A 72089-nucleotide genomic window follows, 5' to 3' on the forward strand; every position below is an offset into this window, starting at 1 on the left:
GCGGTCTAAGCAAAAGTATTTAACTATATAAGTAAAAATTAACTACAGGTATACGTACCGCAAAAACACCAAAAAAAGCACATCTCAATAACTTTTTTATTATTTGCTTTAGAGAAAAACTGTTTTGAAGGTGTTTGGAGTTGCTAGAAAAGAGTTCTAGCTAGCTTGATTAATTTTTAAGAAATAGTTTTGTTGTTATTGTTAACTGAACTTTTGTTGTTTTTTGTATGTGTACCCCAAAAACCGCATTCAATTTATCGATTGTATCTCTGCAGCTAGTGAACCTATGAAGCTGAAATTTGACGTGTCCTAATATTATTTGATCTGTTTTAAATAAAATCAGTTACTGCTAACTTAATCTTGGAGAAAATACCCGATGCACCACAAAAACCACAAGATAGGTATACCTAAAAATAACAGTTGTTTTTAAAATAACATTTTATAGGCTATGCATGTGTTCTCGCTTTTTACTATGATTATATTTTATACTATGTAACCTCTTGATTCTAAAGATGTCATTGCAGTGTTTTAAACAAAGTTTGCATCGTGTTTTTTACGTATTAAAAATCAGTAACATTTTTAGGACATAATAATTGCGAGAATTTATTAAAACTTACTTTGTGTTTGAACCTAGAGCAAAATCTAAATTTTTACTTGTTTTTTAGTGTTTAGATATGTTCTGTAAGCGACTAATGTAGGGGAGACCGGGGCACGTTGGCCCGCTTTTTTTTCCTTGATGTGTAACTTTTTAACTTTTTGTTATTTAGTTAATTTTTTTTGGAAAAAGGTTGACTAGTCCCTAGACTATCCGGAAAAAACATTAATAAAAGTACATAATAGCTTTTTAACACATTAAAAACTGTTTTTGTTAGGTCATATCGGGTGGGCCAACCTACCCCGTTATCGGGGCAGGTTGTCCTAAGGATTGGGGCAGGTTGGTCCACATACAAATTATGGCAGACTTTGAAGTGAGAAAACGCTCATTGAGCAAAAACAACTTTACAATTTGATGAAACAAACAACTTGATGAAACAAACAACTTGATGAAACAAACAACTTGATGAAACAAACAACTTGATGAAACAAACAACTTGATGAAACAAACAACTTGATGAAACAAACAACTTGATGAAACAAACAACTTGATGAAACAAACAACTTGATGAAACAAACAACTTGATGAAACAAACAACTTGATGAAACAAACAACATGATGAAACAAACAGTTTGATGAAACAAACAACTTGATGAAACAAACAACTTGATGAAACAAACAAACAAAATAACTTTATAACTTGATAAAACGAAATTGAAACAACTTTTAAACAATAAACTACAAAAAAAAGAAGTAAAAACAAAATACAACAATAACATTTTAGTTAACAACAGTATAAACATTTATAATCTAATCCCTTTGCATCTTTTTCTACACAACTCACATGGGCCCAACGCTGACAGCTTGAACACTGCATCCGGAAGGATGCAGTGTTCAAGCTGTCAGCGTTGGGCCCATGTGAGTTGTCAGTGTTCAACACTGCAACACAGCATCTGGAAGGCTGTTTGAGAACGGCTTGAAGCAACTAAGACACAAGACATTTTCCTCATTACCATCTTTGTTTTTCTTGTTGCGTTTTTCTTTTACAGGTTGACTGACAAAAATCCTCCTCGTTTTAGAGTTACTTGGACCGGCTTCTTTTAGTTTTTTATTTTTTGAGCACTTCTGTTTTTTTTCTTTTGCTGCTTTCTGTGCCTGTTGCAAGGCTTTTTTAACTGGTGTATAAGTTAATATAGCAGAAATTCGTTTCCGATTTCTGAGCTTATTTAAATTGTTTTTTCTGGGCTGAGCTTTTTCAAAAGGCCTCACTTCTTCAGGAGATGGTATAAGTGAAGAGCTTTGAGTAGCACCTGATGTGCTGTCTAAATCTGGAAAATTTCCTTTCTTAGATTTTGATTCATTTGAATAAAATTTTTTGAATTTTTTTTGTTTACAATCCACAGATGAAACTTCGTTACTAGGTGTTTATTTACAATCCCCAGCTGAAACTTTGTTTCTAGGTGTTTGTTTAGTGATGCTAAAATCCACAGATGACATTTTAGTGCTAGGGTCTGGTCTATCTGTTAAATATGATGGCAAAAAATCACTTTCTGGAAAAATATCTCTGTTAAATGGATAAATATATATTTTAAATTACTTGGAAACCACTATTTATGTTCCTTGGAGTTATAGCATTAGGAAGTGCTGTTTTTACTATACCAGGTGTGTCATAGACAGTCATAGGTCATTTGTTTACAGTAGCCCATGCATCACATGCCAAGTTCACAAACTTTTTAAAAGGACCATAAACACTTCTATCTAATGGTTGTAATTTATGACTACAGTGCGCTGGAAAAGATAAACGTGTGATACCATTTTCTTTACAAAAATCAAGTACTGCTGCATCAAGATGAGAGCTGTGGTTGTCAATCAATACCAGACAAGGGCGATCATTGGAACAATGTTTGATATATTTAAGAAAATTTGTCTCTGTCATCCATCCTGAAGAATGTGCTGATCCATCACATCCTATTGGTCCATCACGAATAAAGTGAGATTTAAAATTAACTCTGGGAAAGATAAAATATGGAGGTATGGTATTGCTAATTGCACTAACCGCCAAAGCCATAGTCACTAATGCTCCTCTTTCTGCTGATGTTACACGACCTATCTGGCGAAAGCCTCTACGTGCAACAACACGATCAGGGCGCTGCACTGTTGTGATTCATGTCTCATCAATGTTCCAAATATTCAAAACATTGCTTAAGTTGTCAAAAAATAAATTTATATTATGTTTATTAAAACTTGTGCATCGAGCTAAACTTGTTGCTTGAGGAGAGCGAATAGAAAGCTTTGGATGCCTTTTTAAGAATCCGAAAAACCAATCACTACCAGCAGATTGAAGTTCTATCCATGAATGAGGAATTTTCCTGCTACAAGCAACAGCATATTAAAATGTTTAACGATAATTTTTTTAATCAAATAGAGTTAGAAAAAAATAACATAGATATAGCATAAGAAGGAAGCCAAAAGAAAGAAAGAAGAAACTAAAGAAAAATTTATTAAATGTAAAGTTGAATGTTTTTGCAAACAAAGGAAATCTCAAGCTTTTGGCCTAAAGCAATGTCCTAATTGTCTTGATGTTCTCCGTTCAATTTGTAGCAAAGTGAGTAGCAGAGTTGATGGTGTTAAATCGGTTATGCTTTTACGAGCAAACCAGCACTTCTTCACATCTAAAAGACTGATATACGACCATTATAACGAATGCAACGACAATCAATAATCTTTTTTTGAATTAAAGTATTCAGTTAAAGTACTATTTTATTTATCTATGTTATCTTAACATTGTTGTAGTAACCTATTGTTATAATAATTTAATAAAGTCTGCAGCCATTTCAGATGTCTGTGTTATTACTGCTGTGTTCAAATATTGTTTTTAAGAAAAATATATATTATTTTCTTAAAAAAAAATCAAATACAATGGTAATTTATTGTTGTTGTTTTTTATTTCAAAACATAGTCTGTAAAGTTGCGAATCAATTAAACATCAGTGCACCAATGCTTGGAGCAATCTCCCTCATTTTTTTAAAACTGAAAACTCAATTTCTCGTTAAAATTTTCTCAATAAATTAAAAAAACAGTATTTGGATAGCTATTAGAATAATGACATCAATAAAAGCAATATGTCACTGTTAATAGTCTTATTAAAAATACTCTCTCTTGTATATTTTATTTATTTTATCTTTTTTTTTTTTTTCATAAGAATCTTTACAGCTTTTTTGTTGTCCTTATACAATGATAGAATATGTATGTGCGTATGCTTGTTTGGGTATATGTATGCGTGTGTGGGTATATGTATGTGTGCAAATGTGTGTATATGTGTATGTATGTGTGTTGTGTGTTAATATGTGTGTGAATGTGTATGTATATTTATGTATGTGCGTATGTAGATAAGTATAGATATATTTAAATATACCATTGTTATTATTATTATTACCTTTATTTTTATTACTATCATTATTTTTATTAATACCATTATTTTTATTGTTATTAATACCATTTTTATTATTATAGTTATTATTAATGTTATTATTATTGTTAACGTTATGATTTTTAGAGTTGATATTATTTTATTCTTATGTTATTTTTCATTGTTATTAGGTGTTTACGCATCATTAGTAATTATATTATTTGTAAACATCATTAGTAATTATATTATTTTACGCATCATTAGTAATTATATTATTTGTAAACATCATTAGTCATTATATTATTTTACGCATCATTAGTAATTATACTATTTGTAAACATCCTTGAATTGTAAAATCATGTAATTCAGAATATATTGATTGATTGATTGAAAGTGAATTCTATAAAATGTACCCCAAAAACAACAATAATACTTCCTTTCTTTATGAGGGTGTTATAAAGATTTATAACTACTTGAGAAAAAAAAACTTTTTCAGTATCTAGTTATAATCCATAGGTAATAGAAAAACTATATTTTGCTAACTTATTCTCTGATACGGCTTCTAGGCTCCTACAAAACAAAAAAAACTACACACTTTTATAAATTTTTACTCTAGCGCAAATACCAAAGTATTTAACAAATAAAAAAACCAATAAAGCTGCTTTAATTTATAGGCTGACATATTAGCTATCATAATATATCAAGTTTTTTGAATCCTGAATCTTTTTCGATATGCTAGGTCACTTAAGCCAACATTGTGGTTTTTGCGGTACGTATACCTGTATATAAGTAAAATTTTTCATTTAAATTCGAATCTTTTAAGATTCGAATTTAAATGAAAAATTTTACACCGAATTTAACTGCAAGACGAGTTTAAGCTGTATATGTAGCCCGAATTTAATCCAAAACGAATTTAACTGTAAGCCGAATTTGGATTTTAAAACACATTTAATTAAAAAAGAAATTTTTTTAGAACTTTTTTAAGTTTAAAAAAAAAAAAATTTTTTGTTTTTTTTGTTTTTAAGCTTTAAATGCTCCAAGAAGACGTAACGGTTTGCCACGGAGTACATCAGAAAAGTGTTAATCTAGGAAGTTCAAACCTTCTTCCTTACCAATGGAGCGAAATATGCTCAGAGCTTGCTTCGAACCCTAGGTCTCTTGCTTCTAAAGTAAACGCTCTAAAAAAAGTTATTATTTTTTAGCTTGTAATCAACCATAATATAAAACATGACATAGAACAAGTTAAGCCAAGTAAATTTTAATTTATTAAAAAAAATACACTTACAAAAAACAATTTGCGTCAAAATAAAAAATCTAAAAATTCAGTAATAATAAAAATTTAAGTTATGGAATCTTTACAACTCTTAATGTTTTTGAACGAACATGAACAAAAAAACATGTACAATGTTTATTGGAAAATTTTGATAGTCAATTTTATAAAGGAAAAATATCGTTAAGAATATAAGGTTAATTATTCACCTGTTTTTTAGGATTTTTTAAAAGCGATAGATAAGATTTAATAAGTGATAAATAGACTTTGTGCCTAAAAAAGACTTGTCAAATATTTACTGTAAGACAAACTTATTTCCAACATGCTTTTTTTTTTTTTTTTTTTACTAAACTCATGTTTCCAAGGCCGAGTGAGGCACTTTAGTCGAGGAAGCTGCTTCCAATATTGGTTACAACCCTCTCTCAACTCTTTATCTCCGAAACACTTTTCGGAGTTAAAGAGTTGAAAGAGGGTTGAAACCAAAAGAAACAGGTTGATATACATAAAACATATAATACATTTTATAATCCTTCTTCTTCTTTATAAATTGAATTTTTTTTTATAGTTTTCGAATGTAACTGAAAGTTATATGAAAGTTGAAATTGTTACCGAATGTAACTGAAAGCCGAATTTCTATTTCAACTTCAGCACCGAAGACGAAGTTAAAGTCAACTTCGCCTTTCAGTAAACTTCGTAATCCGAATTTTAACGAATACTCGCCGATCCTTATTACAATATGTATATTATCAATATAAATTTCGTTTATAATCTGTGGATGTCTATAGGGTCTGTAATAATAATTTTTACAAGTAAAATGATGTATCCGATTTTATTTGACGAAAACATTATCTGTATTTTATTCTAAGTGGTTATGTAATAACTGGGTTTCAGTGAGATTAGATGTTACAAACTTGTTTTAATATTATTACGTCGTATAACACCTATCAATAAGATACTGTAAACGTAGTTCATGTTTTTATTAAGTTAAAACATGAAAAAATTGATATTTATACATAAATATAACAAGAAAACTTGAAATTAGCTAATCCTAATATTTTGAATGCAGTTCAAAATGGCATGAAACCCAAATAAAACTTCTAATAATAAAGTAATAAAATAGTAAAAGCAATAAAATAATTAAATTTTCATGAAGGGGTCATATAAGAATTTTCATGAAGGTGTCATATAAGAGTTTTCATGAAGGTTTCATATAAGGGTTTTCATGAAGGTGTCATATAGGAATTTTCATGATGGTGTCATATAAGAATTTTCATGTCATATAAGAGTTTTCATGAAGGTGTCATATAAGAGTTTTCATGAAGGTGTCATATATGAATTTCCATGAAGGTTTCATGTAAGGGTTTTCATGAAGGTGTCATATAGGAATTTTCATGAAGGTGTCATATAAGAGCAAAAGCTCTAAAATTTGTTTCGAAGAGAATAGCAAGCATGAACCGGTTCAATTTGTAATTGATAATAAGAATGTTTTTCTCACTGTCTTCATTGATAAAGATAACTCTGTTCTTATCTAAATGTAGTAACTGGCAGACCAGAGGTGAACTTTGATACTTCAAGTAGCAAAACTAAGAGAAGAAGATTAGCGTCATTAGTTGCATCTTTTTCCCCTTCAGAACTATGGTTTGCATCAGGTTGTAGTTTGCGCCAAGATTGTTTTACAATCTTTAGAATACATGAGCTTTGGTATAAAATATAATTTTAAACCAAAACTTTTATATTATTATATACACAAAAAGGTTTCAGTTTATTTTTTAATGGATTATGCAGTAGTTTCGTGAAATATATAATAGGGTCCTGGAACCGCATTAAAACACCTAAAATTAGTGATGGGGTATGTGTTTAATTTTTCAAATGCATAAAATAATTTTCAATCGGACTGTTACATATAGGTCTTGTCTATAACTTTGATGTCTAAAACTTAAGCCAGAAACTATGCAAAATGAACCGTTGCCAGGCATTTCAGGTGATACTATTAACCAAATAAAAAATCCATAGTACCACTACATTTTTAGTATAAAAATACTGAATGTGGTAGTTACGGAGAAATCCAATAAAGTTATTACTTTAGTCCAGTTTATATTTATTATGGTTTATAAAATATGTGGTTGCAATTTAGGTATCCATAGCAACCCAAAATTAAAACTTATGTCACCATTGAAACCGCAATCCACAAATAAACAATGGTCCTTAAATTTAATTTTACACGAGGAGTAATTAGTTTTGTCCAATAAAAATGAATTTCGGCCCACTGTGTATTACAAGACATATAACTATTAATTTTTTCTTCTTGTTGTGATGATGTCAAGTCGATTTTTGGACCTAAGTGTTGGATGCGAAACATTTGCTGCAAGCAATCTCAATTGTTTTTTAACTTCTGTATGAATTTCGAAAATTCCTTAATAACAAAATTATATACTTTTTTTAATTCAAGTTTTAAATCATCTTATCCAGAAAGACATTCTCTATAAGATGATCGATAAGTATTTACTAAATGTTTATTCAATAAATCGTGTTGAAACGATTTGTGTTGACTGTGCAGCTCAACGTTAATTTTTGCGTAACGTTGCTTAGCTACGCAAGAATAAGCACACTAAACAAAAATGTTTGTCAAAAACATAAGTAAAAATATTTACAAAAAAATTGACAATTTATATTTAAAATAGTTACATTACTATCTGAGGTTTTTCGTTATCCAAAAGTGTCACTTATCCGCAGTGTTTAACGTTAATACCTCGTTACGATCAATCTTCAGCGATGAAGCACGAAATTCATCCACTATAACAAAATAAGAGAGAGAGAAAAAAAAAAAAGAGTTTAACTCACATATGTAGAAAGCCGGATGAAAACAAATTAGAAACAAACAAAAAAATCTACAAAAATGTTTTTTGTTTGTTTGAAAACTTTTTAACTCTATGGCAAAGTAAAGAATAAAATAATTTCAAAAAGATATTATTTTCAAAATAAACATTGAAAATGAGCAGAATTTTCTGGTAATCTACAATTTCTTTAAGGTTATCAGATAAAAAATATTTTATTTATATTGCACAATATAACAACATATTGAACAACGCATAGCATTATTTTTTATTGTTAAATATTAAAAAATTATTTTATAAAGTTTCATGAAGATAAATTTTTGTCAACTATTGCCATTTATAAAACGATAGTTTAGTCTCAGTGAGCGAGGCAAGAAAATTCGAATCGTGAGCTTGAAATGAGAGTACATCAAATACTGTTCCGCCGGCATTTGTCAGTGTTTGCATTTGCTTTCCGCGTAAGCCATCCCAAACAATAACCTAATATTAAATCAAGAGTCATTTGTAATAAAAAATCATTCGAAAAATAAATTTAAAATTTTGGGCTAAAATAAAATCATGTATTTATGTACCGAAGATGAAGATTCGTCTCCAGCGCAAACCATCAATTGAGTTGGATCGTCTGGATTAGGAAAAATACACGAACGAGTTAACGATTGAGCGCTGCAGCCACCGTAGCATTGTTGAACAAGGTTCGTTCTTATAGGGTTGTTTTCTGATCCGTCTCCAGATAACGAACATATCTAAAAAAATAAAAACAGACTTACTTATTAACAGGCTCTTATTAAAATTACTAGACTGATATTTTCAATTTTTATTTTAAGTGTTACAAGAGATTTAATATGAGAGCATATATAAAAAAGAGAAGTTAATACAAAAGTAAAAGATGTTTTAAATCAGTTAATTAAAGAAAAAAAAAAAAAAAATTTAAAACATAAAATAAATATTTACTTTTAATAAATTTTAAATAAGCAATCGTTTTCAACATTTTTATCAAGTGTATCCACCCCCTCCTCCTCCTCCAAATATATAAGGTGGATAAACTTGATAAACATGTTAAAAACAATTGTTTTCAACATGTTTATTAAGTGTATCCCACCCCCCTCCTCCTCCAAATATATAAGCAGCCTACCCTAAAGAATAAAAAAACAATTAAAAAAAGTTAAAAACTGTTGACAGTTTACCATATGAGTAACTCTCGATGTTTTTTTACTTGGTCTTTGTGATAACATACAATAGCGAGTTTTTGGCTCAAAGTACAAACCAAATGAAGATCCTAAATAATAGATTTATAGTAAAAATAAATTTTTTAATAGTAATAATAATTTTAATAGTAAAAATATACTTTTTAATATTTGAGACTTAGTACATTATTAAGAAGTTTTTACCTTCAGGAAAAAGTAACTGGCGATCACTATAATTGTGAACATCGTCTTTATGCATGAACCAACCACCTTGCAATGTTCCAAAAAGCACTCCTTCGCAACTAAAGGACAAAAAAATACTGTTCACTTACTATATACAAATAGTTTTATATAATATACAAATAGATTCATATAATATACAAATTAAATAAAACTTTTTGTAATATATATACAATCTTGCTTTATAAAACAATAAATTAGTATACAGACCACATCGACAGACTTTCTTCTGATGCAGGTACATATGAAAGAGATACAATAGGATATGCACCAAAGCGAGGCCGAATACTCATAAGCATTTCATTAGTTTGTCGGATGTCGTATATGCAACATTCTCCATTTTGGATTCCTGCATAAATAATATTGGTATTTGTTTCGTTCCAGCCGCAGGCCCACACAGGTCCAGGACAATTATAACTAATAGGGTAGAAAAAACCTAAAGCTTTTTATAGAAAATTTCCTCAGTTCTTCAGCATGTAACAAACTAAACAAAAGATTACCTTATAACAACACTGTTACTTAACATATTTGAAACTTTTATAGTTTTATCTGTTGATGCTGTTAGAAGTAAACGATCGCATGTGTTATTAAATTTACTGTCTCGAATTACGTTTTGATGAATAGAGATAAACTCACTGCAACGAGAATCTAGTGAACTTACCTTTAACAAAGCGAGAAAACTAATCATTTCAGAAATGCTAATTTGTACAGATTAACACTTTTTAAAATCACTATCAAAAAACAGAAAATTATAAATTTATAAAAATATCATTAAAATACCACAAAACCATTGTGGTATACCTTTATACCTTTAGCACTCCATAACCTTTAAATAACTGGTTGGGAGAAGGTTTTGATACTGTTATCATCATATTGCTTTTATCAAATGCCAAGGTGCGAGCCTCTTTCTGAAAATAATATTAACTGTTAACAAAATAATAAAACCAAATATATGTTTAACAAAAATATAAAATTTATTTCAATTACCAAACCATCAAATCATTAATGATATCAATTCTAAAAATTTGATTAATTTTTTTGCAAAAGAACTTTTTTTAACTATTTTAAGAAAACCTAAAGAAATAATTTTACACTTCTCTGCATTGGTTTGACATAATATAAAGGTTTGAAAATCAACAATAAAGTGCTCTAGTTTAAATAAATTTCGCACTAAAATGCTTATATTGGCCATCATTTTTTTTTAATTTCAATAAAGTTATGTAAATTAATTCAAATTAGTTACTGTTAAATTGCTTAATAAATATTTCTTGTTTGTTCCAACATCTGTTATCAAAAGTTTGTTACCAACATATTTAGCAGTAATGATAGTGAAGCTTTTGTACCTCCAACAGGTGAAAGCAGAGAAAACTACTAAAAACTTAACAAGTAGTATCCTATTTAATAAAAAAACTTTAGACTACTTAAAATGCTTAACTTACATCATTATGTAGATCCAATATATTTACAATGATAATTTTGAGTATAGGCCTAGGCTATGCATTTGCATGTTGAAATTCAGTTAAACTTCCAGAGCTTTTATTATTGAGATATTGTAGAAGAGGCTTTTGGAAGCAATAATGCTTGTTAGGCTGAAACTTAAAACAACTTAGAAATATGCATGGATATACAAAAACTAGTAATGCTGACTCATTGACAAACTAGTAAGCTTAATACAGTTTGAAAAGTTGCAATTGGAACAATCACCCTTCTATACATAAACCAGATGATGCTGAATCAGCTAAAGATCATATAAAATCATTTCTCACAGTTGAGTCAAATTATTGCCACGTCAGTACCAATAAAAAGAGTCACGCCTTAATGTATCAAATATGTACGATCTTTACAAAACAAATATGTATAAACAATTCACTAACTTAATGTAAATAATAATGCTTAATATAAATAATATTAGGCCAGTTAAAAATCCCAGTACTACTATCTATTTTGCAAGAAAAATCCAACCTTGGTTTTTTGTTCTCAAGAAAAATCCAACCTTGGTTTTTTGTTCTCAAGAAAAATTCAACCTTGGTTTTTTGTTCTCAAGAAAAATCCAACCTTGGTTTTTTGTTCTCAAGAAAAATAGATGCAAACTTTGTAAAAAAATTTAAAGTTACTTAAAACACTAAAGCTAAAAACTTAGAAGACTTTAAAAAAAAAAACTGAAAGAAAAAAATGTTTTGATATTTCTTTTTGACTTTCAAAATATTTATTTTGACTTTAACTGAGAAAGCTTAGTGTGTATAATTTAATAGTCCATTCAACAACCAAATGTGTATCATGTGTACACTGCAACTGAAAAACTTATAAGGAAAGCTTATTGCCTAATTGGGTCAATCCATACCCCAAAACAATAAACTAACCAGTCTTAAAATAACTAATTTAAACTCAACATAAAAAGGTCCTGTCTGATGTTAAGCTCCGTTATTCTCACTATACTAAATCTTATCTCAGTTTTTAGGTTCTAGAGACTTGAAAAATCTTCAACAGCCTTATTAACTAAAGAAAGTCTAACATTTCATTTCTAACTCATGGGTGTGATCTTATTACTTCTCCCCCAAAAAAGGTTATTTGCAAAAAAAACTTTTCCTTTAATTTGACTATTGAATCTAATGATCTTATTCTTCCTGTCATTATGGTTACAACGTTCTATCTTTGTTTCTTATCTACAACAACTATCTTTCTGACAATCTTACATGTAAAATGGTTCTATTTACAGAAGAAAAAGTCTTCCCTTTTTGATTTCTTAGAACAAGCAGCCATTTCTCTGCCATACTCTGGGCTCTGCCATACTCTGCCAACTTTCATACAAGCAGCCATTTTCAGCCATACTCTAATCACTTCTCTGTAAAAGCTCGAGACTTGAGTGGCTTGTGGTTTAAACTCCAAAAAACTCAGTTATCTACTGCAAACAACTACAGTTAATCCCTGATAACTGGAACCTCTAAGGGACCAAAGAAAATGGTTTGACTTAATGAATGGTTTGATTTAATGAATGACTTAAGCAAATTTTTGTAAAGTCGAACTTTGGCTGATTAGTTTCAGTTAAGCCGATTTTTCTTTATTCAATGCTAAGTATAAACATTAAATATACACCATTATACTTACATGAAGAATTTTTCAGTAAAAAAAGTTATGTTGAAAAAAGTTTTGCAACATTTCTTTTTATTTGGTAATAAAATTGTGTCAAAAAGCTAGGGATCTTTTATTAAGAAATTTATTAAAACATTTAAATAATTGCTTTTTTAACGTTATTTTATTTTGATTAATTTTGTAACAGTTTTATTTTATCAGCATTTTATGTCTAATAATGATCTCAAAAAAATATAAAGAATATTAGGTTACTGTTATTTATGTTTTATATGGAATGACTTTAAAAAAGTAGTTAGACCTGCTTTAATTGCCAAACTTCTTGTTACTTGGCTTGTTATTCAGCAAAGTCGCATCCTTTTACTGTACCTGTCCCTTCATGCTATAAATTTTTTTATTTTCCAAGTTTTTTTTCTCGCACATCAACAAAAATTTAAAACTCTCACCAATCTTTATGTTTTCCTTACTCATACAACCTACAAGTTTTCAGTTAACCTTTTCCATGTTTTTAACCCTATCTTTTGTTTTCTTTTAACTCATAACTTAATGGTTGCTTGTTGGATTGAATCAGTATTAATTTTTTTATAGTGATTCTAACTAAAACTTTTTTAAATTATTTTTTAAATAATAAAAAAAAATTCCAGAAAAATTTACTATTTATTAGTATATAAAGATTACAATATTATTAGTATGTAAGAATTCCAATGCCCATGCATATATATACCAAATAATCCAACTGTAAATGGTTTATTATATTTTTTAATTTAAAAAAAAAACTCTTAAAAAATTTATCATATTTCTACCAGATTTAGGAATCTGGTAGAAATATGATAAAGTTTTTTAGAGTTGCCAGAAAGTTTAATAAACATGATGTATCTGATGCTGCTAAAGCTGCAATTAATACTGCCATACTTTCAGATTACAGAACTTTCAAAGACACATAACAGAAAAGCTCAATCATTGATCAAGTCAAGTTAGACGTTATAGACAATTAGTTAAAAATACATTATCACACAAAGCAAAGTTAGCTATGTGTTCAGTAGGCTCAAAATCAATATATTTTTTGATGAATGAAAAGATAAAATCTTTGTGTAATAGCAACTAGCAGTAAAGACTGAATCATTGAGGAACATATCATCTTAATAGAAGAACCTCATTCCATTTTTTTTGGTTATGTTTCTCAATCAAATAGATCAGCAAATATCAAGAAAGCTGTTATAGATTTTTTTAAATAAAATATCATTTGATAATGTTAGCTATTGGAGTTGATGGAGCTAACGTAAATCCTTGCAGTTCAATCGGTAGTGTGCCTGTTCCATTTTAAAGAACCATTCATTTTTCTATTTTTTAAAAATTAAAATTTAAAATATTAAATATTTTAGTTTTTTTACCATGGATCCACATTTAAGCAATTTTCATTGCACCTTATATGAATCAAGATTTTAAGTATCTGGCTATGGTTAAAGTCCATAAACAAAAATTCATATTTGCATATTGTATTTTTTAAAGTTTTTACTTTAAAAAAAAGTTGAAGGTATGATCAGAAAAAGACTGCATTTTTTGTGTAGCTCAATTTTTTCATATAGCATATATTGTAACTATATTTTCAAATAGCATATATTTTAAAAATGGCTTATTTTTAATTAGAAGGTAGCAAAGACAGGAACAATTAATATTCTGATTTTTGTTTTTAATGTTTACACATTAAAGCAGCATTATTTTAGTATTTGAAGTAATTTTAATAAAAAAATGCAACAATGACCTACCCTAAATATATATGGGCAATCCCATGGCAGAAAATGAAAAAATAGTCAAATTTTATTCTCTATTTTGTCAACTTTTAGCAAATGAATATTGATTTAGACACATGAAAGTTTATATGAAGTATAACTTTAGTACTAAAATTTAAATATTTAAGTAATTTTTATGCTTCCAAAAGTTAATAATAAAAAAAGTATATTGTAAAATGTTATTTTAACCATGAATTTATTTGCATAATCGGAATTAATTTGAAAATGGAGATAATATGTTCAAATTGTTGTTGGTTAGATTTTATACATTATAAAAAAAATATATCAAGGAAATAACGAAAGAACTTTTGCAATTTTTATATAACGTAAGTTAACAAAAACATGATAAATATTTTTTTTCTCTAAAATTTAGTTAAAAAACTAATCTTTTTTAATAATATATGCAAAAGAATATTAAATGTTACGTTTTTACATTAAAAGTTTTGAATAACGATGCTTAGTTAAAGCACATTTTTATATTAAATTTGTGTAACATAAGTTAAAACTACATTTATTTACTAAAGTTATGACAATTTTTCATTAAGTTTTATTTACAAAATGAATTACGCCATTACATAATTCTTATTTCATCGCGTTGGTTTGACAAGGTTTTTAAACTATTTATTTTAGGAGAACTTAGAAATAAAATCTTTTATTTTTTTAATGTTTAAACAAAATTATTTATATTACTGTTTTCTTTTTTGATTATGTATTCTTATTTTGGTTGACATATAAATATACATAAATAAATAAAAATATGAATTATTTAAATATTTTTATTTAGACAATTAAAAAGAAAAAAAGAAGATTTATTTGCTATTCTCCAAATATAAAAAAAAATTAGTTAGAATCTTTTTTATTTTTGTTTTAGTAAAACAAATCGTTTGTAAATGCAGTTTAAGGAATCATCCATAAAGCACATCACTCTAAATTTGTCAATTCTTAAGCCCTTCCCTCCTGTTACAAACGATCACATATACTTAAACATCCTCTTCCTCCTAAACTGTGATAGCAGTTTTTATGTCAAAAATATTTTTAAATATTTAAATGTAAATACTTTGCAGTATTTTAAAAATTTATGAAATTAATGAAAATAAGGCAATATGCATAAACATAATAGGTGTAAGTAAAAACTTCGACAAACCAAAGATTTTCTTCTTTAAATGACTCAAATAAGTATTAATAAAGTTTTCATACTAAAATAACTTTTTAAAGTTGCTTTTGGTCTTTTGCAATTCTTTTGTTATGTAATTCTAAAAAATCTAACTCCTAATAATAGATAGAAAAAATCCATGATAATAATCGCTCGGTAACGCAAGTGATGTAACATAAGCTAATATATAAAGTAAAATATATAGTATCAAAAAAACAAGTTTATTTTCCTTAGCCGGTCACCTCTGATAAATTTTTATATATTTTTTAAATTAGTATAGAATTCTCAACACCATGTGAAAGTTTCTAATACAAACTGCTTTACTAATTTGCGGAAATCTGATCTAAAAGCTGAAGCAATTTTTTTACTTTACCTTCCAAGTAATGTAAGTTAAGTGGCACTTTTAGTAATAAGTTTGCCCTCTTTTGGTCAGACTCAAAAAGTCTGGCAAACTTATTACTAAAAATGCAACTAGCTTATTTCATTCTTTTTATTGCATACAAAATACCTAAAAGTTTAATTTACAGTTTAAATAAGCAATTATTTGATAAAGTTATTGCACGTGTAATGCAAGTTAAAAATGGAATTGCTCATATATATACTTATTTAAACAATAATGGAGTTTGTTATGAACTAATCATACATCATCCAAGCCATATTTTAAAAATCTGGAAAATTGTTTGGATAAAATATCTGAAAAATCCGGAATATTTTCCCTTTAACTTGCTTTTAGCGAGTTGTTTCTAATTTTTTTCAAACTTTTTATAATTTTTGTATGAGCAATGAGTGAAAAAGCTTAAAAAATATATATATCACAAAAATATACACCTAGACTTGCATGTATGGATAATGTTTTGGATATCTGAAAAAACTAAAAGTTGAAAAAATATCAGGAAAAAGATCCCTGACTAATAAACATATTAATGTTACTTACACATTTATGATTTAAAAACTAATTAAATGTTGGATTTCCATATGATAATGGGAAAAAAAGAACAAAAAACAAAACAAAAAATCATTGACATAATACATATCAAAACCAGAAGGTCATTGCATCTATTTAAGTTACATATTTCAGAATTGCAACCATATCAGCAGGAGGCTGATTAAGTTCATAAGTGGAAATCTGTTTCAAGTGCCAAAATTTTAGAGTAAACCTGCATAAGTGTAAATTGGCATAAGTGCACCAAAATATTTATGCATATTCTTAGTCAAATTTTTGTAACTGCATTTTGCATTTATGAAGATTTGCACTTACAACAGATTATGGTGCTTCAAGAAGCTCTTTCAGTTTTAACATAGAGCACAGCAGAGGAGCATGTTAAAAACTCCTTCCTTACCAATGTTACTAAATATAAACAGGACTATATAAAAATTTAGTGCATGGAAAAATATAAACTGAAAAAAAGAGAGAACTGCACTTGAAAGTTGTGTTGAAACTGAGAACTGCACTTGAAAGTTGTGTTGAGAACTGCACTTGAAAGTTGTGTTGAAAGTATTACAGTTATTAAAACAGACTACATAAAAATAAGGCAATAATGTTTTAATTACTTTAATACTTTCAACACAATTTCAACAAAAAGAATAAAACTTCAAGACAGAAAACAAATAAATAAAAAAAAAGAATATACATCTCATTCTTGTCTCCTAAAAGCATTTAATAAGGTTTTAACTGATACATGTGTATCAATATTCAAACTAAATGTGAAATAGAAAAATTATAAATATAACAAAATTTATAAAAAAATTTTTATAAGTTAAAATTATAGATAACCTTCAATTAAAAGCTTTGATTGCAGAGGAAAATTGGCTTCTTTTTAATCAAACCAAACTTAGTGAGATTAGGATTTAGTTATGTTTCCATATATGTACCATAAATGTAACTTGAAATATCTTCAATTTTATAATAAATTTCGATTTTAAGTCTTAAAATATACCATTTGTGTTACAAATGATTGCACAAAAAAAATGTCAGAATAATCCAGTAATTTTTTGACTTATCTCAATATGAACTAAAGCACAATATATTATCTACAAACATTTTTTAGATTAAATTATAGCATCTTTAATAAATATTAATATAAAAAATACTTTCAAATTATTTTATATGCAGTTGTTTTACTTTTAAATATTTTTGTTTTTAAAAGTAAATTAAATCACAAGACATGCAAACTAACTTAAATATGCTCCATTCAGGGATGCAGATTCCTAAAACAGATTTAAATCTTTAATTTTAAACTCACACTTTTAGAGCTCCTGGACACCAGTGATCAGTAGCTCTAAAAGTGTTGAGTGATCTGCAATAAGAAAAAAAATCATGAGATTTAATGACTTGACACCTTGAGACCTTATATGAATAAAATGTCTCACATTACCGCACAAACCGATTTTCTTAAAATTATGAACCTTCACGTAATGTTTGTTGCAAAGATATGAGTTGATTTAAAAAAAAAATCTCAACAAAAATTTCACAAAATATAAGAGATGAAACATAAGTTGAACGTGTACTGTTAAATAAGATTTGCTTTTTGAAAAAAATGTTAAAAAGTTTAAATACTACTCACAAAACTGAATCGCAGAAGCTAAAAGTTTCTTAACTTTCTTTTCTAGTAAGAATGCAACAGTTGCATTCTTACTAGAAAAGTAAAGTAAACACTGCACCAAATCTTGTGATCAGACCTACATTTATTTCCAAACAAGATACAGCTAACTAAAGTACTGATGTTGCATGATCATCAATATTTCTAAGCTGTAGTAACTCTGCATGCCAACATTGCTTCGAAACAAAATTGTCAGATGAAACTCATTTTGAGTTGAATTGAACAGTAAATAAACAAAACTGTAAATTTTAGACATTTGCAAATCTAAGGCAAACTCACTCAAAGCTGACAATCTACATATGGTAACTGTACTGAACAACAGCTGGATTCATATTTAGATTGTAACTTTATTTGTAACTTTGAGATTATTTATTAGTTATAATTTGTACTTTATGATATTTTTTAAATAATAAATTAAAAAGATTTAAAAAAAGTAAATTAATACATAATTTATTATGTAAAATACATAATTTTATTACAAATTATAAATATGCAAAATATAATAAAAATAATATTTTTATACAAAAAAAACTAACTGTTGAAACTTGTAGAGTCTTTTGAAAAACAAATGCTCGACTTGAAGATATATGCGAAGAACTTACAGTAGCAAGAGGTTGCCTTAATGGACACATATCTTGTGAATTTGCAATAAATACAGATGATTGATTTGAGTTCCGCCTATTAAAATCATTAATAGAGGTGCAATTCAACAACAAAAGAAACAACTTGTAAATGTGTGTTTGTATATATATATACACACAAGCACACACATACATATACTTACACACGTACACACACACACATATATGACCATTTGTTAAATATCTTTTCAGTTTTTTTTCAGTTTATGTAGTTTGACCATTAACAAGCAAGTATAACATCCTTTTTTATAAACTAATATATATATATATATATATATATATATATATATATATATATATATACATACATACATACATACATACATACATATATATATATATATATATATATATATATATATATATATACTATAGCTTATATAGATCAGCAACTAAAACTTGAAAATCAAGAGACTATACCCTCCAAACTATGTGATTTGGTCTATAATTATAGAATATATAAAAAAATTTTAAACCATAGTTAGTAAGTTTGCTAGATGTGTAATTAGAAATTCAGAGAGATGTATTTATTATGGTTTTATACTCATATAAAACCCTAACTTACAAATTTATTTCACAGAACTAAATAATGAAACACAGACTGTTACAGAGAGAAAATGAATCACAATGTTAAAAAACTTTTCTTTTTAAATTAGATGCATAGGAAAACAGTTATAAAATATAAGCATTTGTGAGTTGACCTTTTGGCATTTTAACTTTTTTCCCTATGATCTTTTGCAAGTAGCATTATACTTTGCCTTTAATCTTCATTTGTAGATGCTTTCACATAGTCTTTTATAAACTTGATGTTTCTTTCAGCACAGTCACTAGTAGTAGAGAGATATTTAACAAATGAACAGAACTTACAAAAACTTTCAGTATTCTCCCAAGATTTTACTCCAACATAAACCCAGTGTTCAACTTTGCTTTTTGAAACCCTTATAATTTCAAAAAGATACCAAGACTTAGGACCAACCAGAAGAGATAGTGTTGTTTTGGAATCAAGAACTGGAATATTTTGAGGATAACTAATCTGGAATTTAAGTAGGTTATTATTCATTTTTATTTTTTCATCATTTTACAACATCATGGTCTCCAATTGCTAACACAACAAGCTGAGGAGTTAAGTATGAAAAGTATGAAAGTCAAACCCACTTTATTCTCTTTGTTAAAGATTGTCTCAACTGGCCATTGTATTGCTCTTATATTTTAAAACTTGCCCTGAAAGCATCAAGGTCATTCTTGGATGCTTTTAAAGACTGAGAGCTTTTTAAAAACCATGGTGCATAAAGAACGGGGGTAAATAAACTTCCTTTCTGTACCTCATTTTCTTCCTTTTCTGTCATTATTTTAAAAACATTTTTTGTCATTTCTAATGTAAGGAGGTAAAATTCATCTGCCATAAAATAAGCCTTAAGTGCCAGGTTGATGGAATTTAAAATTAGTTACATTAACATTAAGATAAAAAACAACAAGCTGGCAAATGGATCTATATTCACCTCTTGCAAAAGTATTTTTGAGCAGAGCTTTAAAACAGAAAGTAAAGGGCATCTTTTGCAAGAGTGTACAACACTGAATCAACCTCTAGGTTATTCCAACTCATTTTTACAATATTTAAGGTGTTCACTTCTGTACAAACTTCGTACCACTTTTTTTTTAACTTTAAATATAATTCTCTATGGAGACTTTTTGTCTTTCCTGTGAGAACTTCCATAAAGTGAGACATATGCACCTTATATATGTAATGCCTGCATAACAACGATAACCTTAAAGGGAGATTTAGTTTTATGCTCAGCAATTGAATTGCTCCTGCATATTTCCCTGTGTTACCACTGGTTGTATCGCAGTAGCAAGTAAACAGTTAATTAACACGCTCATAATATTCTAATAATTTTATTAGCTCTATTGCCTGGTACGCTCTAGTACCATTTTTTAGTTGGACAATCCAAAGCAATATATCATTGCAATCTGGACCATCTGGAGAGCTAACACTCACATCCAATCTGTCATAAGCAATATATAATTTAGGACCTTCTGAAATTTCTTTAACTAGTTTAGTGTCAAAATGTCTTTTACCTAGTCTTTTACCTTTTAGTAGATTAATTATTTGAGATTTTTAGAGATGTTTATTTCTTTACAATTATCATTAGATTTGGAAAAAATGGCAGATGTAATTGCGGTCTGAGGTCATATTCCAATATATCTTGCTGCCACAAATGATGTTGCTTCAATAAACTCATCAGGAGTAAGCTCTATGATTATTTTAGCCCTTTTCTTTAACCTAAAAGCGTTTAATAAATAAAGATTTTATTTAAGTTTGTTGTTGAATTAATATACCTCTAATAATATTAAAATTGTTCTGGAAGTAAAATATATACTTGATTATACATGAAAATTATTTATAATAACGTGGTAGTTCACAATTACCTTTTTTTTTCTTCATAAGTTTTTCATCAAATTTATCATTTGTTGAAGTGTCAAAGTTGCAATCTGGTGTTTCACACCCATCTTAATTTTCACTGCATATTGATATACTACTAACCTGGCTTTCTTGAACTCTATGAATCTCTCTGTTTTTGTTTTTCTATAGTTAGAAATCCGAGTCTCCTCTTTTCAGTTCCAACTCTATAAGCTACATCATCTTTTTCCTCAATAAACATTTTTCTTTTCTTTATATGGTCTTTAAAGAATTCTAGATTATTTTTAATTACTTCTAGATCATTATTAGTTGCTATTATTTTCTGCTCAAAATCCATTTTTGAAATATTAAAAAGATTATCTAGTTCAAACTTAAAATCTTCTACTAGAATGTTATGTTTTGTGTTATCTTTAAACTCAAGCGATTTCATTTTTAGCATTTTAGTGTATTTTTAATAAACTTCTTTAATTTTTTACCTGAGTAAATAATACAAACAATTTTTTATCGAAAGCAATTACAATCAAGTTAACAAAAAACGAGTACAAACTGAAAAAATATTCATTACATTAAAGGATAGTAGATAAGTAAAAAAAATTTTTGAGTTGACACCGATAAGTAAATAAAGGTTTTAGTCGATGCGATCACCTAATTCAGTTGATATAAACTACCAAACAAAAAAAGAAAAACAATAACTAAAAAACTTTCCATAATATCCGCATTGATCAAAATTTCTGACATAAAAGGCTTCTCGATATTTTGAATAAACTTTAATGATGAAGCTCATGTATTTCTTGAAGTAGAGTTTGCAGTGAGACTTATTAGTTAATTGAATTTTCAGCTAAAATGGGCAAAACTTTTAAAGAAATAGCATTCTTGTGTGTTAAACCAAGCGTATTTGTTATTTTTTTAGATTGTACTTTATTTCTTGCTAACTTCTTTATATAATATTTGCTATTGTTGAAAGGCATTGCAAAGAATTAATTACAAATTATGAGAAATGAATTTTACAACAAGTTGCTGAGAAAATCTCTAAAATCGCTGGGAAAATCCCAATTCTCAAGAAGTTATTCCCAAGAGACATTTTCACAGTTAGGGAATTGCGTAGTATATATTATATAGTACTATATAGTTATGCAATTTTTATTTCAAGTTTTACACAATAAATTAAATTAGTAAATAAATTAGACTTTCTATTATATTCTAAGTTATTTTTCTATTAGTATTTAATAATAGTAATTAATTTTCAATAATTTTCAGAACAATTTCTAAATTTTAATTCATGATTTTGCTAACTTTATTTGGAGAATGGGATTTTTTAATTGGGAATTTTATTTTATGAGCATTTGATATACATATGAGCAAGTCCACACTTTTTCAGTACCTTTTTGTAAATAAGAATACTGAGTTATGTATTTTTTAACATTTTCCATTTAAGAACTGATATTATTTTAAAAAATAGCCAAATGATCAACTCATGTCAAGTCAACTCAAGTCAAACTCATGATACAAAACTGGTAAACTTGAAAAAAGAAAAAAACTCCAACTTATGTACCTCTGAATCACGCCTCATCAGACACTCCCATAGTGACATTGTGACAAAACAAAACACTTAATTTTCTACAGTTAAACTATTTTAATATATTTTAATCTATTTAATGAAGATATCAATCACTTTTAAATCTAGAAGAGCTACTTAACAAAATACATCATAATTAAATCAATATATGTATATATATAATATATTATATATATATATATAATATATATATATATATAATATATATATATATATAATATATATATATATATATATATATATATATATATATGTATATATACAATATATATATATATATATATAATATATATATATATATATATATAATATATATATATATATATATATATATATATATATATATATATATATATATATATATATATATATATATAGAGAGAGAGAGAGAGAGAGAGAGAGAGAGAGAGAGAGAGAGAGAGAGAGAGAGAGAGATTGTTGCATTTGGGAGTGCGGAAGGTAAAAAAAGGTTCTTATGCCAACAAATACATCACTTTTAATTACTTTTGACTTTCGTCCAACATTTGCGTGTTGTCAGAAAGTTAAAACTATTAATTTAATTACAAATTAATCGTATTTTAAAAAAACCACAAAAACGCAAATTTAATTGACCAGAATGTTTTCAAAACACTCTGAATGTTTTTAATAATATAAACAATGTTTTTATTTTTACCTTTTTTTTAACTTTTTTTAACACGGAGTGTTGCTACATCGACTATCTTATAGCCTGACTCACAACAAAGTGCTCCTACATCAACTGACAAATAGCCTGACTCGCAACGGAGTGTTGCTCTATCGACTATCTTATAGCCTGACTCGCAAGGGAGTGCTGCTACATCGACTGAGGGTTTGATTGGGGCAGGCAGTCTATCAAGTAACAAAAAAACAAAACCGGTCTTGCATTTTAATTTTTACTTTTTGTCAGCAAAATTACGAAAAACTTTCTGACAACCAGTTAGGGATTTATATATTAGGGATGCAGAGTCCCAAAAAGGACTCCGGATTTTTAAGTCACAAAAAGATTACTATATTCTAGTTTTTTGGTATCCAGGAGCTCTAAAAATATAAATAAGTTTATGGACTACTAATAGGAAAAAATTAAGACTTTTAGGCTAGAGGAACGATCATTTTTGAACCCGGAGTCCTTAAGTATAATGGCGGCAAGGACTGTGGAACTTTAGGACTCCAGGCTTAAAAACAATAGGTTTCAAATCATTAAATCTCATGAATTTTTTTCTTATAGCAGATCATAAGTCAACAAACATATTTAGAGCTTCTGGACACTACAGACTTGGAAAAAGTAGAGATATAAAGCCGGAGTGCTTTTGTTGACTTATGATTTTTTAAATAACTTTTCTGCTAAATTTCCTTACAGCAAACACCGGCACAAGGGGTACCATCACCTAAATTATTTCCTAGAAAAGCCCCTATATATATATTTATATATATATATATATATATATATATATATATATATATATATATATATATATAAATATATATATATATATATATATATATATATATATATATATATATATATATATATATATATATATATATATATAGGGGCAATTTTAAGGCATTGAAATCTAAAAAAAATTATTATATTTTTAACTAAAAATATGCATTTTCACAAAAAATTTTGTTATAATTTTTTTCTCTTAATGTTTTTTATAAATAATGATTATTTTTGAGGTTTTTATATAATTTTGCTTCTTTTGAGACCCAACATTATATACTTTTGAAGAACTACTTTTTTAATAATTATAGGGACCCATCTGATGTTTAAGGGTTTTGAGCTACCCCTAAAAAATTTTTTATTCAAAAAATTTTTAATTCTAGTTTTGTTTTATTATATAGAACACATATATATACAACCCTCGGAATTAGGGTCGACATTCGGCAATGCCGACCTAACTGCCGACCTGAAAGTATTTGAGATCGGTAAAAAATTGCTGACCTATGTTTTATGGTTAGACCTTTGTGTCAAATAATTTTTGCCGACCTGATGCCGACCTCAAAAAGATTGAGGTCAGCAAATTATTGCCGACCTAGCTTTTCCTAATTCCAAAGGTTGTATATGTATATATAAATATAGTATATATATATATAAATATATATATATATAAATATATATATAAATATATATATATATAAATATATACATATATCATATATATATATATATATATATATATATATATATATATATATATATATATATATATATATATATATATATATATATATATATATATATATATATATATATATATATAGACACACACACATACACAAAAACATACATTATTTATATATATATATATATATATATATATATATATATATATATATATATATATATATATATATATATATATATATATGTATGTATGTATGTATGTTTATATTTATATTAATATGTAAATGCTTACGATGAGCTTGTTGAGCAACTAGATGTCTGTTTTTCCACTTCTCGCCGTAGACGTTCCATTTCAGCTCTTAAGAGTTGACACTGTAGTAATGCTTTGGCTTCATTCTCTTCGGCTCTTGATCGCCTGTAACGTTCTTCTATAAGCTCTTTTTGGGCTCTGTAATAAAACTATTTTATAAAACTCTTTTTAATTATTGAACATACTTTTTTTTAATTTAAAAAAAACAAAACAAACTAAGCTTAAATTTTATAAAATAAAACTATTTTTTTTGACATGGCTGACTGAGTAGTTTTTTTCAGTATTCTTAGTAGTTTTTTTTTTATTGTTACTACTGTTCCGGTATAATGACAAAACATACAAAAAATAGGGTTTTTTTGTATGCATGTTTTTTTGCTGTACCCAAAAATAATATTCTTAAAATTTCTCATTTAGTTTCCTTTGTTGAGTTATCTTAATATATAATATAAGTTATCTTAATATATATCATAACATATAATAATATTTTTATAAACTAAATCTTATAATGCCCAATTATTCATTGACCTTACCTATATTTCTTCAATGTGTCAATCAAAATAAATTTTTTAATAAGCGAACCAAGCTTGAAAATCAACAGGACTACGAGCATCCACTATTAAGTCTGAATGTAAACAGAAAGCAAAGACAACAGTTAAAGAGTGAGAAAATAGTTGAAAGAAGACATAAAAAACTGTAAATTGTATGAGTCAGGAAAACAATAATAGAGAAAACTCAAAAGCACAGATGTTTAAGTAAAATAACCAGATAAATTAATAAATTAAGAAAAAACAACTATATTGAAAGAATTCAATTTTGGTCATTGATGAGTAACAAGAGATTAAGTAATGGTCAATGGAACAAGTGATAATATTTTGTTTGAGCAATGACCATGATAGTATTTATAGAAAAAAGAAAAATATGTAACTGTATGGCGTATAAGCTTTACAGCTAGACAACATTTAAAATTGGTATTCTGGAATCAGGAATAAGAAATTGGCAACCATGATAAAAACAACTTTAGCAGATGCTAACTTTGCAAAGAAGTGTATACATGATTTCTAAGAGGTCAGTAGTATTGCTACATGGTTTCTAAGAGGTCAGTAGTATTGCTAGTATAGTAATTATTGTAATATGATATTGCAATAATTATTAGCAGTAAACAACTGAGTTGAAATTCACTAGTCATTTAAGAAAAACTGCAAGCCTCAAGCTGTCACAGAATCGGCCACTGCAAGATGTCATAGAAGAGATATCACATTTAAGATGGGCTGCTTGTTCTAAAAAATCCAAGTGATGAATTATTCAAGACTATCAAAAAGATCATTAAAATATATAACAAACCAAGAATGAAACCTTGTGGTAACTCAAAAGTTACTGCAAATGAAGGAGATAGTTGTCCATCAAGGACAATAAAACTTTGCCAGATGCACCACATGCCAAAGTTTACCAAAATATCTTTCATATTTCAAAAGCAACAGCTCTTGCCTCGCTGCTTTAACCTCATGCACAATCAAACTATTCTTTTATCATGCTTAACATACCAGAAGTAGAACCAGAGGATCGAAATCGATATTGTTAGTCAGTAAATAAATAAACTATAGAAACTAAATGTGCTTACTTAAGGTTCAGTAAAAATAGAAAATAAAAGATTTTTATTGATATTTCCGAATATTGTGAATAATTAAATAAATTGATAATATGAGTTAAATATGATAATAACAAATGTATAATAAAAAATAAGACAAAATCAGTATAATAGAAACTATTAATAATGGAAGAGTAAAAATACTTACTGATCTCTGTCTGTAGTATCAAGAACTTTTAGATGTTTAGCATATATGTTTCTGATATCTTTTAATTTAGAAGGGTGCTTACACTGAGGACAGTTTTTGTTTCTTTGCTCTTTTATCCACCTTTCAATACAACTAGTAGGGAAATTTTAGAGATATTACTACTTTATCTATAAAAAGTTGACTTATAACAAAGGTCAATAAAAAATTTATTGCATTAATGTTGACAGTACTTAATCTTGATATGCTGAGAAATCAGATTCTTATGGCAAGCTACAGATTTTTTGCAATAAACATTTGTTTTTCAAAGTTAGGGTAGTTGACTAAACTTTCAAGGTATTTCTCTAAAGCAGATTTGAATTCATTTTTAATGCTAGCGTATAGTTTAAGCAATTTAAATTTAAACAAGAATGCTAAAGTGACAATGATGATGATGAACTATATTAAGATCTTAGACCTGAGTATTGGGAAATTTAAATATTTAAAACTATTTATAGTAATTTAATGTAAAAAAATAAACATAATAATATCATTAAACATTTTTTTATATAATACTATTAAACTTTATGTTGATTTATAAAAAAACAATGTAAATTTTAGTTTTGAAAATGATTGCAGACAATATTTTTTAATAAAGAATCCTTATTCAGGAAGAAATTTTTGTTTGATGCTCTTTTATAAACTTTTCCTGAATCATCTCTGTTGATGTTCCAAAAGTAGTTTGCCATCATGTGTTTGTTCCAATGTCCTTGGTAACAATCTTTGTCTTAAGTTCTTAATGGACTTGCTCTCCTTTAGAGTTCCCACCAGAAAAAAAAATTGAAAATCCAGGACTTTCCAGGACAATTTAGGTAATTTTCTAGGACCTATGCTTCATTATTTCCATGACTATTCCAGGAAAAAAGTTATAATTCTAGACTATTACAAAAAAAAAGTTATAAATTCCAGGACTTAATTTCTTTAATGATAGCCCAAAATAGAAAACTTGTCAAAACATCAGCTACATAACTAGCTGATGTTTTGTATAAATATGAATTAAAAATTTTTTGGTCAAAAAACTTGTCATTTACAAAACCTCCCAAGGGTGGTTTATAAATAAATGTTATATAATAAAAGCATCCAAATAAACAACAAAACTAAATTAACTACTATTTAAACTCATAACTAATTCATGTGAAAAAAAAATTATGCTTTTAAAATTAAATAGTGAATTCAACATTGCTGTGCAACTTTTTTTTTTTATTTCATGCAATTACTTAACATCTTTTTGTTTGGTTCAACAGAGTTTCTTTTTTTCGTTAGACTCTTTTAAAAGAGCATAACTACTTTGCTTTTCTGCATGTATGGCTAGCATATCAGACTCTTCAACTAAAGACATTATTTCACTTTGCAAGATTCTGCATTTTGCGTTTTAAATTCATACAATCTTTTTTACATTCTTTTTTGTCTTTTTTTTATTGTAAACACTCTTTATATTGACTACTTACTCCTTTTACATGTTGCAGCAGTTCTTTATTGATTTTGATAGTATCATGGGAATTATTTAAAGGAAGTCAAATGATCTTCAATAAGACGTAAGGCAATAAGTGATTTTTCTTTTGGATTTTCTACAAGAAGTTGTTTATAAAGACTAAAGCCAATTTCAAAGGAAGATTGTCCATGTGAAAGCATAAAAACTATTTTAATAACATTCTAAACATCTTGAAAACCTTTATTCACACCAATAAAGTCAGCGAGGAATTTATCAAGACTATCATAAATAATATCAAAATCTTGAAATAGCTTCTGATTTGAATCAACTATTACTAACAACTTTTGATATTGATTTTTTGTTAGTTTAGCAGACTTTGGTGACAAACAACCTTATTTACCTAATTTTTGCAATAGAGTTGAAAAATGATTAATATGAGTATCTTTTTAATTGGATTTTTAAATTGGGTTAATGAATACTGCAGTGCATATTATGACAAACTTCAAAGGGGGTTTTTCAAGAAGCTGCATCAACAGACTAGCTAAAAACTCTACTTAGTCTTTTTTGAATACAGCTACTCTTTAATCATTATATCTTATATTAGCTCGGGCAATTTTTAGCCAAGCAGCAAAACCAATATCAATTTTATTTATAGGTTTTCTAATGTTTTTATCAAATAAATTTATTTGAAGCTGCTGGTAAAGATTGCTACACTTATTTAAAACATCTTTTAGTATAATCTGCCTGAGAGAGTCTTTAATGATATCAAAGGGCTCGAATTAGGTGTATCGCGATCACGATTGCTTTTCACACCTTCGTGATCAGTTTTTTCTTAAAAAAAATTTTTTTGCGATTTGTTTTTCTTTGCGGTTGTATATTAACTTTTTTTCTAATTTAGCTTTTTTTTTTTGGCAATTCTTAACAGTAATGTTTTTGCCATAAAGTACGCCACGCTAAATTTATTTTTCGAATAGAATGATCATTTGCTCTTTTGCGCGGAGACTTTATTCAATGAAACACTTTTGAATTTAAATTACTTTAAATCTCTGCGTAGAAGCCAATAATATTTTAAAAGGTCGTTAAAGCAAAAAGTTGAAAAGGGAAAAGATGTTAAAGAGAATTTTTTCTTCATTCTTTTTTTTTTTAAAAAAAAAACAGTCAGGTTTTTATCTTTATTTTTAAACGTTGTACCTAATTCACTTATTATAAATAATTTAAATTATTATTTTATCCACAATTTTATATAATTAATTTTACTACTTTAAGTATATTAAAATATATAATAATTTGTTTTTATCAAAAAAATTTTCTATTAGTTAATAAATACTAATAGAAACCAGCAACTTTTTTGCTTCAACGTTTTTCACTTTAATGACCTTGAACCTTTTAAAGTTATAATTACTTTGATTTACTGAATGGATAAAATACATCACAGTAAATTTACTTATAAACAAACCAAAACAACCAGTTAAGTAACTACAATAACTTACAGTAAGCTTTTACATAAGTTCAGCGCAACTCGTGCATAACCCTAACTTTATGGAAATGCTGCGAAAAAATATGGTAAATACCAAATAGTTACGAAAACAATACTGAACGTTCGGTTTCCGTAACCTTAGCTGAGCTACGCAAGATTTAGGAAAGTTTGGTGAATACGCACCCAGTTACTCAAACATTAATTTATCAATTATATTAATTTACTTAATATACTCAAAGACTCGCAAAAGTTAGCCATACAAATGTTTCTATTATATCTTATATGTTGTTAACACATAATAAAAGCTTCTAACTATAAATTATTTTAACAAAACTGTCGAATAAAATATGAAAAACGCGACACCATTTTTTATATTTTCATTTTATTTAAAGTAATATCAAGATTAAACTATAAATACTATTTTCTATAAATACGCAAGTTGTTTTTAGGAATTTTATTTAAAAAGAAATCTTTTTAAACAAAAGAATTTTAGTATTTTAAAAATTCTCTTATTCAAATTATTTTACGATTGAAATTCGAAATTGAAAAAAGCTTGGAAAATTTTAAAAGAATTTGAAGAAACAAAGGAGAATGAGGATGAAAGTTTTTTTTTTCGTAAATCGTAAACTTTATAAACGTTTGGAATAATTAATTATATTTTGTTTCTTGAAAATAATTATATTAATAATATCTTATAAGTAACATTCTATTTGAAACATTAAACCAGTGATTGCAAAAACTAAAATAAAAATTAAATTATAAAAAATTAAAATTAATGAATTATTTTACTTCTGTTCAAAGATATCTTTTTCTAAAAAAAGTAATTTAAGCATATTCTTAAACTTCAAGAAATATAATTTGATTTATTAAACTAAATTTTTTTGTTTCACTTTTTATTGAAAAACAATTTGAATAAAAAAATTGAATAAAAAAATCAATTTAAAATCCATTTGAATGAAAAACTTAATTATACTTAAGCTTTTAATAGTACACTAGATCAAGAAACAATAATTTATAAAAAATGTGGTATTTAATGCTTTTTTTGCTTTGATCTTACTTGTTTGTAATCTATAGATTATAGACTCGTATGGTCTATACACATGTTTTTGCGCAAATATGAAGTTTTATGAAGATAATGTTTTAATTTATTAATTAGAACAATTTTATTTACTTGCTTTGTTTTATTTTAATTGCATTTTATGTTATTAAGGTTATAAACTGCACGAAACAGCGTCACAAAGTTGTTTTACATTAACACAAGCACTTTATATTTTAAAAAAAAACTTTGCAGTTTGTTTTATTTTTGTTTTAAAGTTTTTTACAATAACAATTAAATACTCTTTAAAAATAACATGTGTTTTATCATCAATATGAACGTATTAAAATATTGTAATATTTGCATTTTTACTCTTACTTTTTTAAGTATCATGTTAAGTAAAAACAATTGCTAAAAGTAGTATAATAGTATTAAACAATAGCTAAAAGAAATATCTTAAAAGTATTAAATACGTTACTTGCTCATTACACTTAAACTGCAACTTAAACTTTAAATTATAAATTAAGCTGTAAATTATAACAGTGACTTACGCTATTTCAAACTCTGCCAAACAAAAAAATTATAAGATAATATTTAAATATGAGAGATAATATGTTAAAAAAATAACAATTATGTACAAAAGACACAATTTCATATTAACGCAAAATACCCCACCTTTGTGAACAAAACTGCATTGGATAATCAAGTGTTCTAGAGATATTTTTATAGGTAGCTTGTTTACTGGGAGAGTCATGCAGAAATTGTCACATTGCTTTTAATAAACAATTTAGCTCCCACCCACTTGCTTTTGCCCCTGCTTTAAAACTGCCAAGAATGATGCGGAGACCACAGGTTTCAATATCATTAAGAGGACCAAGTTCTTCCTATTTCCTGTTTCTTTAAATTATCTAGAAAAAGCAAATTTACATTTAGTCCATCTGATAATACCTGTAAATTCTTTGATTTACCTATATCAGAGGAGTTCATGAGATAACCATACCATTTTTGTCACCCCAAAAACGAACTAAAAGATCCATTTGACCCTTCTGTAAAATTTGGTTCATGGATTCGTCAAATAAAACAGTGTAATATGGTGCACTAGATAAAATAGATAGCAATTTATTTTTAAAAAAGGGAGCAAGTCTAAATGTTGTACTGGCCTTGGTGGGTCCACATTGAAACAACTTAGCAATGACAATATCTGGAAACATTTACTAAATAATTTTCTTGAATCAGTTAAAGAATTCATTGGATATTTAGAATACAGAATATGAGGCACCAAACAAATTTCAGCTTTAATTGTGAATTTGCTTATCAGCATTTATCTATTGTTTTTTGGTGTCCTGCTTCATTTAAACATTCTGACACATGTTCAAAAATTGAACATATTTAAAAGCAGGTGGCATCAATAATTTTATCCTTTTGTTAGAAGGAGACCTCCTTATGTGCTATTTATATTTTATTTGTGATGTTAAAGCGGCTTCTTCCATATTGGCAATATTAATATTTTTCGAACAATAACTACAAATTACAATTTTTTTTTTCTCTTCCAATGTTTAAATTGTTCTTCATCAAGCCATTAAAAAAAAAAAATTGTTTTTAGATAAACTGACATAAGTAGGGGATGTGCCTTATCTTGTAACATTACCTCAAACATTTGTTTTTAGGCATTTTTCTAATTATTTTATCTAAGAAAAATAAAAACAGTTTATAAGCTAAAACTTTTTAACCTCTAATAATATATACTTTTTATTTTATATAAAATAAATGTGTTAGCAACAATAAAATTTATATATTTATAAATCATAACAAAAATAATAACTTCATCAACACAAAAACAGAATAACAAAAAATACAAACCTATAAACAAGAAATTGCAAATATATAATACCAATTTAAAAACAAAAAACAAACTGTCTATATATTTATGAATTATAAAAGCCTATTTAGTTTTTATTACAAAATCATTTAAATAATATTTTAAAAACAAGCAGATTATCCCTTATAGTGTATGTGCAAGTTTTTTTGAAAATCACTAATATAAAAATATCTATTGAAAACAATAAAAAAAACTAATCTTATAAAAAAAATGGTGGAAGATACTTGAAACAAACAAAAAGAAATTGACAAATATGCAAATTTCTAGGATTTTTCTAGGATTTTTCATGACAGCCATGCAGTTTACTCTTTGCCACCCATTGTTTTAACAAATTCTTTATAATTTATAAGGTATCAAATTTGTGGCCCATCGAAAATTCAAGCTTTTTTTTTTCTCTGATGACAAACCAAATAATGTTTTAACTAAATACCGAAAGCAAGCATTACCAGTTTTCAGTGAAACAAATTGTTTCATGAAACCAAGTTTAAGATGGAGTGCCAGAAAAACTTTTTTTTATGCGAACAATGGGTTCATTTACAATATATGGCATGCTCATTGCGAAAGTGTTGCAAATTGACCATTCTTTTTGTATCCAGTGTTAACCTAAAATAAGTTAATCTAAAAATGTTCCCTCTCTTGTTCTAAAGTAAGATACTTTTGCAAAGCTGTCAAGGTTTTTCTTCCTTTATTTGAGAGGCTAATAGTTCTGCTGCTTGCTTAGAAAGTCCTAAATCATGCACGTTGTTTAGCTCTATCTGACTAAAACATTGAGACAATTTTAAATGTTTCACTTGACTTCCAACCTGATATAAATTCTCTTGTTTCTTTAGTAGACATGCTTTGTTCATCATCTGACAAAAATAAACCTTTAAAAATTGGAATTGGAATCATTTAGAATGTTGAAATGGTCTAATAGGAGAAGGAATGTTGGGATAAACTAGTTTTTGTAATGTCAAGTTAATGTGGTTGCTGTTTAGCTTCAATTTAAAATTTCACTGGGTAGTTTGAAAACTTTATTAAGCTTATTTTAAAACTTTTATTTAAAAAAAGTATATACACAGTATTTTGTTTTAACTGGCAATCAACAAATCAAATTTATTTGTATTATTTTTCACTAAATCCAAATATAAAATATTATTTTTAGATTTTCATAAAGCAACTTGTTTTTAATAAACTTCTGTTATAGTTGAATTTTTACCTTATTTTTCCAATACCAGAGGTATTGACAAGACAAAACTAGCAGTCGCCAATATTGTTTAGTGATTCTTTTTACAAATATAATGCTAAAGTTTTTTTGTGCAATAAGCCATACAAGAGTTTTATTGGCAAATCAAGCAACTGTACACTCATTCACTGTTTATAAGATAAACTTGAATGTGACTGCTTTTGCATAATCTCTGACCATTGTTATCAAACAGCAATTGATTGTTTTCTTATAAAGTTATAATTAAAATGATTAAAAATGATTATACTCATTATGAATAAAATCTGACTACCTACTAACTACAATTAATAAAGTCACTTCAGTGATGGTGCAGTGCCACAGTAAAAATATTAGAAATTAAAACTTGATAACCAGATAAAACTTGTTTTTAAAGTGTACAACATTTTAAAAACAAAGTATACAAAAAAGTTTGCATTATTTAGCAATTTTGAATAAACTTCTGCGCTTTGTGTTGAGCTTTGTATTAACTTTATGTTAATATTAATAATGGTTCCTTGCAGCAACTATTTAAGTTGGGAGTAAAAAGCATTATTAGTATTAGTATATTATATATTAGCGTTAGTATATATTAAATATATATACTAATCCTAATATATGATATACTAATATATAATATACTGAAATTTAGAACAAACTCAAAGTATAAACATCTATGTTGTATTGTTGACTTTAGTGTTATTGCTGATAAATATTCAAAGGCATTGAAAGACAGTTACCTGCGGCCAAACAAGTGTCCACAATTAAGAGAGCATAAACGATGCTTCCCAGAGTTAGTCCATTCTTCAAAACAAACAGGACAAGATTGCTCCTAAAATAATTAAAATCATTAATCAAACAAATATAAAAATTGCACATAAAACGAGAACAATTTTAATTTGCAACAATTAAAACAAACTTTTAAAAACAATAAAACGATTTTATAGCACAAATTTATAAACCAATAATAAAAATATTGAAAATAATTTATTGTAAAAATTTTTACTTCATCAATGGAATCTTCTCTAATGTCTTTGCCATCTTCATTCATTGGTATTCCATTTTTCATTAATCCTGGTGTTGTTTGAGATTCACTGTTACATTTCTCTTCAGCTATAGAAAATAAAACACAAAAAATAAAATTATACATTAATAACAATGATTATTACAGAATGCGTATATTACTATAAATTATCACTTGTATATCAGTGACAAACTTAGAGTTTATTTGGGGATACTGCTTTTTTTTTGGCAATGTAGAGGTAGGGGAGGGGGGAATAATTGGAGGGACTGGGACATTCTTGTGGTAGCTATTACCCCCTATTACATTACGTACATTAAATAAATTACATTTACTTAAGATTTTTTTTTTTAATTAAAAAAATTGAAGTTTAAAAATAACTTAAAAATCTTAATAAAAATTTTATTAATGTTATTGTTATTTTTATTATTATTTGAGTGGATAAGGAGATAAAGAAAATTTTCTAAAAAAGTTTTTGTTTTTTGCGTTTTGTTTAAGTAAAATAATAAATTTTGTAAAATAAAACAGTGAGCTAAAAAAATCAAAAGTTCATTCATTCAAAAATTAAATTTTTGTGATAACTATATTGTTATTAATTGTTACTTTTATTTATTATTATAAACAGTTAACTCTTAATTGTCAACAAGCAAATGTTAACAAGTTAACGGTTAAAAGTGAACTCTGAATGTTTTAAAAACTATCTTTTGAAAAAAAAAATTTTTTTTATACATTCCATTGTTTTTAAATTGAGTTTTGTAAAACTTTTAGTTCATTTTTTTAAATCTAACGTTTAGCTATTAATTAAATGACAGTTTAAACATTAGGCGAGTTAAGACACATAGTTATTTTTGATCCATTTTATTGTCCTGAAAAAAAAAATGAACTAGCTAGCAGAAATAATGAACTAGCAGAAAATTAGTTATTTTCTACAGCATTTAAAACTTTTTTCTGTTTTTAATAAAAAAAGCAAAAAAAAACAACAAACAAATAATAAATATTTTATGGTCACCGTTTTTTGGGACACTCATACTGCTCCAGCGTTACTAAAACAGGCCTAGGTTTGTTCCTGTATATTATTATAAAATAACACCTCTCTAAACTCTACAGCAACTTTTTTAAAGCAATTCAAACAATTATTCTTAAAATTAAATTCACATTAAAAAATTTTTAACACTTTATTTCCAAGCATAATTAACAGGAACTCAGGAGTTTACCAACATAAAAGGATGTAAGGTATAGGGAAGTCAAGGGTATAGTGTTCCTCTATGCAAACACATGTCACCCCTTGTACACTGACCCTGAGTAAGGCAGATTTTCAAGTAAACCCTTTTTTGAGCCTGAAAAACCGGTTTTAGCAGTGCTGTGGCTAATGGGGTCAAAGCCCCCACTCTCAAAAAAAGACCTATTATTAGGGCCCCAAAATCTTAAAAGTTTTTCCGCAAGGCATTACTAAAAAATTAGCTCCTTAAATTTGCAAGTCATAAATTTAATAGCCCCGCACCCCCAATCCTAGATTTTTAGGTTTTGTTTTCAACATTATTCATCTTGCATAAGACTTGTTTTTTTACGGACTTATTAAAGAGGGGTGCCTGAAAAAAATGTCCGCCCAAAGTAAAGTTTATTTTTATTTGAGTCATTAAAACAAATTTAAAAAAAATTAAAAGCAAATTATGGCATGTCTGCAATTCAATCTTTTGTCTCCAAAATGAAATTGGTCGCATAAACCTTTCAGCTATACCGAATCACATGTCCTTTTGTAAATTAAAATAAATATATTTACAGTTATGCATTTATATATATATATATATATATATATATATATATATATATATATATATATATATATATATATATATATATATATATATACATATATATTAGTATTAGTATTAAGAATTGCTGTAACTGGTGTGAGCTAGTGAGTGTGGTATTAACACACTCACTAGTGTGTGGTATTAACACACTCACTGACAGCCGATTTGCTTGATTGCTGCTCATCCAGCAATCAAGACCTGCATTAAAACTGTTAACTGATTGTGCTTTAACCAACTCGCTTGGCAAGCTATTCCACAAATTAGCCGATCTATTAAATAAAAAGTTTTCACGACAGGCTTGCTTAGTGATTTCTTTGACATATTTAAAGCTGTGACCTCTCGTTTGAGTTTGTTGAATACTAATTTTTTTGATTGTTTCCAAATTGTTAAAACCATTGAAGAATTTAAAAAGTTGAATCATATCTCCTCGTTGCCTCCTTTTTGTCAAGGTAGTCAAGTCAAGAGCTTTTAGACGATACTCATAGTTGATTATTTTAAGTGATGGTATTAATCGAGTTGCACGATGTTGGACTCTTTCTAATAACTCAATTTCTCCCTTTCGAATCGGTGACCAAACTTGTACTGCAAACTCTAACAGTGACCACACAAAAGAAACATAAAGTATTCTCAGCAGTCTAATATCTAAGCAAACGAAGCATTTTCTAATCCAACCCAACATTTGGTTGGCTTTGCCTACGCATTTTATAACATGATTTTTCCATTTCAGATTGCTTGAGAAGATTACTCCAAGATCACTTTCAGATTCTGTTATGTTTAACTTTTGATCATTGATATAAAGGGGTGATTTTTTGTTAATCCGGCCAAAGTGCATGACCATACATTTAGAAATATTTAATTTCACAAGCCAGTCTTGAGTCCACTTAAAAGCTAAATCAAGAAAGAGTTGATGCACTGGAAAGCATTTCATTCAAAATTTTGGTGTCATCTGCATACAGCTTGGTTAGATTTCTTAGAGTTTCAGGCAATTCGTTTATAAATAGTACAAACAAGAGTGGTCCAATTACTGACTCTTGTGGCACACCACTGGTAATTTCTGCCCAAGAGGATAAATTTTCGCCTATCACAACTCTTTGTTTTCTTTCTTTTAAAAATGCTTCAATCCATTGTACTGTCAGACCAGATATTCCATAAGCTGTAAGTTTAAGCAACAATCTTTTATGTGGCACTGTGTCAAATGCCCTGGCAAAATCCAAAAAGATAACATCAACAGGTCTACCATTCTCTAAGGCGGTTCAAATAAAATCAAGTGTTTCAAGTAGATTTGTTAAGCATGATTTATTTTTAATAAAACCATGCTGTTGCTTGACTATTAGTTTGAACTTATATAGAAACGTTTCAAGTTTACATCTGATTATACCTTCCATTATTTTACATTCACTTGAGGTGAGTGATACCGGTCGGTAGTTTCCTGCTAAGGTTTTTTTGCCTTTTTTGTACAGAGGAGTGATATTTGCTGATTTAAATTGCACTGGCAGTTTGCTGGTTTTAAACGATTCTTTAAAAATATACGTAAGCAGAATAGCAAAGGCTAATGATAAAACGATTCTTTAAAAATATACGTAAGCAGAATAGCAAAGGCTGATTCTTTAAAATAGCTGAATGTAAATTATCAACACCACTTGATTTGTTATCTTTTAAGTTTTTTAATCTTAGATAGACATCTTCATATGTAAAATCTTCATTTGTCATAATGAATATTTCAGTAGTTCTTAAATCAAAAGAAGGCAGTGGACCATCATCTTCTTTCACAAATGCAGCTTGAAAATTTTTGTTTAAGATATCAACAATATCTTTTGAATTTTGAGTGGTTATACCATTTTCTCCCTTTAATGCTTTTATAGTATCTTTGACTGCTTGTTGATTGTTCATGTAGCTGTAGAGAAGCTTTGGATTCTTGATGGCTCTTTTTACCAGATTAAACTCAAAGTTTTGTCTCACTTTTTAATCTTGTCTGCTACATTTTTGCAAATCATTTTGTATTTAGATTTCAAAACAGGGTCTTTCCATTTACAAGAGCAGTTTTTATATCTTAAATTTTGTTTGCTTCTAATAAGAAACTTTAACCTAGCATTAACCCAGGCTGGTCTAATTTTTAAAGAGTTAAATGTCTTTTTAATTGGAGTGAAATGATTACATGCCACCTCAGTATAAAAAATCAGTTCATCAAACATTTCTTGTACGTTTTTGTTACTGAAGCATTGTATCCAGTCAACATTTAAATTAGATCAGATATTAATTCAAAATTGGAATTAGCAAACATAAATCTTTGCTTACTTTTATTGTCATGGATTGCTTTATCAGACAAGATGAAACTGAAACATATTATAAGATGGCCTCTGGTTATATTTCCCAGAACAAATTTTGAATCTATTTGGTTAACACTCGCTGACTGAATTGTAAAGATTAAATCTAAGGTACTCCCAAGTTGTTCATCTGACAGCTGGAAAGTTGGTATGTTAATATGCTGATAAAGAAAATTATCATTTAAAATATCTGTAAACTTATATTCAATTCAATTCTCATTTGAAATTGCATCAACACAGCCATTTGGCCAGTTGATTGATGGGAAATTGAAGTCGCTTATGATAAGTAAATCTTTGAACTTATTTTTGTCTATATATTTGCATGCCAGGCCAAAAACCACATCAAATTCTGCTAAATCCAAAAAATCATTTGGCCTGTAGATACATCCAAGTAAATACTTGTCATTATCAAAATAAACAACTGCCCACATTTGTTCTAGTTTACAGGGATTTAGAACAGCATCATTTAGTTCATAGGAGTCTAATGAATTGTCTATATATAAACAAACACCACCGCCTTTTCGTCCGTCTGATCTGTCTTTCCTGTACAGATGGTAACCTTCAATGTTTACAACTGAATCACTTTTAAACCATGTCTCAGTCACAGAAATTACATTTGGTTTGTACTGTTCAATTACCACTTTAAACTCATTTAACTTGTTATTGAGAGAGGTAGCATTTAGGTATAAACATGACAGCTTTTTAATTTCATTGCAATCTGAAACTGAATTATGTATACAATTATTGATCTGATTTCTTTTTGAATTTGATGATCTTATTGCCACAGATGCCATACCAAAAGGGGTCATTGTCCGGTCTTGCTTGATTCATTTTATTTCTTTTAGTTCTGAGGTTAAAATTTTGGAGTCTCTGAGCCTCAGTCAAATCTGGACTAAGATAAATATTTTTATAAGCAACATTACTTCTCAATTTTTTAGCTGATGCTAATATTGTGTTGCGAAGAATATTCTCAGCTAATTCAACAAGAATTGAACCTGGTTTATTAGTTTTAGATCTCAGCCGTCTAACAAATTTTGGTATTACATTCTCTTGATTTATGAGCTTGAAAATTTCATTTACTTTTGACTCATCTTCTTTTGATTTCATTTCTATGCTTTCTTTAGTTGATTCCGCCACTCCATAAATAATGACATTTTTTGCTTCTTTTTCTTTCGTCTAACTCATTAATAGCTACATTTATTACCATCAGCTGCTCTGTAGGCTTCTTTTTTTGTATACCCTGTTTGACAATAAGTGACCAGTCACTGATAGACTTGCTTGACTCAGCTGCTTTATTTATTTCTGTCTTCAGATTTTTAATGTTTTCCTCATTTTCAGTTTTTGTTGATTCTAGTTTTATCACGCGTTCAAAGAGTTCCAAAAAAGCGTTAGAAAGCTGGCTACACCAATTATGAATGTCTTTAGTTGTTTTAGAGTGTGAACCGGCACCCAATTTTGGCCAATTGTCCTTCTAATTCTAAATTCATTCCTTAATTGATACTGTCTACTCTCTTGATTAGAGGGCTACCACCCTGAATAACAGTGGATTACCTCTTGTTGTGAACTTAAAATTGATAGCTGAGAGGGCTACCATCTGGAATAACAGTGGATTACCTCTTGTTGTGAACTTATTAACACAAATAGAACTGTTAGTTTTTTGTGTTTTTTTCCGTATATATACTTAAAAAATGTAAAAAGGCACTTTTTTTATTATAGTTTATTTTATTATAATTGAAAAACTATAGCTTTCATGCAATAAAATCTTAAATAAGAATTTTTCATCTTTTATATAACTTCTTTTCTTCTAAAATTACTTGAAGAACTTTGTTTTTGATAATATTAGGGACAAATATTTAAGCGTCATTTCATACCCCTTAAAAAATAGGGGGTGGAGAACACTCTTGATCTTTCCTATCTCCCTTAGATTTTGCAACATTGAGTTAGTTTTCAATGATGCAAATTTTACTTTATATTGCAACTATCCTTTATATTACAATTATTGCTATTAAAAGAAATACCTTGTTTTAAATAAAAAATGTTTAACGCAATAGCCTAATGTGAATTTAAAGTCATAAAATTCTCTTTATTTTTTAAAAACATTAACTTTTTTAAATTACAGCAATAATATTGATTACCATAAAATGAGTTAAATGTTATTTAACAGCGTTTTTATTATTACTATAAGGGAATGTTTATTTTTTTTTTTTAAATAATAAATAATTAAATTCAAAATAAATAAAAACAAGTAAAAAAAAAATTTTAATTTTATTTGAGTTTTTTTCATTAGTAAATAGCGCTTATATCTAACATAATAGTCATTCAAACTTTTGTAACAAATATTTTTACATAAACGTCATTCAAAAGTTAATGTGACTTTTTTTAAAACTAATTACTTCTTTTATCTTACCACTTATAGAATATTTTAAAAGTTAAAAAAATGATAAAAAGTTACTTAACCAAAATTGCTTACTGCTTATGTAAAATCGCTTAAAGCCTAATTATAAATCGCTCTATGCATAATGCTTTGAAGCAAGGCCTGATATGTGAAACAATTTTTTTTTATAAAAGGTCTCTTTGACTTCAGTTGTAATTGAGACAGCAAGTTCATTCAGAGTATTTTGAACATCCAACAGTTTAGACTGCATCTGCTCTTTTTTAATCAAATTATTGAATTACAATTCTTTCTTATAATAGAAAACAACTTTTTGGCTGCATGGAAACTGCCATCAGTAGCTACTCTAATAATAAACAAGATTCCTTATTTTTCTATATCTTTCAGCACAGATTGGAGAATATTTAGTGCAACTACATTATTAACAATTGCTTTGATCTTTGCTAATAAAACAATGCATATTTTTTTGCTACCTCAGAATCTGGAAACATTTTTGCAATTAATGTAGAGATTAATTGCAAAAATGTTTCCCGATAAAAATCATAAGATTTTTAACTGTACTGACACTTTACTGTATGAAATGCTAAAGTAGTTTTAACAACAGCTCCTTGATATCCTCTGACTTTAAGAAGGTGTACAAAAAAAGTCAGTCACTTTGATAAATGAGTTGTCCGCTAATAGAAATTTTGTGCTTTAAAGTGTCTATATGACCATTAAGATCTCTACTAATTTTCTTTGCTACAGAAACAAATGGGCTATGCCTACAAGTAAGACACTCAACCTCATATTATTTTATCCTTTTTTAAAAGATGATTTTTGAAGGACCTTTCTGAATATTTAGTTTATAACTCAGCTGAAAACAGTGTTTTTCTGTTCTGAATTATTTTGAAAATGTTTTACAAGTGTGACATAAAAGACAAAAACAAATTTTGTTAATTATGATTGTTAGTTGGTTATTTTGGATTGCAATTTATCAACATAGTTGCAGTAAAAATCTCATTCTTGTGACAATGTGTAACTATATCAGCCTTTTTCATGTGACTTTGATATCAACAATAAATTCTGTTTAATCCTTTGGTAGATATATTCAATTGAAATATAAAATATATAAAATTAAGACAAATGATTTAAACTTAAATATATTACACTCAATTTATATTCAATTATATTCAATATAAAGTCTAAAAAGCTCTGTATATAAACCATATCAAACTTATACAATATTAAAAGCATTTAATGCTTTATAATGGTAAAACATTAAACCTCACTAACTTGGTTTAAACTTGTTTTATTTTTACGGTACTAACTAAACCTGGCTTAAACAAAAAAAATTTTGCTTGAGTTTTAATTGAAAATCCTGACATTAGTGGCTGATTGAAGATATTATTAAATGATAAAATAATATAAAAATGTCAAATAATAACAATATAATAATATAATAACTTTTACTGTAATTACTGTATTATTATAATAATACAATAATTATAGTGCTATAAATAAATAATAAAGTGTTACACTATAAATGTACTAAAAATTCTATCATTCTTAATCATTTTAAAACATGATTTTATATTTACACAATAATATAAAATTAACTTTAAACATATTTTATAGTATTGTTTTTATTTTAATTAAACATCACTTTTTATCGAGAAAATATTTTTTTATTTCTGTTTTATCAAAGTTTTTTAAAAACTCCATTTTCAAAAATGTTGTTTTAGTTTTGAATTATATATTAATGATATTCTGGTACATTAATTTTATTAAATTCTATAAATGTTTGTTGTTGAGCAAAATGCAGAGCGTGTACTCACATTGACTGACTTAAAAAGGGAAAACATGAATGGAATATACATGTATTGGGAAATACATGTATATTCCATTCATGTATACATTAGTTTTTTTGAAATTTTAATTACTTTCATATTATAAAAAAAACCAGACAGCATAATTAAAAAAATGTTTTGAATTTTGAAATTTTAAAAAAAGATGTAATTTAGCATCCAATAATAAACAACAACAATAACAACAATATTGTTGTTTTAGTATTTTATTTTTAGTATTAAAAATAACCTATATTATAATCTCAAATATACTATAATCATATTATACTTAATACTATATAAATTATTTATTATTTAAAATATATACATAAGCCACATAAACATACTATACTAATAAAGACAGTCTTATTACTACTTACTAATTCGAATTTCGGAGCTGTCATTCAAATTAGTATTATTGTCAATCAGAATAGATTGGTTTTCATTACTTCCTTCTAGAACAACAACAACATTTTCAGCTTCATGCACTTCGTTACTTCCTAGTTGAAAATTTATACCTCTTCTAGGATTTCTTCTTTGGCAACTCATGCTTATATGCTAAAAAATTTGGAATTCAACTAAATTTAAAAAAAAAATTCAACTAAAAAAATATTTTGTTATATATGTTTTATTAAAAAAAAAATACTAAATGATAAAGTGTCATAACTTATAATGGGTCACAATGAAATTATCTCAAAAAAGATATTTAGTAATTTTGAATTTACAATTTTTTTGCACAAAAACAATTTGGCGCTGAAGATGTGCTAATCTAACTATCAAATCTTGATAGTCTTATAATAGGTCACCTCGAAAGAAATACTTTGCACTTTCGAATTTACTAATTCTTTGCATAAAAACGATTTGGCGCTGAAAATTGTCCAAATAACTATTAACTTGATAGTTAATTTGGCATATTTTGCATGACTCGAGACTTGATAAGTCTTTAGATGATCATAATTATTACTTTACATTTAACTTTACATAACCACAACTTAAGTGCCAAATTGTTTTTTTTTTTTTTTATCAAAATTCATGCATGTTTGTTATAAAAATATCATAAACTTTATGGCATAGCTGAATCAGTAATGGTAGGTATAAAAAAAAATGAATTCAAATTTATTAGAAGCAATTGTTTTCAAAACTTTTAAAATCCGTTTAAAAAGTGCGCGAACCAAGCGAACCAAGCGAACCAACCAACTAAATTGATTTACAAAATTTTGTTTGTTTTTCATTTTCAAAATATATAAAAATTATTTCCACATTTTTAAAAAGTGGAAATAATATTCATGTTTTACTGAGGTTAAAATTGTTTTCCAAAGATTTATGACGTTTTATTTTTGAGTGATTTATTTTTCAGCCGTTTAATAATCGGGGCTGGATAGTTCAGTTGGTTAGAGCGTTAAACGAAAAGCCAAAGCCCAGTCCGTTGAACCATACGAGCTCAAACCCCGCCACCACCAACTCAAGCGCCCGAGTACGCAAAATTGTTGGTCAATAACCGACGCTACTTTGGATAAGTCTTATTGACAATTTGTGGCTGTTCCTATGCTAAGCCATCAATATATTCGGATTTAAGAACATTGTATACTAAAATATAGCATAAAAATTCATATAAATAAAATTAAAAAAAATAGCAAGACTTTTATTTTCGATCGATTTAAGGTGGTTATCAGGTAAAAAAATAGCGATTTTTGTGAAAAAAAGTGTTTTTTAGTTTATTAGCCAACTTTGTGTAAAATTTAATTGGCTTTTCAACCATATATAACATGATATAGGTTTATTAATAAAAAAAATGTAAAAAATTGTTTTAGTTGGTAAGAGTAAAAAAACTTTACTTAGCAACCTCATAGCAACCAATTTTTTTTTATAGATATATTATCCTTAGAACTAGGTTTAAATAATTATTTATTTTCTTGGGTCTGTATAATTAACTAAACTTTTGAACTAGAGTTATAAAGCAAAGTAGTATGTTTTGATTTTATTTTTTAAGCAGAGAGGAAAAAGTTTGAAGTTGTTAAAAAAGGTTTTATTATGGCAAAGAATAAAAGTTTTAAACTTAGCAAAGTTAAACGAGTTTTTCAAGGTAATAGATATACTTAGAAAGCAATTGAGGATTTTTTGCAACAGCCTGCAAAATATACAAACAAAAATGGAATAAATACATTGCCAAGTGCTAATTCAAAAAAGTTGAACATTTCTCTAGATAAAGCTGATCAACCTTTAACGAAACACGACGACTTTTTCTTTTTTTTTCATTTCCCTATGTTTAAAGATTTAATTTGTAGCATTGGATCCTGTGGTGGATGCAATTCAAAGGATATTGCTCTTGAATATCTTGATGAAAAAGCAAAGGGATTTTCAATACAATGTTGTATTAAATGTGCAGCTTGTGAATGGACGTTCTTCTTTAATTCATCACGAGCATTTAGTATGCCTGATAGAGATACTAGAGGAGTAAAATCTCAAGAAATTAATGTGAGAACTGTTATGGCCTTTAGAGAAATTGGGCGAGGTCACGAGGCAATGAAAACATTTGCATCTATTTTGAATATGCCCCCACCAATGAGTTTGTTCTCGTATAATGAAATAAACTCTGACCTATTAAAATTTTATGAAGCTGCTTCTTGTGATAGCATGAAGGATGCTGTGACAGAGATTAGAAAAAAAGACTTTCCAAATGTTGCTGAAAATGATATTGTTGATATACAAATTGGAATTGACGGTTCATGGCAGAAACGCGGTCATTCATCTCTAAATGGTGTATGCACTGCTGTTGCAAAAGCTAACCGTAAAGTTGTTGATTACCAAATATTTTCAAAGTTTTGCCGTCACTGTGCTTTGTGGCAAAGTAAGAGTAATAAAAGCGGTTATTTAAAATTTTTGAAGACACATGTTTGTAACCTTAACTTACAATCATCAGGTACCATGGAATCAGCAAGTGCTTTATCATTTTTTACAGAATCATTGGCAAAGTACAACGTGCGCTATTCTCATTATATAGGAGATGGAGATACTGAATCCTATAGGAATGTTGTAAAGGCAAAGCCATACGGAGATGATCTTATCCCAGTAAAGATAGAGTGTGTTGGTCATGTCCAAAAACGCCTTGGCACCCGGTTACGTCAAATGCGGTGTGACATAAAGGGTAAAAAGTTAGAAGACAACAAAATGATATCAGGGAAAGGAAGGTTGACAGATAAGATCATTAATAAAATGCAAAACTTTTATGGCATGAGCATTAGGCAAAATACCTTAGAAGCATGGAGTGGAGACAGTACTATAGCCTTGTACAATATGAAAAAATCTGTTTTGGCTGTATTGTGGCATTGCTCTAATATAAGCAACAGCGAAGAGAGACACCAATTTTGTCCGCGTACAAAGGAAAGCTGGTGCAAGTATTGGCAGAACGACAAAAATTATAAGCCATCAATTAATTTGCCTCTTGCTATTAAAAGTATTCTTAAAGACACATTCTTGGCACTACGATCGGATTATTTGTTATCAAGATGCCTGGATGGTGCAACACAAAATCTAAATGAAGCGTTCAACCAGATAATCTGGAAAAAGTGCCCAAAAAACATTTTTGTTACAAAAAAGGTACTAGATATGGGTGTTGCTTCAGCTGTAATAAATTACAATGATGGTTTAAGAGGTTTCACAAGAATTTTTAAACATTTGCAGCTTACCCCTGGAAGTTTTATGATCCAAGGATCGTGGAAGAAGGACGTATCAAGAGTAAAGAACACGATTAAAAATTCAACTCCTAAACAAAAAATGACTAGAAGGAAAAGGAGATGTATCAGGAAAGGCTATATTGATAAGGAAAAAGAAAAAGAGGGAGTTGACTCTTATATTTCAGGGAATTTTTAATTAATAAATTGTTTTTAAACTTTGAAGCTTGATTTCTCAATTGTATTTTTTTGCCTGACTGCGAAGAGCAAATCATTCATATTTTTTTAACCAGATATGCAATTGAGTTCAAATTTTCAGGGTTGTTTCTTTATAGATAGAACTACAATAGCTTACTAGAACTAATCTTAAACTTGTTTCCATTTGAATATATTAATATTTTACCTGGGGTTTTTGTATCAATAATTTTGTTTAATATTGAAAAAGCTGCCATTTTAAAAATAATTAATATTTTTAGTTTTTCTAGTAAACTTTTGTTTATTACACTATTATCTAGCAGTGTTGTAATTTTTAGCTTATAATGTCATAAAGAAGCTGAGAAAATGTTGTTTCCTTTTTCATTGATTTTTTTGCATTTAATGCTAATTCAGCAAAAAAAAAAAATTTTAAGCGATTTTAATTATATTAATAAGTATGTTTCTTTTAAACTAATTTTGGTACATGATTAAGTTGGCAATCAAAAAATATTTTTTTTACCTGATAACCACCTTAAGGACACTTAATTTTCAACCGATTTTAGGTGGAAAATTAAATTTCAACAGACTAGCATGTACTTTATAAATATTTTGCTCCATAGGCGCCGCAGAGTAATATAGTAATATTATATAGTAATATACTATATTATATAATATAATATAGTAATATTATATAGTAATATACACTGACTGATATAGTAATAAACGCAAGCCCATCGACTAAAGGTTTTGGGTAGGGGAATTTCAATCACAAAAAAAAGAATTTAAAATACATCCCGGAATAAACATTATTATTAAGTGGACATCAACAATTTTCAACTTTTTTTAGAAAAATCATTTGCTTCAACTTTTATTAGACCTTAAAACTATATGTGCAAAATTTAGAAGTTGCAAGTCTTCCAATTTTAATTTAATTTTCTTACATGTAATTCATTATGAAACACTAACTACACCTTTTCAAGATGTAATTGAGAACTTGAAAGTTATAATTAAGAAAAGTAAGATGTAATTGAGAAATAAAACATGTTATTTAGAAGTCGCAATATGTTATTAAGAAACACAATGTAATTAAGAAATTTTAAAATGTAATTGAGAAACCCAACATGTAAATAAAAAATCGCAATATGTAATTTGAAAAACAAAAGTTGTAATTAAAGAAATCGTAATCTGTAAATGAGAATACATTATTTGTAATTGCGAATTCAATGTAAGCTTAAAGGTCATTATAAAAGATCTTCTTGGACATTCATTTTAATAAGTTAATAATATCAAATTTAGCATTTGTATGCACTAGCAATACAGTAATACAGTAATGGAATTGAAAGATCGTTGTGTTATTTGTCAATACACTATGAATAGAAAGTCTGTTATTAAATTGAATCCGTGCAAGCATTTATTTCACCAAATTTATTTACAACCACTTCTGGAACAATCAGAACCACCTTGTCTAATTTGTAGACATCAAATACAGACAAGTTGAAAGAAAACATTATGTTTTATCTTCATCGAATGATAGTAGAAAAGTAATTGAATGTGCTGAGCGAAACGACGATTGGGTAACTCTGGCGCAATCATTCGGTGTCAAATATAAGACAGCATACAATTGGGTCCGCAGCGAAAACTTAAATATTATTAGAAGAGGTGGTTTTAAACCAAAAAAAATAACCGATGATCAAATCGAAGAAACACTAACAGAGATTGAAAGTGACTGTCAATTGACATTGTTGGCCATTAAAACAAGGGTATTAAGACAATTTAATATTGGCGTATATCAACAACCACAATTGCAATTACCACGAAGGCAGACTATTTTCATTTAAAATAATGCACAAGGAGCCTACAACAATGAATAGTAATGAAACCAAACAAAAAGAGCTGAATATGTTAGGAACATTAACGAAAACATTACAAATGGTTATCAGATAGTTTGGTTGGATGAAACAAGTTTTAATCTTTTTGTAGAAAAATGCAAGGACGTGCCAAACAGGGGAAAAGAGCAATAATGAAAATACCTTCTTTAAAAGGTGCAAACATACATTTGATTACAGCTATATCAACAACAAATGTCGTCATAATGGAGACTTGCAAAGAATCATTTAAAGCAGATTCTTGTATCGAGATTCTTGACCCTACAGCCCAGTGTTAAACCCAGTGGAAGCTATCTGGTCCAAAATAAAAATAAACGTTAAAAATGTTATTTGCATTCCACCTGTATTCGGTGCTGGGATTATGGAACAACGAATGCAGTATTTTGAAAGAATTGTTACTGCGGCAAAAAATACAATAATGGAGGTGATTGTACACGCGCTGTACAATATTCGACCACGCATTACGCAACGATTGTAAATATGGAAGACGTCCAAGTTGGTGCTTAACTGAATATTGCAATGATTTTTAATGACGCTGTTTAAATTTAAATTTAAATTTTTATGAAATCAATTATTTGTGTTTTATTTATTATTCATCTAAAGTCTCAATTAAATTTTTCACAAACAAAAATAAAAGAAAGTTTTAATTGACACCCAATAAGATTTTTCCAGTTACCGCCTAAACCTCAAATGCCTTTTTCATGACTTTTTATATTTTATTGATATTACATTATTATTTCCAGCCTTAAATTACAAAGTATATTAGGACTATAAAATTCAAAATACAAAGAACTTTGTATTCTTTATACTTTTCTCAATTACAACTTTCATCTTCTCAATTACATCTTACGTTTCTTCATTACAACTTTCAAGTTCTCAATTACATTTTGAAAAGGTGTAGAGTAGATTATTAGGTGTAGAGTGATTTATAATTAATGAATTTTTAAAACGAATAAAACATTTTCCCGCGTATTTTCATCTATAATGAAACGTAAATAATTTATTTTTAGATTTTTTAAATTTTTTGGAAATGTTTGGATTCTATAAAAATGGGTAGTTTTACATAAAAAGCCATTTAATTAGATGAACTTATGTAAATAAACCATTTATAAAAAAAATTACATCTGAAAAAATAAGGCATTTAAATCTTTGATCACAATCTGCTGGACATCAAGCAGCATGAAAGATGTCAGAAGAAGCTAAAAAAGAAGTTCTTGCAAATATTATTTTGCGCGAGACATATTATTTGCAAATTCTTGCAAATGTCTCGCGCTAAAAATGATGACAGCAAAGATTTTTTAAACTGCATATAAAGTTGAAAAAGGAAATATTTCCTTTAATGACTTTGATAAATAACTTTTGAAGCGGGGTATCCTTCCCCTCAAGAAGCGGGGAAGGATACCCCGCTTCTTGCTGTGTCGCAAGGATACCCCGCTTATTAAAAGTTCTAAAACTGCAGTTATTAGTCCGCGGTGTAGTTCTTGCTTGAATAAAGTTAAAAGAGGATTGCATCATAAATGCAATTCAACAACGCTCAGGTAGAAAATGTATTTATATCTTTGAATATTTTCATATTATGTTCTATAAAAAAACAAGTTTTATATAAATTATTTTTTTAGAAACAACATATCAGCTGCATCAAGATATCAAGGTATTAGAAAATTATTTTGCGTCACTGATAGAGGGATGAGAGAAATAATGATAAAGAGCTTCCTCTTCCTAATAAATCTTAAAATGATGATTTTAATTTTAAAAAACCTTTGTAAGCTTTTGAACCTGTATCCTTTTCAACAATGTAAAGTTGTAGAAAACGTTTTTCCATTAGTCTCCATAGTTTTGTAACTTATTTAGATGTCAAGGAACTTCAAGTTATTTAAGAAAAGCTATGTAGTGAGAGTGATGACGTCATGTCGTTGAAGACAGAAGGTAGAAAACTAAAATTACAAACTTTACTCACAAAAATCTTCTTTGTATTCAGAATTCTCTTTCCTTAAGTAATCATCAAATGATAAAACTCGCTAATATGATAAGGTAAAATTTTGTTTTTTCGATATAAAATTCTAATGTTTGTTTTCGAAGTTTTTTTGGGTTTCACTATATATATGTGTATATATATATATGTGTATATATATATATATGTGTATATATATATATATATATATATATATATATATATATATATATATATATATATATATATATATATATATATATGTACACACACAAATATATATATATATATATGCATACACACACACATATATATATACATATATATATATATATATATATATATATATATATATATATATATATATATATATATATATATATATATATATATATATACATATATATATAAACTTTGCTTTGTTTTTTCTAGTTGTATTATGATTTGTGTGTGTGTATTTTTTCTTTTTAAATGTTTTTTTAGATAGTATCCTAACATAGATATTAATTTGATAAATGTTAAGCGCTTTCATTTCTTTTAATAGAGGTTTAGCATGTGTAAATTTGTTTTTATGATATATGGTTTTAGAAGCATATTTCTGCCGTCGATAAAGAGACATTAATTTTGTCTAGAGTGTGCTTCCCCAAGTAGGGTTAGGACTATTGTAATTGCAATGAAAACAATAACAGTAACAATAATTATTGTTATTGTATTAACTTAAGTTTAGAAACAAGAACAATACTTGTGGTTTACAACTATTGTAATTCTGTAATACAATAACAATAAATATTGTACTGCAATTCATCTTTATAAAACAATAACAATATCTGAAAAAAAAAGTGTATTGTAATGACCCACTACAATAACAATAAATATTGTATTGTAATTCGTCTTTGTAATACAATAACAATATATTGTTATTGTAATAAAAGACATTAACATTTTTATTTGAGAAGAACTATTATGTTTAACTGTTTGTGTTACTAAAGTTAATTTTAATAAATATTTTAAGTTCCTTTGCAGCATTAAAATCAAAAGGAAAAAATAAAAGGGCTGAATAAAATAATTTATAAATGTTGTTTTTCATAATAGTGACGCTATCATCAGACAGGCAATATTTTGCGGCCATTTAGAGCTTAGAAATACATAACAAGATAGATGATGCAAAATCTAAATATGTAAAAAATAAAATTTGCAATATATTGCAAATCCATAAATAAAGAATAGCAAGAATAGTAGTAAGTTTGTCAGAGATGAAAATAAATACGGTAAAATACGTTAGTTTTTCTACTTTATTGTAAAGTAATACACTACAATAGTTATTGTAATTGTTTTCATCATAACAATACAATAGTTATTGTAATTGTTTTCATCATAACAATGCAATAGTTATTGTAATTTTATTTCATTAAACCAATACAATACAATAGTTCTCGAATTTTATTGTATTGTTAGAAAAAAAACAATACAATACTTATTGTAATTGTTTTTCATCACAGCAATACAATACCAAAATAATTTTTTTTAATTGTTTCTGTAATATTACAATACAATATTATTGTATTGTAATGTGTAATTGTATTTAATTTTTACAATTACAATTACAATAGTCCTAACCCTATCCCCAAGCAATGTTAGCGTATGTAAGACGACTATGTATAAACAAAAGGTAAAGAACTTTTAAATTTTTTTGTGATAAAAATGGTCTAGTGTTGGAAAGTAAACCAAGATTTTTAGATATTTGAGTGTTGATAGCCTTTATATGGGCTGTCCATGAAACGTTTTTGTCTATAACCACTGTCAGAAATTTAATTGTTTGGGTACTTTCAATATTGTTGAAATCTATACTAAGAGAGGGTAGAATAGATGGAAGTGCCTTTTTTTGTTGCTTTGAGCGAAATAAAATATATTTAGTTTTTTAGGTTTGGGCCAATATTTAAAAAAAAATTATTAAATTTTTCTTCACTGTTGGTTTTAATAAGAAATTTACTTGTTTGGGTACTTTTAATATTGTTGAAATCGATACTTAGAGAGGGTAGAATAGATGGCAGTGTCTTTTTTTGTTGCTTTGAGTGAAATAAAATATATTTAGTTTTTTGTACGTTTATTGATAACTTATTAGCACGGACCATGTTTTAAGATGTTGAAGCTCAAAGTTGACTTTGTCAAAAAGATAATCGATAGAAGAAGATAAATAAAACAGATTTGTATAATCTGCAAACATTATGCAATGGGGGCAAGAATAAACCCTGTGGAACACCACATTTTATTTTTAATAGCTTTGAATTAGAAATATCGTCGATTATGACATATTGTTGCCTATTATTTAAATAACTGGTAAACCATTTAATAGTTTTGTTTTTTATTCCATATTTTTTCATTTTTTCAATCAGAATTTTATAGTTGACAGTATCGAAAGCTATTGTAAGATCAATAAAAACTCCCAATACAAAATGTCCTTTATCAAAAGATGAGCTAACCTTGTTCATGAGGATTGCATGTTCTGTTGAATGATTTGTTAGAAAACCGTACTAATATTCACTTAAAATTTTGTTTTCTGTAAAATATTTATAGAGTCTATAGTAGATTATTTGTTTCAGAAGCTTGGAAAATACTGGAAGAATTGAGATAGGTCTATAATTGGTTAGTGATGCCGTGTCTCCAGTTTTAAATATTGGTAGAGTTTTTCGCTATTTTTAATTTTTTGGGGCAACTCCTGTTCGAATTAGTGAGTTAAAAATATTAAAAAGAGGATCTTTTATAAAGTGTAAGATATCTATTTCAACATTGCTGAAAATACCATCGATGCCTGGAGCTTTGTTTTTTTTAAAGATTTTTTTGCTTCTTCGAAATCCTCTAACTTTAGATCATTTTCAGGAAGTAAGCTAGTATGGTCAGTAAAATAGTTGTTAAATGAATTCTTCGAATTGTTTATTTGTGATGCTAGGTTTGGGCCAACATTTACAAAAAAATTATTAAATTTTTCTTCACTGTTGGTTTTAATAAAAACTTGAACAAACAGTTAGAAAATTTAAATGCCATCAGGTGGTCTGTAACAAGTACTTGCTAGAATATTTTTCTTTTTGTGAATAATTATTTTAATTGTAAGAGTCTCACAGACTGCATCAAAAAAATGAAAGGTCGTTTCTAATCTTTTTTTCTAAATCATTCCGAATATACACTATAATTCCTCCTCCTCTTTTAAGTATTTTTCTTTCAAAAAAAATCATTTTGTAGTTAAAAATATGAAAATTTGAATTTGCTTGTGAAAATGTTTCCGTAAGACAAATCATGCTGAATAAATAATAAGTTAAAAAAAATCTCTTTCAAATACAAAAAAATCTAAAAAATTAGATTTATTTAATGTAAATGATTATATACATTGATTAGAGCGATCATGATGCCTATGGAGTAAGTTGCAACAAATTGCTTGGGGTAAGTTGAATCATAAAATAAATGTAGATTTTATTGATTTTACGCACTTTTCTAGTTATTTCTAAAGCAATCGACGTTTTTTTAACGACGTTTAACAACGACGTTTTTTTAATGTTGATCTCCTAATATTTCTACATTAATAACAAAAAACATTTAAGAAATCCTTTTGTAATTAATTCTTTTGTTTCTTTAATACTTGTTTGTTTTTTAATGAATGTTTATTAGGGATATCCACTTTGTCAGCTCTGTTGGAATTTTAATAAACAATATTGTAAATGGGTGGCTCAGAGGCCATATTTATATATAAAGAAAAAAATTTTAATGGTAAAATGACTGGAAGTATTAGCGTCACTGGTCGAAAGTTTCGTTTTTTGTTATTTTTGACCAATTTTATACCAAGTTTTGACGATTGGCGCGAATAGTATCCTTATTCTAATTTATTAACAAAAAATTTTAATATATATGTTATAGTCTTAACTAACAAATAAGAATTAGTATGTTACAGTTTCTTACATATAATGGAGCTAACTAGTTAAAATAAAGCCTTAAAAATCACTATATATGATGCTTTAATCAAACAGAGTGTATAAATAATAAATACATATTCCATTGTTCTAAAAATGTTTTCCATCTTAACTCCACTTCTAGGATTAAGAGTTTACAAAAAGGTGTTAATGGGCGCAGTGACGCCGGTAGCATGGACCCCCTTCCCCCCACTCCTGCCGTAGTGAATTGATGTTTTGGGTGAATTGTGAGGGGAGGGGGAGGGAGGAAGGGGAAAAGCACGTAGAACTAGTAGATGACAAAAGAAAATGAGGATTCTAGAATTTTAAAATGTGGATTTTACGAGCGTGTTGTGGTTACCTTAGGCCTCATCGCCTTATGTTGATTTGGCAACTGGAGGAGAGCAAGGAGCAATGACCCCTTTGCGTAAAAGTAAAAACGAAAAATCTCCTAATAATTAAAGAAGTTATGATAAATATTAATTATAAGCTTAGACATTGACGAGGCGTTTTTAGAACTCTCCAGTTCCAAAAACGCCTCGTCGCTTCTGACTTGGGAAGGACAAGCTGGAGTGCGATGAAATTAGCTAAGAAAACGTTTAATTGGTAACCTATCTAGTTAGAACAAAACCAAATAAATCAATATAATACGATGTTTTAATCAAACGAGTGATCAATAATATATATTTTAAAATAGTATATATTTTAAAGCTACTGTATTTACAAATCAATTAGATCTTTGCAGTTTTATAGAAATGTAATGAGCATTTTACAAAGAGGTATTACTAGGTAATTCTGCTAAAGTAAGAAGATCAAAAGCAACAGATACTGTCTGTGAAACAATTAATTTTGGAGCGACGGCATTAGCTGTCTACTTGTAGGCATTTATTATCGTGGAAATTTCATCCAGATACATTTTTCCATATTTACCCCAGAATTATGAAGATTAACCATGAATCGGTAGAAATATAAGAAGCTAGAGATGGGGAATGATCGTTATGCTGCAAAACACTGGTAACATCTGTAAGAAGTGCTCTGACTCTCATAACTTCATTATTGTTATGGTTATCTTTCTTGGTTAAGTTTAGAAACTACGCCCTTTCTTCCATGTCGTTGCAGTGGCTACTGTCGGAAGAGAGTAGCAACATTACAACTGTAGATGGATCTAGGTACCAGGTATGAGTTTCCCATGATTTGAAAAAGGCTTTGGCTGCAAGCTCAAATTTAGTATTGCTTCACATCTGCCAATAGTTTCTCTGATCCTATAGAAAATTTAGGTGTTGTTTGTTATTCAAGTTATTAACATTTTAACTACTATGGTAATTTAAGAAATTAGTTTCTATTCCAAACCTGAAAGGCAGAATCCGCAAACTTGCATGTAAGGAACGATGGAGCCCAGAACAGTGCAATATACTCAGCCATCCTATTAATCTCTTTGATAATGTCTTTACTCAGATTAATGATCAGTCTGATCCTTGGCAGCAGCAGCTCAAACTTGATGAAGTAAAGAGCCTTGCCCATAAACTTGCATGTAAGATGGCTCCAGTTTTGTGAATACTATACCTGGTAGCCTGATTTTATCAAGATACATAATTATAAGCTCAGCTAATTCGCACTAATCACCACGTTTATCCAAAGTCTGATTAAAATTAGAATTAATAAAAATTTTAGAAACAATAGTATAGATGTACAAAAAGCTGTTGTTTGCTTTTAGTCCTTAAAAATTTAACTTGTTTAACTTACCTCGCTGTTTCTCAATACACCTTGGTCCTTGAGGTGTTTGCAGGTTTTCAGTGATAAGCACACTTTCTCTTTCACCCAGGTACCACTGAACCTTTGGTGATTGAAATTGATTGACTCCTTCACTTGATTCCGTCAACCTCTTTTCAGCACTGCTTCAGTGATTTAAACAATGGGTTCTGGGGATCAAAAGTTTCGTGATGTCTGGAAGCCATTATAAGTAATTTCCGGCCATGAAGCTTAGCCAACCGTGTGCAAACTTCTTTTAGACGACCAGTGTTTGAAGCAGTAGTGTCAAAGCATAGCCCATGAAGGAACCGACCAATTTGAAAAGAATTAAGTAACTTCTGCATAGCTAAAAATTGTTCCTCTCCTGTTTCATGGTCCAATCTTGGCACACCAAGAAGGTGGGTCTCATTGTTGAATCTTATTGTTGAATTCACAGACGGTCTTTTGTCTCATCTGTTGCACCTGTAAAATCCTTAATGATTTTCCCTTCAAAATGTAAAATTACTGGTGTACCAGTGTTGGTAACCATTTTAATTATAATACCTCTCAGAATAGCTGCATCCTCCCGTATGATTTTGTCAGATATTCTGTGACCGGAGCTAAGAGATAATGTATTACCATCAGTATTTCCACCAGCACTGGTAACGATAGAACTTATTAGTGCATTTGCTTGATTGTTGGAAATTCCCATTCAAATTGCAGTTCTAGCAGTTTTTGACTTAATATCAGTAGGGAATGTAAGTACTTGACTTTAAGCAGGTTTCTTCCTTTTGGGTCAAGTTATCTCAAAATCCTCATCATTAAAAGTTTGATCAGTACACTCAAGTTCACAATCATCAAAACTAACTTTATTTTCAGTAGAAAATTTTGCCGGTATTTCTGTTCCTGCGTGTACAGAAGAGGTTTCCTGACTTTCTCTTAATTTTGCCCTCGCACTGGCCTGCTCAAAATGACCATCAGGTTCTCTTATCCCCATTTCCTTGTCCGATATCAAACTTCTGTGAAGAATTTCCAAATCATCACCCGCCCAAAACAATCCTATAAAAATGACCTGTTTAGCTAAATTTTGTGGGAAGGTGGGTTATTTAGAATATAAAAAAGGACTGATAAGGTTTATTCAGTTCACTTTATAGAAACACATAGGTGGCAATAGGGAAAAATGTGGAAGTCAAAGTTTACTTTTTGATTCACAAGATTCTGTGTTATTGCTATATTTCTAATCTTGACTTATATGTTAAATTTTGTCCATTTTAGGCACGTCTTTATTCCTGTTATCTTCTTAAGACATCTTAAACTTTTTTTGTGTACCATTATAACCAATCCCACTTTGTACTGAGATTTTTTTACTTTTTTATACTTTTTTACATAATTCTCAACTTGGGCTTTCAGGTTTTTTTTATCAGAAATGACCCTGAAGCCTGTTCTTCTTCATGGAACCAAAATTCAAGAGAGAATACAACCAAATTTGCAACAAACACTATCTTTAAAGCACGATACTCCAAACGAAAAGCATTTTTTGCAAAACATTGTATAAATATTTTTCGAGCATTCTCCCCTGATTGGAGTGAGTATAAATACATTACAAATATTTTATTTGATGTTAACCAAAAATAATTTTGATGTTACTTATATATAGTGTTATAAATTTTCACTTATTTTGATGAGAAAAAAAAAAGGCTGACCTGAATGTTTTGTTTACAAGCGGACAAGCAATTAAATATTTCAGCGCCATCTTTGGAAATCTGTCACTAAGGAACAAGTAATGTTGGATAATGTGCTTTCTCAGTGGAAGCTGGTTTCTTTCCATCTTTTCCATGGTAGCCCCTAGAAGGAATCTTGCTCTTCGAGAAGACCATTTAGAAACATTTAGTTTTTTACCTTTTTTTCCTATTACATGTTCTTTACTGGAATCCTCAGTTCCAAGCCTAGGGACATTTCTCGATACCCTTGTTGTCATTTTTCGTTTTATCTTACAATAAGATTTTGGGATTAATAATTTTGCTCCATTTTGTCTTATTTTAAAAACCTATATAATTAATATAACTACTTAATAATAATATAATAAACATATAATATAATAATTAATAATAATGATAAACATGTTTAGTTAAGAAAAACCTAATTAAATTTAAAAACCTAATTAATATTTAAATCCTAAATTAAAATTTTTTTTTTTAAATGATGACAATTGATATCAATTGCATAGTTACACTGTAGAAAGCTCTGGATCATTTTTATAGCGATTACGTGGTTTTTGATTCACATTGCTCTCAACTAATATATTCGTTAATATGGTAAGGGGTTTTTTAATGACAATTTTTATGGTATATTTGAGGATTGTTTTTTAATATAACTTTACGTAAATATTTGTAAAAACCAAAGTTGGATTTAGTAAAAATAAAAAAAAATAAAATGTTAATTTGTTGTTGTGAGAGAAAAAGAACCGATCAAAAAAAAAAAATTGGCTTAGTCATTTTTTTTTGGTCATCGTAATAAATTTGTAAACCTCATGTTTTGCTGTTTTATGATTTTTTTTTTTGCTTTTTGGAAATAATAAAATAGGTTATATAACTTGAATAATTCTTATATACTAATTCTTTATTTATTAATGAAGTTCATCTGGTTACGGTATGAGGTTTATTTTTCATCTTGGCTGATGGATTCTATTAGCGCCAGTTGCTTGAAAATGCCCTAAAATCCTCGAAAAAAGTTCAATTACAAAGTTTAAAACAGCTGGCGCCAATAGTAGCCGTAATGCAAACACGAAAAAAAAAATTCTACACTAATAATATGATATACCCTAATATTATTTTTAGACATACAGTGTATTAAAATTCCAACATCACGGACAAAGGGGGTATCTCTAATGTTTATTGCAAGGAAATTCTTTTTTGTTGTTAGAGATAACTTAAATCTAAATTTGATTTTTGTTTGTTCTTATGAAAGTTTATTCAACATTTGTTTCACTTTTTATCGTTTTAAAATTTTTTTTAAATAAATTTTTGTTGCGTAAAAACAGAACTTAAATATCCTAAAACCTTCTCGCATTTTTCTAAACAAACTTTTTGTTTATTGACTAAGAGAATACTTTTTTTTCAGAAACACTTTGGAGTTAAAATAATAAATTAGTTTAAATAATAATCCTTCTTGTTTAATTTCTTCACTCTCTGAAATCTTTGAATACAATTATCAGTTTACTAATCAAGTCAGGTGTATGTGAATTCTCTCATAATAAAGGTATTACAGCTTAATGAAAATACTTTCCTTTTGTGTTGTTATAAAATTTTTGTTGCCAACTAGAAATTAGAGATTAACTTTTAATATTTCTTTAAACTCTGCAAGACTTCTACTTTTAAAGTATTGTGTTGCAACTTACCCAGTTCACTTTTGCAACTTGCCCCGGTGCGGGGTAAGTTGCAACATTTTTTGTTTTTTTGTTTTACTATTGTGGAACAACTAAGTTTTATATTATATTTATCAATGTTGATTTAGTACGTCACTAAGATCTATTTTATAACCCTGATAAAAATTTGAAAAAAAAAAAATGAAAGTTACAAGAGATAAATGCAGTTTTTTAAATTTTGTTGCAACTAGCCCCGGTCTCCCCTACATGGAAACCCCTCTGAATTTCTTGTAGACAGAGTTGTTTTACTGGAGCTTTATATAATGGAGGGAACAGTTTACCATGTAATTGATAACATGGAGCAGATGAGACGGCTATACTCCTCTCCCCTCAAAAAAAAAGAAAAAAAGAAAGGTTTATACCCGAAAGAAAAAAAGATCCTCGCTGGCTGACATTTGTTGACTGTCAACAAAAGATTCAAATTTGCTGACTAATTTTATCTAAAATTTTCCTAGGAGGTTAGACACTCATACACCCCTTCCCCTTCAGAAGGGATTTGGACTAAATGATGAAGTTATTTAAGATAATTTTGATGTATTAAATTATTAAGAGAATGAAAGTTAAATTAGTGATCAAGCTCCAATAGGTTTTTGTTAAAGTTCGAAAAATAGTTGTACCTTTTAAAAGTTCTCATTTTAAAATGTTACTCTTTAAATAAACTTTAACGAAAGGTAGAACTAATTTTAAATTCTAAAAAATAGTTGAAATTCTATGATTTTAAAACTCAATGATGCTATGATTTAAGAATTCAATGGTGGCTATAATTTAAAAGTTTATTAAAGTTAAAAAAGCAATCTGATGGATTTCAATTTAGAAAATATCATGTTATCTAATGATAAACTGAAGTTAGTTAAAATATTAGCAAAAAGTTCTTATATGGTTTGCAGAAGAAAAGCAAGATATCAGCAACAGCTGATGGAAAAAAAAAAAAAAGGCTGGGAACGTAAAAATTTTCATACATAAAAAACAATGTTGTTAAAAAAAGACCACATAGACAAAGAAAAAAGTCCGATATAAAATATTATTTGAAACTATATAAAATGATATCTGACGAAAAACTATATTTAATGTTTGACAAGTTTATGTACATTATGTTAAAAAAAAAATTATTTTAGATATGAGTTTATTCCACAACTCTTAAAGTTCGTTTAAAGCTTTCATTAACTTGATGATCTTCGTTTATTCTTTTTGTAGCAAATATTAACAGCAAACACTTATGGGAACAAAAGAATCCTCGCAAACTTCGTCTTGGTTGTTTTAACAAAATTATTTAATTACTTTAGCTGATCAATTTTTAAGACTAGATACTAGCTACTTTTTCGTACGTTAGAGTCGTTCTAAAGATATATATTCATATAATTTTATATATATATAAAATTTTATGTAAATAAAGTACTAAAAAGTATAAATAGACAGTACGAAGATTAACGAGAATATTCAACTATCATTTCTGCTATCTTTCTTTCGATGTTTTTTTTTTAAACAATAACTTTATATGTATACGCCTAAATTGGCAGTAGGATATTGCAAATAAACCTCACAGAAGACATGACAGTTTTTGATGGGCTATGCTAACAAACAGGGGCGATTCTAGGAATAAAATGAGGAGGGGGCGAATCCTTAAAAACTGTTTTCTAAAAAAAAAAAAAGTTCCTCATAACTAAAAAGTTGAAAATAACCTTCTTTAGGGAGGATGTGTGTGACTCCTGTAAAATCGCCCCTGCTAACAGCGTAAATAAAAAAGTAATAGTAATAGCCCTTATGTTTTTTCAAAATTAAGTAATTTTTTCTAATATAGCATATTTATTGATTTTTGTTTGAAAAAAATAAGTAAACCTGGTTATGAATGTAAATTATTTCCAATGGTACTATACACGTCATCATAATGCTGTATTTTTTTAAATTGCTTTTCAATTTCTAAAATTAAATTCATTGTTAAATTAAAATTTTTATATTACATATATAATTACATATAATAAGCATGGTTTAAGGTCTAAAAAGATATACGAGAGAACATATAGTGTTGATGTTAGGAATATTTTATAATGCCTTAGAGGTTAGTATCGATCAATATTTTGAACATGAAAAAAACTCTGGGTCTGGCTCTGGTGTTGATTTGAATGGTAAAATACATCAAAAATTTTATTGTACTGACGGTGTGGGCATAATCAACAGTACGAGAGCTTAAATAGTGGTAATTTTAAAGACATGGTAAAACGCACTGGGGGGCGGGGGTGGGGTTACACAATAGGATAAAAAGAACCTTGTGCACTTTGTTAACACCAAAGTACACTTGGTTAAGAGTGTGCATGTAAAGAACGTAAAATTAGCAAAATCAGATCTAAACACTTAAATTAATTAATTTATATTACATAATTATAAATAATATAATTACTAACCTTTTTTCTTCAAAAGTGCATCTACTTTTTTTTTACCACTCATAAAATCTATATTGTATTTAGTTAACAGAGATAAGCCCTGTTCTTTAACAACCGGATGTAAATAACGCGAGTTTTTATGCGACTTATCTTTATTTGTTTTTATTTTCACAGTATGCAAAGCTTTTAACAGATTGTCAACTAACTTTTTTCCTGGAGTAATACCGGGATAATTGGGTTTTTTACTTATAGCAACTTTGCCACGATGTTCTAAATTAACAAAAGATTCCTTCATATGATTTAGGTGTGGATTCGATGCCACTTTTTCATTTTGCTTAAGAAAAATAATTTCTGCCTTTCCTAAATCATCGTCTCCACTGCTTAAATCAGTTTCTTTTTCAACTATAGAAACAGGCAATACAATCCCATCGGAATTCACAACTTCAATATCTTCGGTGACATTATTTGACTTCAATTTCTTTGATTTTAGTGGCACAACAAACGAATCAGATTTTATTTTTAACTTTTTTCTAACATTTATTAAATTTCCAGATTTTTTTTCAGCGTTGTCAGTTCCAAAATACCCTGAAGCTTCATTTTCTGGTTCCATGTAATTTGAGTAGGTAAAGTTTTTTTCATTATTTTCATAAGGTATAACTTTGCCAGAGAATTCTGAAGATAACAGATTATTTATAAGTTGTTGAGAATATGATTCGTCATAACTCTCTTTGTTGTCAACTTTATCATTTATTTCTGAAGGCTTTTTTGACTCAACATGCACACTCTTTGCAACAAGATCTAAAAAAAGTTTATTATTCAATTTTTTCACTCCTTTTGTTTCTTTTTATCTTCAAAAGGAAAATAAAATTGAGTTTTTTTTCTAAAGTAGGCTTTGAATAAATTTAAATAAATTCATATATATACAAATTTAAATAAATAAATAATAGAAACTAGAACAATTAAAAAATATTGTCAATCATTTGTGTACAAATTTAAAAAATTTGTTATTTCTTTTTTTTGTCAATGTCGTTGTCTGTTTAGTCCGCTAGTGTTTATACAAAGCCACCTCACCAAGAGACAAAAAAGCAACCCATCTCTAAATTATTTAATTTCTTCTTATGCAACCCGTTGATTCAGTAAAATTTGTGCATTTATAAATATAAAGATAAAAAATAAAGAGAATAAGAATTAGCTTAAAAGATTTTTAACTTGAGAATATTTTCTCAAAAAAAAAAGCTGATTGTTTATGTAAAAATCCACTATTCTTTTGAAGTTTTTAAAGTTCGCTCATTGTTTTTTGAAACATTGCTACCTAAAAGCACAAATCGCGTCCTCTTTTCAAAATTAAGTTTTTAGTACTTATTCGACCACTGTGCCGCAACTTCTGGAAATCCTCTACAAGAGATTTTTTCTTTCAAGAGAGTTATTTTCTTACCTGTAAGCAAGATTTCTGTTTTGCCAGTGTTTAAATTTTATACAATTTGTATTGGAAGTTTTTAAGACTAGAGAGAGATGATCTTAGGATATAATATTATCAGATTACAGTAGTAGTGAGGTTACCATATATCAATGTGAGTTTGATTAGCAACCTTGGTATGAGACATTTACATCAATATTACTGTATTATATAAAAAAGAGAGTATTAACTGTGTAAAAAGATTTTATAGCAGTTTAGTTTTTCGAAATACCTATAAAGCATTAAAGGAAAATAAACAAACATGAATTTTTACTATTGTAATCTAATATTTATTTGTTATTTAACTTTTAATATAATACCATTAAAATTATAATATAACCAATAATACTAATTAAAATATAACCAATAATTACTAATTGTACGTAATATTTTCACTAATGACAAATTCAGCATGTTCAAACAGTTGGAGTTAAAACCTAATTGAAGTTAAATGAGTGAGTTTATTGCAGAATACTTTTAGTCAATATTGGCAAGATACTTATACCACAATAGTTGTTTAAGTTAACCAATGACTTTTTGTTTAGCTTAACAACTGGTATAATGATTTTAGAGTTTATCTAAAATTAATGAAGTAATAAATTAGCTATTGTGTTAGAGTGTCACAAATTTTTTGTTTCAAATTAATGAATTACTGAAAAGTTAAGAGATTTTATTTAAGACACTCTAACAATTTCTTTGGTGTAACAATGGTGAATGCTTTAAAATGAAAATTACATTACCATGCATTGTGCAGGAGTTTTAAAATTATATTCTAATGACTTATTCAAGGAGTGTTTAACAACTTTAAAAAATAATTTCAGGTTCTGTAAAAATGGTTTCATTATTTGTTCTATTTTTATTGTGAATATTCAAAAGTTTATATCTGTTTTTATACTTCAAAAGTTTGCTTTAGAAGTATAAAAACAGTTGTTGATCCTGGTCTCTTGACACATTGTTAGGTCATGGTCAATCATTGTTGTTGTTCTTGCGACCTATTTTAGTTGAGAATGGAATGCTATATTTGAATGTAGCTTTTCAGATTGAAGTATTTTCTTCATTTATATTATCTAATGCAGCTTCTATATCTTCTTCATTATTCAACTTTTTACCTTGACAACTTGAAAGTGAATAATTAATAAATATTATCTAGCCATTTTTGTTTAATAACTTTATATAGGAACTAACACATGAGAAAATCCTAATACTAGAAACATGAGAAAATAGCTAATACTAGTAACATGTACCATATAATTTATACATCATTATATAAGTTTATACATCATTATATAGGTTTATTCATCATTATATAAGTTTATATTCAATGTTATTCCAGGCATAACTTAGAATGAATACTAATTTATTTAATTTTATTAATACTTTTTTGAAAGTAGTAACCAACAAGTTGTTACACACACATACTTGACATAATGCAAAAACAAAACACATACCTTGCATTAAGTAAATATATATACACACACACATATATATATATATATATATATATATATATATATATATATATATATATATATATATATATATATATCAAAGAATAGCACTCTCTGTAAAAGCATCGGTACTATGTTTAATAACAAGAAAGTAGTTGAAAGAAAACTTAAAAAACTATAAATTGTGTAAGTCATATAAACATGAAGACAGAAGAGAATTCCAAAGCATTAATGTACAAATAAAAAAATACTGAAAAACTGAAGTCTTTAAGTTATAAATTCAACAGTTACAGTATAAGATTTTGTCAGGCAACCTTAGGAAATAGTAACTTTGCAAACATTCACTAGTCATTAGCATAGAATGATTAAATCGCTTGGGATTTTTTAGGTCAGGATTAGGGTTAAATTTCACATACACAATCTTTCTTGTCAATTCAGTTCATCAAGGTTCGTGTTTTGGAGTTATAGAGTTAAGAGAGGGTCATAACCACTATTAAATAGCCTCCTCATCTGTAGTGGCCTTCTCGACCTTGAGGAGGTGAATAACAAAAAAAAAAAGAACGAGGTCAAAAAACATATAGAATTAGTCTCAAATAGACATATTCACTCGCTAAATGCATCAGATTTGTTTAGTAAGAATATCAACTTAAATTATTTTCTTATTAGTTTGGCTTCGAACAATTTTAAGTTTTTGAAGTTAATTATTTTGGAATAAAAAATTTTACGTAAAATAAATAAACCTTGCCTCTTTATAAAAAGGAATCAAAGGTACTCATGTTTTTCAAAACTGCCCATATGGCATTTTAAAAAGTAAATGGTTTTTTTTTGGAGAAAAAATAACACTTTATTAAAATTTTTACACAATGTTTGCCACTTGTTAAAAATGGGATCAGGAAAGTATTACAACTTTTAATTTAGAAATTGTACTCAAAAATAAATCAATTGTCTAGATTGTACATTTTATTTCAAATGTCAACAAATTCAAGTGACATTAGCAAGCATAGTGACATTCAAATTCAAGTGACATTAGCAAGGATAAGCACAGTCTTCACAGTATGATAGTAAGATAATACCAAGTACAGTCTTCACAGTAAAATAGTAAGATAGTACCATGTATCTTGATATCAGTTATTAAAATAAATTTAGAAAAACAAAACTGTGTTCAAAAACCTTGTGTAAAAAAACACAAAGTTTTTCAAAAAAAAAATTAAATTATTACTTTTATAGATATTAATTTTATCTGATATTGAAGTCAAATATATAAAATAAATATATATAAAAATAAATATATAGCAATCTAATTTTACCTGATGTTGCAGGCTTTTTGCCAATAAAATAATCATATTCTTTCTGAGAATCTTTAGATTTGTGCTCCTCTTTAAAATTTCTATGAACCTCATTTGCTCCACAGTACTTTAAGCATAAGCATGTATCATTCATTGCTCCAGGTCCAATAACTAAATATAACTTTATTATACATACATTAAAATTTCAATGAATTATGAAATAACTAATGAACACAATAATACTCAACTGCAATATAACTTTATTAAGTGTATGAAAGACAGAATATAAAATAACTTCAATGCAAATTTACAAAAACAAAATTGCTTAAAAAATTAGGTCCTAATTAGAGTAATTAAACTAATAATTTGTCAAACAAAATATATAACATTGTTATATATGGATATAAGAATTTATTGTTATATATGGATTAAATGTTATAAATTTTCTTCCTCAAGTCTACTGGCTCCAAAGCGGCCTCTTGAAGAGGCTACTCATTTTTGAAAAATTTTATTTGCATCTTTCTCTCAACCCTAAACTCTAAAACATGAACCTAGTTACAAGACTAAACAGAGAAAAAGGTTAAGAGTGGTATTTTTAAAGGAACATGGAAGATTTGAACCTAAAAACTCTTGATTGTGAGCCAAGTGTTCTACTTCTATTATATTACCTATTGTTCACGTTTCTTTATAAAAAAAGAGCACTTTTCTTATAAGAAAATGTGAATAAAAGTGTATGCAAATATATAACTAATGCTAATTTTGATTTATTTGCTGTTTTATAAAGTTTTTCTTTTCTTTATTAAATAGTATTAAAACTTTTTTTTTTTTAATGTTATTCACCTCCTCAAGGCCAAGAAGGCCACTACAGATGAGGAGGCTACTTAATAGTGGTTATAACCCTCTCTCAACTCTATAACTCCGAAACACGAACCTCGACGAACAAGGCCGCTGCGCGGAGAAACAAGTTGAGCGCGGTACTAATAGGGACGTAGTGGGGATCGAACTCGGAACCTCTCGCTTATGAAGCAAGCGCTTTACCACTACACCACTACCGCATATAAAATTTTAACATACAATATGCCTTAGTGGCCAAAGTGGTTACCTCCCATCATTTCTAAAGTGCATCACTGTGGTACAAATCCTTTCGTTTGCACATTTAATTTTTTTTAAATCTTTCTCAATTTTTAAAAATACAAAATAAAACATTTTTGAAGATTCTGTAGTTAAAGACACAATGTATTGAGCATTAATTGTTAAGTTAAAGACACAATTTATTGAACATTAATTGTTAACTCAAAACAAAAGTTTTAAAGATTTTTATTTTCTACTATTTATTATTTTCTATACCAAAAATAAGTATAGAAATGGTCAGTGTGGAATAGACTTATTATAACCTGTAATATACAGGTCATGGTAAGCCCATTACTACACAATTTTCTAAGTCTATTTCCACATGTTTTTTAAACTTTTTATACTGATTGTAATTAATCAACACATTCACATTTTAAGTGGCACATTTCAAGTGGGTATTCTAAATATTATTTAGACGAGTACTAATATCCGAACTGCTGATATATATATGTATATATATATATATACATATATATATATATATATATATATATATATATATATATATATATATATATATATATATATATATATATATATATATATATATATATATATATATATATATATACATATATATATATATATATATACATATATATATATATATATATATACATATAAATATATATATATATATATATATATATATATATATATATATATATATATATATATATATATATATATATATATGAAACTATTTTTCTACCACTTTTTTAAAAAATAACTGAACCACTGATATATACACACACACACACACACACACACACACACACACACACACACACACACACACACACACACACACACACATATATATATATATATATAGAGAGAGAGAGAGATGCAAAAAAAAAAGTTTTTTTCCTTTGGCTTTTTTTTGGTTTTATTGGTGTTTTTTTGGTGATGTTTATTTTGCTTATTTTTTAACAATTTTTTAGTCTTTTTTCGGCATAAATTTTGGAATAGTTTTCCTATATTCTAGTATACTTTTAGTATATAACCATTAAAAGCACAATTAGATGTATAAACACCTTAATTTAAAAAAAAAAAAAAAATTAGCTTTAAGTTAGTTATATATCTAGGCAAACTGTATGTATCTACTGTATGGAAATGTTATTTGTCATGTTCTACTAACAACTGTGATTTTTTATCTGCATTTTTTTTTTAATTATATGATTTATTAATCAAGACATTTTCTTATAGTATTATATCAGGACATTTGCAAATTTTTTTAACATGCTTTTTTTTCATGTTAAATTTTTAGACATAATTTTACGGCAAAAGGAACATTTGACTTTTTCCATTTTGCTAATTTGGTTCAGAGATTTAAATAAATGGGCAACTAAGTTTATATTTCTGCCCCCTGTATGGAGAGCTTAATCCTAATTGATTACCAACAAGAAAGACAAAAAGAAATCACTCAAAAATTCAAAGATATCCTTTCTTTTTATATAAATATGCATGTATATATAGAAATTATGGTATAGAATGAAGATATCCTTTCTCTTTATATAAATATGCATGTATATATAGAAATTATGGTGCTTTAAAACCTCTTTATATAGAAAATAACTACTCAGTGTTTTTAATGTGGTGTGGTTATCTTTTGTGCTAATCCTTTTTTAGAATCTATTGCAGAAAAACTACAGTTTTTATATCAAAAATAAAAAACACGATTTTTATAAATTTCTTGATGTCTTTTTTTACAATTTTTTTTTTAAGTTATATTTATTTTTTACTATGTTGACCTTTTTTAATATAAACTTTTTTAAAACAATATTAAGGACCTGTTGAATAGAAAATGAGCTAAAGCATGAACTAAATATTGGACAGTTAAACTTAAATTAGACTTGAATTATTCACAAAGGATAACCACAGCACATGAAAAGTACTTTTTATCTAAAGGGGATTATATATATATATATATATATATATATATATATATATATATATATATATATATATATATATATATATATATATATATATATATATATATATATAAAGCTTTTAACAAAGTTTGGCATGCTGATTTCTCCATAAGCTTGTTTCAAATGGGGAAATCTGGGAAAGCTTTTAAGATTATCAAATCATTTCTTTCTTACTGCTTTAATAAAATCATCCTCGAAGGCCAGTCATTTATTTCCAGAAACTTCTGGGATACCTCAAGGTTCTATCCTTTATCCTGTTTTGTTTCTTATCTACATTAATGATCTTTCCAACAACCTTACATCTAAAGTAGCTCTTTTTGCTGATGACTCCATTTTATACTCCTGTCTCAATAAAAAGTCTTCTCTTTTTGATTGCTTAATCATTGTATGATTTAAGCAATCAAAAATTTGTACTTCATGTAAACAAAATATACAATCGATTGCTAAATTAGTATTTGCTGAGGTTGATTCTCTTTATCATAATCGCCATTTTCTTACCCCTGATTCCATTCAAATGATGCTCTTTTTCTTCGAGGCAAGGTCCAAAAATACATTGTAAATGTAGTTGGACCTGGTCTATCTGCTAAACTTGAGCCTCTTTCCCATTTTTCTACAAACTCTACGACAGGTCGCTGTTCAAAGTAGTTATAATCTCTAGTTCCATTAACAAATACTCATTCTTGCTTGACTCGTCATTCAGTTAAGTCTCATTCATTTACTGTATCTTGGTAAGTATCCTTTTCCCACGTGGTGTTAGGATTTTCTTCTACAGAAACCCGCAAAATACCACATTATACATATATATATATATATAATGGAAAAGTAGAGAAAAGATCAGTGTGAAAGACACTTACAAAGACCCATATTTTTAGATGTCCAAGCTAGTAACACTTTAATAGCTAGTTAATATAAATAGTTTTCACATTAATCAAGTTACATTAATATAAATAGTTTCATTATTTATACTAAGTTACATTAATATAAATAGTTTTAGTTATTTACATTAATTAGGTTATATATAAGTTTAAATACTTTTAAAAATTTCTATCTTTATCTTAAAATTTTAATATGTGGTCTACCTATTGGGGATTTAATTTCTGCTACATCATTACCATATTGCACAAGATCTTCTTGTATAAGTGAACGCAAGTTACCTGTTGCACCTAATAAAACATACCGATCTCCATTATTTAAATGATTGGTTAGAAGACTTCTTCCACCTGTATATCCCTATAATAATAAGTATAAAAAAATAAATTCAAACCAGATTTAAAATTAAAAAATAGGCAGAATAAAAAAAAATTACCAAAAAAAAACTACCAAAGCTGTATAAGCATTGTTCCCCATTAGTTCTCCTGCATTTCCACGAGTTGCTACTAACAGCAATTTTCCTGGAGCAAGAGAATTTATAAAATTTGTCATAGCTCTTGATGCTCCACCATCTACTTCAGTATCAAAAGATTCTGTTGAATCAACTTCTCCAGTAAAAAAGTCTAAAACAACCAAATTAAAACCAGCTTCATCCTTGCTCCAATCTTGCCCATTGACTTTAATGACTGCATTTGTCTCTGTTGATTGTATGTTAATGTAACGACCAACTAAAAGTAAAAATGTTTTTTTAAAATAACTTCATAAATACAGATTATGGTTAATAATCTCAAGCCTCTGCAATCATAAAATGATTATAGTTAGGTATGCCATGTTTGCCTGAGTACAAAATAAAAGTCAGGAATCCTGAGTTCCAAAACAACATCAAAAGATCCTTGAGAAAATTTGCAGATTAATTAAATTTCAAAATTTATTCTAAATCTATTAATTGTTTTGACAACTTGCACAATTTGTTATTATGACCAACAATTGATTGTAATTGTCGCCAGACTCTGATGAAGGTAAACATATATAAAAAAATTATATATATCATATTAATTATATAGAGTATGATGAATATGATATAGGAAAATGTAGGAAAATCTTTTAGTTTCGGTAAACTTTAGGGTTTTGACCTTTATCTGTATCAAGTTTAGTATTTATAAAAAATGTATTAAAGAAGTAATGATGAAATATTGTAGACATTTTGAATGATAATGATAATCTAGTCCCTGGTAAAAAGACGGGAAGCAAATGTTTTCTTGAAATCTGAGGAATTTTTTTTTTAGTTATTTAGGTGATCCAAGAAGT

The 72089-nt window shown here is 27.7% G+C and overlaps 2 protein-coding genes across 3 annotated transcripts in view; both read right to left on the reverse strand.

Moving 5' to 3' along the window:
- Window positions 1-7883: 7883 nt before the first annotated feature.
- LOC136071901 (E3 ubiquitin-protein ligase rfwd3.S-like) lies at window positions 7884-44072 on the reverse strand. Its single transcript, XM_065797677.1, has 13 exons — window positions 43863-44072; window positions 35115-35221; window positions 34849-34940; window positions 27048-27179; window positions 25237-25392; window positions 18699-18840; window positions 10342-10440; window positions 10033-10193; window positions 9743-9949; window positions 9497-9594; window positions 9293-9384; window positions 8681-8851; window positions 7884-8588 (listed from the first exon to the last, which is right to left on the reverse strand). The coding sequence occupies exons 1-13, from the start codon at window positions 44029-44031 to the stop codon at window positions 8436-8438; spliced, it is 1779 nt and encodes a 592-aa protein (XP_065653749.1). The 5' UTR covers window positions 44032-44072; the 3' UTR covers window positions 7884-8435.
- A 17217-nt stretch (window positions 44073-61289) lies between these two features.
- The window catches only part of LOC136080698 (uncharacterized protein PF3D7_1120600-like), an 81498-nt gene continuing 70698 nt past the window's right edge, over window positions 61290-72089 (reverse strand). Inside the window, exons 11-16 of one of the 2 annotated variants that reach the window (XR_010638600.1) lie at window positions 71218-71509; window positions 70991-71141; window positions 66865-67014; window positions 62675-63451; window positions 62112-62192; window positions 61290-61612 (exon numbers count right to left, since the gene is read on the reverse strand). Coding sequence is in view for 1 of the 2 variants with exons in the window: in XM_065797678.1 (XP_065653750.1) it covers window positions 62116-62192; window positions 62675-63451; window positions 66865-67014; window positions 70991-71141; window positions 71232-71509 (1433 nt within the window). In the remaining variant the exon portion in view is untranslated. The remainder of the gene's footprint in view (window positions 61613-62111; window positions 62193-62674; window positions 63452-66864; window positions 67015-70990; window positions 71142-71217; window positions 71510-72089) is intronic. The other variant, XM_065797678.1, reaches the window with a different exon arrangement.

This window comes from Hydra vulgaris, chromosome 05 (genome assembly GCF_038396675.1).
Source record: "Hydra vulgaris chromosome 05, alternate assembly HydraT2T_AEP".
Classification (NCBI taxonomy): Eukaryota; Metazoa; Cnidaria; class Hydrozoa; order Anthoathecata; family Hydridae; genus Hydra; species Hydra vulgaris.

Excerpts from the sequence above, each read along its gene's own strand:
- LOC136071901 (XM_065797677.1), bottom strand. The coding sequence starts at position 44,031 with ATGAGTTGCCAAAGAAGAAATCCTAGAAGAGGTATAAATTTTCAACTA. Across the intron at positions 10,194-10,341 it reads AAGGTTATGGAGTGCTAAAG|GTAAGTTCACTAGATTCTCG; the intron begins GTATAAAGGTAT and ends GCTTTGTTAAAG. Across the intron at positions 9,385-9,496 it reads CCAGTTACTTTTTCCTGAAG|GATCTTCATTTGGTTTGTAC; the intron begins GTAAAAACTTCT and ends TCTATTATTTAG.